General features: G+C 37.1%; 1 protein-coding gene across 1 annotated transcript; it reads left to right on the top strand.

Annotated features, from left to right (window-relative positions):
* Positions 1-26,496: 26,496 nt before the first annotated feature.
* Positions 26,497-48,770, top strand: LOC116163890 (the record flags this gene model as incomplete). The annotated part of the gene is made up of 3 exons (XM_031478021.1): positions 26,497-26,658; positions 27,101-27,215; positions 47,971-48,770. Coding segments are annotated over 3 exons (609 nt in total), but the record flags the coding sequence as incomplete, so codon positions are not given.
* Positions 48,771-51,696: the final 2,926 nt, after the last annotated feature.

Below are 51,696 nucleotides of genomic sequence, written 5' to 3'. Positions count from 1 at the left end.
AAAACTCATTCCACCATCTCTACACTCACTTCAGCAATACTGGTTTGACTTATGGACCAAAGACATTAAACACAATCCACACGCCCCGTGGATTACCATAGAAACCACACGCACTGAATACATTACTCCTATGAATAACACAAACATCACTACAACAGACATCATTCAAACTATTAATCACTTACATAACTGGAAAAGTCCAGGCATTGATAACATTCACAACATTTGGTGGAAATATTTTACCTACACTCACTCTTACCTTGCACAACAATTTACTGAACTTCTTAATTCACCAGATCGCACTCCTGCATTCTTTACACAAGGTATCACTTACATGCTCCCAAAAGACAACAATACACAAGACCCATCTAAATAGACCAATTACATGCCTTCCTACAATATACAAAATCCTTACATCATGCATTACAAACAAAATATACCAACACTGTACTGATAACAACATTCTATACGAAGAACAAAAAGGGTGTACCAAGTATTCCAGAGGCTGTAAAGAGCAACTCATTATAGACTCTGTTATACTTGAACAATCCAGACATAACAAACGAAAAATACACACTGCATACATTGATTACAAAAAAGCATTCGATTCAGTACCACACTCTTGGTTACAACAAGTACTCTCAATATACAAAGTCAGCAACAATATTACACAATTCCTCAATTACATAATGTCATGTTGGAACACTACGTTAACACTTACACTAAACGACACAAAACTTATTACCGACCCAATACAAATTAAAAGAGGAATTTTTCAAGGCGATTCTTTAAGTCCGCTCTGGTTTTGTCTTGCTCTTAATCCACTTTCACATTTGTTAAACACTACTAACTTTGGGTACAATATTAAACACAACCACGAAATACATCACAACATTACACACCTGTTTTACATGGACGATCTTAAATTGTACTCTTCCACAAGCATAAAACTTAATCACCTTCTACACATTACCGAAACATTCTCACGTGACATACAAATGGACTTTGGAATTGATAAATGTAAAACACAACACATCACAGCTGGTAAAGGACAACTTTTAGATTATGAGCTAGAACAGGGTAATTTAATAAATTCCATGGACGAGAATGAAACTTATAAGTATCTTGGTTTTCCGCAAAATACACATATTAAACATACGAGTATAAAACAAACACTTATCACACAATACCTACAAAGAGTACGCAGTATACTTAAAACAAAATTACACGGTAGAAATACAATCAAAGCTATTAACACTTATGCCATACCAGTGCTTACATACTCTTTCGGGATTATACGTTGGACAAATACAGATTTAGAACAAATACAGAGAAACACACGAACACTATTAACAAAACACCATATACATCACCCTCACTCCTCCAGTATACGACTTTACCTTCCTCGTTCGGAAGGAGGTAGAGGACTTACAGATATAAAACTATTACACCAAACACAAATACACAATTTACGACAATACTTTTATAACAAATCAGATACTTCAGTCTTACACAAAACAGTAACATATGCAGACAAATCTTACACACCACTTAACCTACACGAAACTAATGTACTCCCACACACATCCAAACTTACATACATCACAAATAACATACAGACATGGAACCAAAAGCCTTTACATGGACGATTTCCACAAGAGGTTGGCCAGGATTGTGTTGACTCTATAGCAACGCACAGTTGGTTGTCTGAATGTGATGTCTTCCCGGAGACTGAGGGTTTCATGTTAGCAATACAAGACCAGGTCATTAACACACGCAACTATAAAAAAACACATACATAAAGATAAAACAGTGACAAATGATTCTTGTCGACTTTGTTCACAAACATCAGAAACAATCCAACATATAATATCGGCATGCACACGACTTGCACAAACTGAATACAAACATCGACACGATCAGGTAGCTAAAATCATACATCAAAAATTAGCACTTAAACACAATCTCATAACAGATACGACACCATACTACAAATACACGCCACAGATCATACTCGAAAACAACACACACAAATTATATTGGGACAGGACACTACTCACAGATAAAACTATCCACAATAATAGACCAGACATTACACTTATAGATAAAACACAAAAATCCATTTGTATTATAGACATTGCCATCCCAAACACTAACAACTTAACTAAAACACATGCAGAAAAACACCGCAAATACACCGATATAGCTATCGAGCTTAAGACGCAATGGAGAATGAAATCTACTGTTACAGTTCCCATTATTCTTAGTGCTACTGGAGTTATACCAAAGACAATACACCACAATTTACAACTATTAGGTTTAGACAAAAACACATACAAACATTTACAAAAAGCAGTCATTATCAACACATGCCATATTGTTCGTAAATTTCTAAACATAACACAAGATACTACATACAGAAATGATCCACATCGTATACATGTAAACAACAGTACTCGCTCACAACACGGTACACAACATACTGTAATATCTCCACCTCTAACCCAAACAAGCACACAAATACAACTTACCGAACAAACAAGTACAACAAATGATACAACATATACTACAATCAGAGATTCACCTCTGAAGCAAACCACATTATCACAACCCATTAGTATTCCACCCAAACGCAAAAGCCTAAACAGCACTTTAGACTCACAACATGACACACAACATACTGTAATATTTCCAAACTTAACTCAACCAACCACACAAACACAACTTCCTGAACAAACAAACGCAATAAATACAAGTAACGCAACATGCACTACAAAGACGCCCTCACCCAATAAAGTTACACGGCCTGGCACAGCTAAAAAACACAATACTCTTTCCTCTCAGAAACACACCTCGTTATCACAACCCACTCGTACTCAACGCAAACGCAGCAACCTTAACAGCACTAGAGGCTCACAAAATACCGTAATGTCTCCACCAATAATGCGAGCAACAACACAAACACAACCTCTAGAACAAAGAAACACCATAAATACAAGTAACGCAACTTGCACTACAAAGACAGGTCCACCCAATAAAGTTACACGTCCTAGCACAGTTAAAAAACGCAATACTCCTTCTTCTCAGAAACAACCCACTCGTATACAACCCAAACGCAAAAACCTTAACAGCACTACTAGCTTACAAAATACTGCAATATCTCCACCAAAAACCCAAGCAACCACACAAATACAACCTCAAGAACAAAGAAACACCACAAATACAAGTAACGCAACTTGCACTACAAAGATAGGTCCACCCAATAAAGTTACACGTCCTAGCACAATTAAAAAACACAAAACTCCTTCTTCACAGAAACACACCACATTATCACAACCAACTCGGATTCAACCGAAACGCGAAAACCTTAACAGAACTACATGCTCACAACATACTGTAATATCTCCACCAAAAACCCAAGCAACCACACAAATACAACGTCAAGAACAAAGAAACACCATAAATACAAGTAACGCAACATGCACTACAAAGACAGGTCCACCCACGCCCTAGCACACTTAAAAAACACATAACTCCTTCTTCACAGAAACACACCACATTGTCACAACCCACTCGTATACAACCGAAGCGCAAAAACCTTAACAGCACCACAGGCTCACAAAATATTGCAATATCTCCACCAAAAACCCAAACAACCTCACAAATACGACCTCAGGAACAAAGAAACACCATAAATACAATTAAAAAACACAAAACTCCTTCTTCACATAAACACACCACATTGTCACAACCCACTCGTATTCAACCCAAACGCAAAGCCAAAGAAACACTTACACAATAAACTCTATTTAATAAAATTACAGGAATTATTATAATGATATTTTTGGTTTGTTTTCTTCTTTCCTGATAGCGTTGACTAGTGGGGCCATTAATAGGTATGTTGGTAAGTACGAATTACATTATCCCTAGATGTCCAATGTACGTGTGTGATTTTTTTTTTTTTTTATAACTTCACCAGACACAGACACAGGCACTAATCGTTACTTGATTTTAATCCGTGCGATTAGTTAACCAGGCTAGACCTGAGTTCTCACAAGAAACACCGACCATAATAATAATAATAAAGTTTATTATCCCAACAGTGATAACACCAATTATAGGGCAATATTAGTGAACAACAGTCCGAGACAATAACAGTACTAACATACTTAATTGACAGATGGCAAAAGACAGTAAAGGGTCCTTAGTTGTTAAAGTGATTAATTACATTCTTCAAAAACTGGCCATAGCTATCATTAAATATATCCACATTTATATTACAAGATAATATTTGATTACAAATTTTCGCCATTTTATGAAGAGGAGAATTTGCTTGATGATAAGTGTTAGGCTTTTGACAATAAAAAATATTATAATTCCTTAAACCAGATCTAGGTGTCCTCAACTTAATCTGTGATAGTATACGCACGTCATCAATCAAATTATGCAGCAATTTAAACAAATAAAGTGCATTGTGTATATCATATTTGTGTCGCATTATATTGATTTCAAACAATTCTGCTAAGGATTCATACGACGTTCCTTGAATTGGATAAACGCCAAATTGTTTAAAGTAAAGGTACTTCAGAAAACGTTTGTGTACATATTCAATCTTTTTCATGTAGGTGACCTTAGTTGGAGACCAACACACTGCACAATACATTAACTTACAGTCAACAAACGCATTATACAATTTCAGCAATACATCACTAGATTTAAACAATTTGCAACTTCTAGTTATAAAACCCAGGACTTTAATACAGTCTGTACATAATTTATCAATGTGACTTAGAAAAGTCAATTTTTGGTCTAATGTGACACCCAAGTCCCTAATTTCACGCACTCTCTCTACAACATAATTCTGAAGTCTATATTCATAACAGATGTTGTTCAACTTTCTAGAGAAAGTCATCACAAAACATTTTTTTAAATTTAGTTCCAAATTGTTCTCCTCAGACCACCCCAACAATAACTCAAGATCCCTTTGCACACTTTACAATCATTAGCACTGTTTATATCAGTAAATATTTTTAAATCGTCCGCATATATTAGTGAGTTGCATTTAAAAATAGATGCAATATCATTAACAAAAATGGAAAACAATAGTGACCCCAAATTGGAACCCTGGGGAACACCGCTTGGTGACACATATGCAAAAGATGTGTACCCATTTACAACGACACACTGTTTCCTATTGGCCAAATATGATGAGACAACATCAATAAGGTTTTGATTTACACCCATATTACGCAGCTTGTTTATTAAAATGGGATGCTGAAGTCTATCGAATGCCTTACTAAAGTCTGCAAAAAATACATCTACCTGTTTGTTAACATCCATTGCGTTAGATACATATTGGGTAAAATTGACCAAATTCGTACAAGTAGATCGCCTTGGGATGAATGCGTGTTGATCCTTCGATAAGAAGTTCATGACAGAAGTGAAGATTTTTTCGTGTAATACGCACTCAAACACTTTCGAAAAATTATTGAGCAGAGATATTTGTCTATAGTTAGTAATGTCCGCTGGATCTCCCGATTTCAGGATTGGTATCACTTTAGCGCACTTCCACATTACCGGAAATTCCGATGTACGAATGATAAGGTTAAATAAATGGGTTAGAGGTTTCACTAAGACCGGCCAACAATCCCTTAGAATGAACGATGGAATTCCATCCAATCCAGCGGTGCTTTTTGACTTAAGTTTCTTCAGAGACTTAATGACATCTTCCTCGCTAACTAGAGTAAAGCACATGTAGTCTAGTGATTTGTTGGGCAGCTTTTGGACCGTATTGATTAGTGGTGTAAATATGTCTTGGAAATGCCTAGCAAACCCATTAACAATACCTTCTGGAGAAGCCAAAATTTCGGTACCAAATCGCATTTCCCCTGGAATCCTCGTAGATTTCTTCATGGAATTAACAAGTCGCCATAAGGCGTTTGGATTTTGTTTCAAAGTTTGTTCGGTGCAGTTGATATAAGAACTCTTGGCGTTATTAATCATTCGCTTTAATTCCCGCCGTTCTATTTGGAATGATTCTTTGTCTCTCACTTTCCTGGTTTTTATGTATAGCGCTCTGGATCTTTCTTTAATACGTAATTGTCGCACTATATCACCGTTAAACCAAGGAGGATACTTTAATTGGTTTCTGCTTCCAGCTGTCTTTGGGACAAATTGGTCTAAGGTGGAATACACATTCTGGTACAAATATTTACAAGCAGTATTGACATCAACACAAGAATAAAGGACTTCCCAATCAATGTTGGCCATAGCAGTATACAACCCAAAATAATTAGCCTTCTTAAAATTGTAAGACGGTGTTAACTTCCGTTGGAAGTTTATTGATTTGACTTTGCTAGTTACTTGCAACAAAGACATTAAGGGTGGGTGATGGCTATCTACCTTCACTAAAGGCTGAATGTCCTGCATAACATCACATGTTAGCGTTTTAGGTACGATAATAAGATCAAGAATGCGATTATTTATATTGACAACTTTATTGAAAATTTATAGAAAATTTTTTAATAGCACGTACTTTTCACTCCCTAATACAGCAGATCCCGTAGATTTACTATTACAGGCGAAATACTCTGGAATATTAAAATCACCCGTAAAGATGACGTAAGCCTCCAGATACAACACCTCCTCCAATGCATGAAAGAGCTCTTCGTACGTAGCAGCAGCCGTATTTGGTGGTATATAAGCATTCACAATGATTAAGTACTGATTGGCATTTAATTTTAATTTAACCAGAGTTATTTCAAGTTCGTCTAAGGTTCTTGGTAAATTTATTTTCGTGGAAGAGAAGTTATTTCTTACCGCCACCAAAGTGCCTCCTCCTTTACGCGCTACGCGATCGTTACGATAAAGTGTATAGTTTCCAGAAAACATTTCCAAGTCTCCGATATCACTACTTAACCACGTTTCGGTGAGACAGATAACATCAAAGTCAAATAGATGCACGTTATTTAAAAGTTCGTTTGTTTTAGTTCGTAAACCGCGCACATTTTGGTAATATAAGCAAATGGTGAAAGTATGGCACTGCTGGGAATCACTTAGTTTTTTGGTGGTTGAAGTTTAATTATTGTTGGGCGATTGTTTATGAACTTCAAGGTTAAATTCTCTTCTCCATTTTTAGTGCGGGTTGCAATTTCTGCAATGACACTGTTCAGTTGGTCTCTCTGCATTTTGGTCCTATCAGCACCAATTTTTATTTCGCTTGGAAGTTTATCCTTGTTACGTAGCAAATGCCGAGGATACTCCGATTTTTCAAACACCACTTTAATAGGCCGAGGTGTTTCCCCTTTTCTTCCCAAACGAAACATAGTTTTAATTTTTGCATCGCCAACAATGGGTGCTACAACGGCATCAACTTTGACAAAATCTTCATTTTTCCTTTCCTCACTACTAATGGTGGTTGGCTCCTTGAGATTAAATACAATGATATTCGAGGATCTGTATTGCCTACCTTGAATTTCATCCAAAATAGCCTGATGATCGTCCATCGATTTGTTTTTTAATGTAGCTACTTCCGCTTTTAGATTCACATTCTCCTTTTCCAGGTAAATAAGGCGATCGTTTATCTTGCCAAATTCAATTGAAAACATATTCAGCATTTCCGCCTTAAATGTTGTAAAGATGGAATCCATCAAGGATTCAATCTGGTTAATCGACTTCCCAGGTGCCACATCATGATAAGTACCCCCTGCGTTTTCCTCAGAAACTGATTCCACCATACAACCTTTACAGACCCATCCAGTCGTAGATTTTTTCTTCTTTTCATTAAGGAAGAAAGCAAATTCTGTGTCCGAGAGACCTGTACACGCGGCATGGTACCATTGAAGGCATCTTTGACAGCGAATAAAGCTGCTTGAGGGATTAATCAGATTTGCGCACTTTCCACAAAAAGTAGACATCTTTTTAATTTCCAGTACAATTTGTATTTATTGTGTACAGATAATATTTACGGTAAAGTCTTCATATCAATTACCATGAGTTCACATAGCGGTTATCACCCACGCGTTTGATTATGGAATTTGACACACGTACCTTATAAATGTACAAAGGCAAAATTCACTGCAATTATTATATGTATGGCCCGATTTTGATTAAATAAAGGAGTAACTTAAACAAGAAAAACTGTCCGTAATTTTAATTCAAAAAGAAAAGGTCTTTAAGCACAAATTTTAAAGTTACTTTAGAGCGTTTAAAACACGTCCGAACTGACTGACAGTCTACAAATGAATTTAAAGTATGTTTTCGCAAACGTGATTAAGATCACAATCATTTGTTAATATTTAACAGATGAATAACGTTGGTTTGAGCCCATATCATTTGGTAAACATAAAAAGCGACCAATCATATACCATATAATCACTCTTTGTGAAACCGGGTATAAGTCAATGAACAACGCTTTTTGCAAGCTAATTCAGCACAGGAGTACACAGTTCGCACTTTTAGAAATTTTACGAAGGGCCGGTTCCACAATGCAAGTATATACCAGGTATAAGCTATTTCAAGTATAAAATCTAAAAATTCAATCCAATTTTCAGATTTTGTACTTGGAATAACTTATACTATAGGTATATATGTAAGCGGAACTTCGTGAAACATGAAAACATCACGTTTTATTACGGCTCGCTAAGGGAGCTTTATTATACCAAGGGGTGCGCGAAGGAGCCGCGGCCCACATATGAGAACTTCGTACGCGACATCCAAGAAGGACGGTCGATAAATAGAGCAATGTATCGAGCCATTGTTACTGTTCAATAAACGCCCATTGTAAATTGTCGTATAGTGTTTAATTTAAGGGTGTAATATGGGTAATACCCCTAATCCTTTATACCGTTTGTAAGACACCAGTCTATATTTTCGCAAGCAGAGATAGTGCTTACAGAAAGGTGACATCTTTTTATATTAGTACGGGAGGTAGCGTCCTATTTTTACGGGTCATTTTCGCACAATTACTTTTTATTCTGCCTGGTAGTTTTTACTTAGTTAACCCTTAAAACAAGCGTCAGCTGGCGCGACTGCGTGGCGTGATGGTATGAGAGGCTAAGAAACACGCAAAAAAAAATTGTTTTTCGGACCATTTTCGCAAAGCTGAAAATGGTATATATAATAGTGTACAATGTAAAAAGAGCATAAATAACTGTCAGCTGATATTTAAATGTGGCAAAACCTGTTAGCTGGGCGTCCAAAGTGTAGCGTAGCGTTAGCGCGCGCGGCGACTTTGAATTTTGATGACCCAGCTAACACATTTTTCCACGTTGTCGTGTCAGCTAACAAGTGGTTTCCTTTTTTTTGTGCCATAAACTGATGAGGTACTCATTTCCATGCATGCTGATGTCATATTATTGGAGAAAAATATGAGTGAAAGAGAATACATGAGTAAAATGGTATCACATACTGTATAATAATATTATACATAAATTGAAACATTGTATTTTATAATTTGTAACGTGGTTAAGGACATAGAATAAATCAAAAGAGACAAAACAAACTAAAAAAAGGAAACTAATAGCCCTAACCACGGCTGCGGCTGCTTACGGAGAGATTATGGTACGTTTGTGTAAGATTATTTTAGGCGCTACTAACTTTTATTTTCCTGTTAGGACAAAACGCAACCAATAACACATTTCTTAGACAATTCTTAAAAAATGCGTTACAAGAAAACAGACCGGGTCTGCGGGAGTGTGACTGAGACGGACTTATGCGACAGCGTGCGTGTTAATAAAGGCAGGCGTCGCGTCGGTTGGTGTTGCCAGGAGCTGAGACGCTCGCGTTACGTTTTTAATAAATATTCAACCTCTTATATTTCTTAAACCGTTGGTCTGATTGAAAAAATGTTTTATTAAAAAAAACTATCTTGATTCATTCGACATATTTTGTATCGCACATGTATTATACCTCTATCTGCACTCATAACGAAAATACCTCGCGACTGAGATTTTTATTACAATTCTTGACCATATAGAGTTTACAGAGTGGTTGTTCAAGACAGCATCGACTTTCTTTTTGTTCTGTGAGACAGCAAATATAATGAGCTTTCGAACGGTACCCACATTCTTGAAAAATATTCATAAATAACTTCGGAAATGCGATGTACCTAAATGTAAAATTTCTAACTTTTAAGAAGTGTGAAATTTTTTACAAACTATTTTTTCTGGTTGTTTGCAATTTCTGCGACCATCGCGCTCTCGGATTCACAATCGACACCTGATTCTGGACGAGATACGTATATTTACAAATGTATATCTTCGAGTGCAAATGGAACTATTTTAGAAGCATCTGTTTTATACCCAGGTGACTTGACTGACACATCGGTGCGGTTCGGCTTGGTCCGCTTGGCTTGTAACTGAAGCTATTAGTTTCCTTTTTTTGGTTTGTTTTGTCTATTTTGATTTATTATATGTCCTTAACGCACGTTACAAATTATAAAATACAATGTTTCATGTATAATATTATTATACAGTATGTGATACCATTTTACTCATGTATTCTCTTTCAATCATATTTTTCTCCAATAATATGACATCAGCATGCATGGAAATGAGTACCTCATCAGTTTATGGCACAAAAAAAAGGAAACCACTTGTTAGCTGACACGACAACGTGGAAAAATGTGTTAGCTGGGTCATCAAAATTTAAAGTCGCCGCGCGCGCTAGCGCCCGCTAACGCTACGCTACACTTTGGACGCCCAGCTAACAGGTTTTGCCACATTTAAATATCAGCTGACAGTTATTTATCCTCTTTTTACATTGTACACTATTATATATACCATTTTCAGCTTTGCGAAAATGGTCCGAAAAACAATTTTTTTTACGTCTTTCGCAGTCTCTCGCCATCTTAAGCCACGCTTTTGAACCAGCTGACGCCCCTATCGTTGATAGGTTATGGATCAAAAATCTATAGTAGAAAGATGAACTTTGCGAAAATGGTCCGGTCAAATAGGACGCTACCTCCCGTACTATATGCACCGATGTCATAATTTACTTAACGTCAATCAATTCTTTCATATATGTGAGGGGCATGACGATATAATCGATAAATCAGTCAATCGTGACCATTGATATCACTCACCCCAAATTATCAGGATCATCTGGGTACCTTAGTAGCGGGGTTACGAGAACAGAGGGTCTTCTTAAAACCAGGACCCCATATGCCACCCGGCTACGTATCCCCTTGTGCAATCCCTATCCTCCTGCGTGGAAATAACGAGGGTATAAGAGTCTTTCACACGTCAGCTGGCTACAGCCGGGCCCACAAGTAGCCCTTACGCTGTCCGTAACTCACATAAAGGGGGCCTTGTGACGCCCGGGCCCGCCGAGGCCTGGAATACGTAACCCTCGTGCGCAATAAAGTGCCATGGCTCTCCTCCTCACATCACATGTATCTAGGTGCGGACACGTAGCCTGCCCCTGGAACGCCCCGCCCTCACAATGAACGATTACGCTGTCCGTAACTCACATAAAGGGGGCCTTGTGACGCCCGGGCCCGCCGAGGCCTGGAATACGTAACCCTCGTGCGCAATAAAGTGCCATGGCTCTCCTCCTCACATCACATGTATCTAGGTGCGGACACGTAGCCTGCCCCTGGAACGCCCCGCCCTCACAATGAACGAGGGTAACAGGAGTCTTTCAACGCGGTGGGCTCAGAAAACCCAGACGCGGGGTCCTTACACTGATCGACCGGCCCGCACGATGAATCCTGGTGGACGGTGCATCCAGCGTGGTGGGCAGGACGGATCTAGATGCTGAGCGTTTCCCCCGACGTGCTGGGCCAACCATTCCTGAGGTGCCGGGCACAGCCACCGACCAGACGGCCCTACGCGCCCTTAAATTGGCCCAGAGCTCTTACGACCGTAACGTAACTCCAAGTGAGATAAATATGGCTGGCCTTTTACACGTGTCCAGACGCCATCTCCGGCACAACAAAGACTAGCAACCTGCCACGTATCCTCCATGCGCTAAGGAGCTCTTCCAACGCCGGCCCAGCCGGACGTAGCTCCCGATTAGTGAAGGAAGGCTTTACTCAACGCCGGGCCAAATTGATACAGGTATATGGACCTGGACCCATGCCCGACGTACCCCCAATGAGACCATCAGAGGCCTTCCAACGTGGGCAGGCAAACTAGTCTATTCCAATTAGGGACAAGCAGTAATTAACTGCACGCACAAATGCACATTCTGCGGGCATTGCATTCGACACCCCTATAAGTCTATTTACTAATTATCAACATACTCTAACTCCTAATCAAGAAGGTACCTTCGGTAATTAATTATCTACTAATAACTCGCATCTCATACGTAATTCATATGCTCAACGTTTCTGAGGAAAGGGTACACCTTTACCCTTTTATGAACAAAAGCCGAATTACATTCATACAATAATTATACAAGCAGAGGTACTCACTCACTGTGGTAATTCGAGTTATTCCAATTTAACAAGTGCACGTCACAACACTTAGAAAGCACGAAACAATACTGACCAAATCTCCCGCTTGGAATTCGTATTCGAAATATTAATTAGTATCGACACCCTCAATTGTCGGTCCGATACGCATGATTAACTTACCCTCTTAAGTCCGCTTTCGGTTGGCAGTTTTATTTATTGGTTTCTAGGTAAATTATTACACATGCGAGTGTGGGAAATGAAACACGCGTGGCACTAAGGCAAACAAGGGCTCTATTGATCAAATACATTTTGTAAAACATAAGAAAAAAAAAACTACGTACTACACGTTAGTGAATCTTTTACATCAGAAGTGGGATGTCCCCAAATAAGTAAATAAAAGAATTGGTTAAATCGTCGGTCGAATGCGTATCGGCGCTGTCTATTTTGTGGCAAAACTAACGTGAAGTGAAAGTATTGTTTTTTTAATTGATTTGACGTGATGTTGGGCATGTGGAGACACTACATCTAAATGTGTAAAAAACAGTAGTGTTGTAGCGTGTGGAGCGAACAAAAAGCCAAATTTTATGTTGACCGCAATAATTATTGAAAGCGATGTATAATATGTAAGTGGTAATCGTAAATTTCCAATTTTGTGGAAATTCCACTGCAAACGTCTGCATATCTACTTATAAAGTTGTTTATTTATTTAATCTTGACGTATTTCCAATTTTTATATTTATTGTGCAAACAGAGGTTTAATTAATTATCTACGGCAGTCATGGATCACATTGTTGTAATTAACGAATTACAGCTTGAAATATCATCACTTAAAAAGTACAACTACTCCCTCAAAAGACAGATCGAAGACAACCTCAATGAGAGCACTTCAATGGAGAGTTCACTTACCGAAGAAAATTCCAAACTGCAACTATTTGTTTTTAACCAAAAAATGGAAATCAAAAACCTACGTAAAGAAAACCTTGAGCTTTTAGAAAAACTAGAATCGGAAGTTGTAAAACCAAAGCCTAATGTAAACTGTACACACACAGCAACTCAAACTGTGAAGTATTGTAATGATGTTGCCATCCAAACTGCATATAAATTTGTTTCAAACTCTACTCAAACCGACGTAATCGCTAAAGATACAGGTACTAATGTTTTGAAAAACTCAAAAAAAGTTGTCAACGAGGGAACGCGTGCGATTTCAAATAAGAATGACGTAGCCGTCCAAGTTGTGACACGAGCAAATAAAACTAAAAAGCAATCTACACCTAAACGCAATCGTGACCGGTCTAATTCTTTTGACGCATCTCAAAAAGTAAACGAAGCTCTTTCATCGCTTAATACTGCTTCACAAGTTGTATGTGACAAAGCCGCTAATAAATCGCTGTTTGACGAACTTGTTGGGGCAACTAGCAACCCGATTTCGTCCACTTCCATAATCCATGATCCCACCCCAAGGCTGGTGCCAAAAACTGACCGACGACGACTATCATCGGAGAACGCTCCTTCATCTTCGAAACGAAAAAATGAAATCCTAATTTTGGGTGATAGTCAAGCCAGAGGCATAGGAATATTGCTCCGTGACCTAATGCCGGACGCCAAGTATAACATATCAAACTTTTTCAAACCTAACGCGAGCTTGGATGAAGTACTTGTTAACGTAGAAGAACTGACAAAGCATTTTACATGTGAGGATTATTTAATTGTGATGGGTGGATCCAACGATGCTCTTAAGGGAACCAAAATCGAGACAAGAACAAGAAATTAAGCGGCCTTACTCAGAGACTAAACCTGATATGTATCTCAACTCCTTTTTGGTCAAATAGAGTGGTTTTAAATAAATTCATCTACCAGAACAATACCATGGTTTACAGTGCGCTTAAAAAACACTCGGGACGTTTCATGTATATAGATGTAAATAGCTTATTAAATTCTAGACATTTCACCAAAGACGGTTTACACTTAAATAGAATGGGTAAATTGACACTTTTAAGAGAAGTAATTGGTATCTTGAATTCATGTATGGAAACACAGCTCAACGGGCGCGTCACCTACATCAACTATGATAATCTTGTGTATCCAAAACTATTAGTGAGTGCAAAAATTTTTTATAAAAAACTACAACGACAATGTAAATAATAATTCTAAGACAGTTGTTAATAATAGTATAATAGCCACTAAAAAAACCAGAAACGCTCATCTTTGTCTAGGAACGAGTATATCTCTGCTCCATCAGAATATCCAGTGTCTGTCAAATAAATTACTAGATTTAGAACTAATCTCTGCTAAGCATTCACTAGATTTGTTGTTATTTACTGAGCACTGGCAACCTAAAGATAAATTAATGTGTATAAACATTACTGATTACTCGTTGGTTTCGCAATTTTGCCGTATTTCAATGAAGCATCGGGGGACGGCAATTTACAGCAAAAATGATGTACACGTTACTGCATTCAAATTAAACGTACAACCCTGCGAGGGTCATTTTGAGTTTTGTGCAGTTAAGCTAATTAATCTAAACTGTGTCGTTGTTGCTGCATATAGACCACCAGGTGGAGATGTTGCCATATTCCTTAATTTACTGGAAAATATCTTAGAAGAAATAGTGTCTGTTTCAAAAATTATCTTGTGCGGTGATTTTAATATTAATTTTCTAAATACCGTAAATGTAAATACGACCGCGCTTAATGACCTTTTATACTCTTTTGGTCTAAAAATATTACTCCATGAACCAACGAGGGTTACGCCCACAACAAAAACCTGTCTAGACAACGTTTTCATTTCGGAGTCTATTGCATGTAGTTTAGATAACATTGACTTTTGCCTGTCGGATCACCATGGTCAATTATTAAAGATCGCAATCCAAAGTCAATCAATAGGGGATCGTTTTAGCCAACGTAAACAAAGGATGTTTTCTCCAACGAATAAAGAGCAATTTAGTGCAGACCTCTCAAGAGAAGAATGGAGAGACGTATTCGGCAGTGATGACCCTGAACAGGCCCTTGATAATTTTTTAAATACTTTTATGTATTACTTTAATCTTAATTTTCCTCTAACTCTAGTAAATTCTAAGAGTAAACGTAAATTACACCCATGGATAACTCCGAAGCTTTATGAATTGCAACGAAAGGTCATAGATTTAAAAATCTTATCTAAGAGATATCCCGAACTCACTAATAATTATAAAGAGTACCATGCGTACTATCAAAAGCAACTGCTTGCATCAAAACAGTTATTCTACGATTCTAAATTAAAGAGCTCTACTAATAAAACTAAAACAATCTGGAATATTATAAACACAGAAACTGGTCGTATTAAAGTAAAGATGTAAAGATCACCGAGGATGGAGCTACTGTATCTGACCCTAAGGCCATTGATATGTTCACCACTCATTTTTCACGTTTTTATAACATCACTAGTCAACCAACTCATAATATAAACATGCCTTTTTCACCGTCATTTAGTAATTCAATGTTTGTAACACCGATTGTTGATGAAGATGTACGATCTGCGATTCGGTCATTGAAATCTTCGTTTTCTTGTGGATACGACGAAATTAGTAACAATTTAATAAAATCGGTCAATTTTTTAATATCTAAGCCTCTATGCCACATTATCAATTTAAGTTGTAGCACCGGTATTTTTCCGAGTCGTCTAAAGATAGCGATCGTAAGGCCACTGTTAAAAAAAGGAAATCCAAGTGAAGTCTGCAACTACAGGCCGATCAGCTTTTCTAAAGTTTTCGAAATTGTTATTAATAATCAATTAATTAGTTATCTAACAACATTTAAGATCATTAATAACTCTCAACATGGTTTTATAAAAAACAGGTCGACTAACACAGCGCTATGTGAGTATGTTGCCAGAGCTGTAACAGCTGTCGATCGTCGGCTTTTAACCGTATTTTTCTGCGGCTTTCGACACTGTTTGCCATGAAAAGTTGATTAGTAAGTTATCCCATTACGGTATTCGAGGAACTATTCTAAAATTGTTTGAATCCTACCTACGGGGCAGATCGGAGCTAGTTTGAATTACCTAATGGGCAGCGCGGTGTAGCAACGCCAATTTTGTCAGGGGTCCCGCAAGGATCCATACTGGGTCCTACTTTATTATCCTTGTAGACATAGGACCACACTCTTTCAAAAGAATTTGTTATTCCGAGCGTGCCAAATTTTCAATGCCTTACCGAGCAATATTAAAGAAATTACTTCCTTTTCGAAATTTAGAAAACTTTTTGATGGAGCAGTCATATTACCACTTGAGCGAATATCTCGAAAGATGATTTTATTGTTTATTGTTCATTGTATGCTTTACCTTAAGATTATAATTTATGTAAAATTGACACATTGTTACGTACGTTTTGTTCTTATACAAGTATATGGAATGTATTTCGTGACAAATAATAAATATGAATATGAATGTGAATAGCTACCGAGATAATTACATTAAAAAAGAGTGTTTAAAGAATACCTTAATAACTATTATGTCATACTTGATCATTATTCAGTTATAATAATCCTAAATCAAGATACATTAAATGACAAATAATGCACTCCACCATGACAACCCCAATTATGCGTAGCAACGGGCATTATTTCTATAACGCCCAAGGGCGTTATTTCTGTAAATTCTATAAATATGGAATAATGAATCTGTAGGTACGAACTTTTTATTTTCAACAACTAAATAAAAAGGACTGCATTGATGTCGCATTATCCTACCGCTATTCTTTGAAGTAAAAAGAACAGTTCTGGAACTGTCCAGAGAATACCGCACTAGCTTGGCCCAGACCCATAAATTTTCTTTCCTCAACCGATTCGGTTCTTTTGGGTGACGTATCTTTTTCCATGATCGACATTGCCTTCATTTCAGTATAGGTGCTTGTATACACGCCAGCTAGGAGACAAGCATTGTTCTGCTTCAAGCGATGACTGTCATCTATATAATCCTTTGCCACTGATTGGCTCTGCCACCCGCCCAATTTCATCAAGTTGGTCATACTACCTCCAGCATCAGAATGGAGAGTGGCACTTGTACGTCGTAGGCAATGTCCTGTATAACCTTTAGCTTCGGGCAACCCCAAATATGTTGCAATTTTGCTTCCAAGTGTGTTTTTGCCCACAGGCTGAGACGTGCAAAGATTTCCCCGCAGGCTTAGGAAGAATCTTTCATTAGACACACCTTCAGGTCGCAGAGATATGTAATTCCGTATTAACTGCAATGCTTTCATTTCAGATTCCTCAATAATAATAAAACTTCGTCCTTTATCAGTTTTAGTAATAGGAATGTCGACAATTATATGCGTTCCCACATCTCGTACATCTGTAAACTTCATTAATCGCTTCCCAGTTAGGGACCTTTACTCCCTCTGAGAATTGTAATTTCCGTGGGTCTTCTTGACCTTCCATTTAAAGAATTAATAATATTCCAAGTCATTTTCGGCTTGTTGGTTGCATTTTTCAACTTAGAGTCCAAATATCGTTTTTTGGTTATAACGAGCTGTTTCTGATAAAGCGAATAATATTCTTTAAACATATTTTTAAAGATGATATATTTTTCAGATAAGATCTCATGTTCTCGTGTCCTTTGTCTTTTTTTTTAAATATTATGTAATTGAGGTGTGAAAATACTATATAATAAAATGAAATGAAACACCCCACATTTTTTGGAGAAACTTTTAATTCTGTTTAGAATTTGGGATACTCCTTTAATAGCTTACGATTTCCCGCGCGATTTTTCATACGATTATTCTTTCGAGTTTTGTTACGGGTTGTTTTGGTGGTTTGTGTTTACATATCGGATTTGCTACCAACAATTACGAATAAGTGTAATGGGACCCGATAGTAGGATCCGATTTCGGGTCACCAAAAAAATTCGATCCAACCACTTTTTCAACTTTTTCCAATAATATCACCTAATGTTAGTGTTTGGTCAATCTTAATATTGACCAATGTTGCCACTGTTGCCAGGACAATTGTCCAATCATTATCGTCAACGTAATTTTGTAGGGAATAACTCACCTGCATTTCTGTTATATGAGTGGTAGTTCTAAATTTTATAGCACTGTTTACAAGAAAAAGATGAAAAAAATATTAGGCACAACCTATTTGTTTTTGAGAATCATTCTTCTAATCACCATACTCTTGTCAAATGAAATTTGAGGTTGACTGCAAAAACCGGTAAACCAATTAACCGCCGGAGTTGCTGCAATAAGTTGTTCCCTAAGTTGATTGTGACACTAACTTGGAGTGCATACCCCAACTTAAGTTTCAGATATAATTATCGACCGTATCCTACATCAAACTCTAAAACAACATCACATCTAATTGGTAAACACGTCCCAAACCCTTGCTATCAATTTCATTTAATTATATATAGGTAAACTCCGCCGTATTTGTTTATCCAATATTTAACAATCTCCGGAACGTTGTACTATAAGTAATTGCTGCAGGTTATTTGATTTAGTTATTTCTACTGTACTAACCAACTGCTGGTATTTTTTATAATTAAAAATTTGCAAAATCCACGCGGGAATTCCTTCCCATAAATAATGTACATCAAGATGTTCTAAATGATCTTAAACCACGTTTGTATAAGTATGAAGCATTTCATTTCAACTTTCAGTGTCGTAATTACTCTGCTCAAATTAATTTCATAGAGTTGAAAGTGTCGACATTTACTGCTTCGTACCTATACAATCTTGCAAGAAGCAAAATGAGAAATCTAGGTATAGAGACGAAATGAGTGAAATTTCATTAAACTGTAAGGTAACAGAATTTGTCGTCGACGTTACCTTGCAGAATGTAGGACATGGGTAGGTTAGAAGTAATGGCCTTCTGATACCTCAACTGCACCAGGAAAGTCAATATACCAATTCCCTGGTGGTTTGCTTCAACTTCGTTCCCAAATCAGAAAGAAACTTTCACCTATTTAAGTTGTGTAGCTTGCTACTGTGCACGTGTATTGTTATTGAGTTTCGCGAAAGCGATTAAATCTAACAGCGACTGTACATAATTGCAGAAAGGATTTTAGACTCTTTTCTTTTTCTTTTAATACATCATTTTATTTAGGAACTTAATTACACAACTGAACTGCGCTCAATTCTGAAGTATCAATCTTCTCTTCCTTTCGGAAAGTATTTAAACTGTAATGTTATTGAGTTCATGTTTTATATTCATTAAAATCTTTATTGTTGTATTTGTAGGTCGTAGGTTCTTGTTTATAATTATTGAATAATATGTGACATGGAAATTGCAACACCAAGAAGGAGTGGGAATTTTTTCACCAAACTTGGTATAAATGTTTAACTACTAAAAGGTAACAATTGATTAAAATTCAAAAGAGAAAGAACGAAATATGAACATATTTTTATTAATCATGGGTTCGTCCCTGCCTATTGGTTACACAACTCTCTCACTCTTCACTCGCGCTTCGTGGCATCAATTTTAGCAGACGGTCGATTTCCTCTTGAGGTATTGTGTACCAAGAAACTGAACCAACCTGTAATTCATGGTTTAGAGTTTGCAGCGTCTGCGGAGGATGCGGTAAGTTCATCAGTCATCTCTTCATAATGTCCCAAACATGCTCGATAGGCGATATATCGGGAGAGACAAAACGAGACCTACTCCCATAAGTTATAGTACCGCATACGATAGTCCCCACAGCTTAGTGCACATGCCTCGTAACAGAAAATTCAACATTGCGACGTTCTCCACGTCTTCGGCTGCCCCTCATACGGTCATCGTGCATACCCAAACAAAATCGGGATGCATCATCACTGAACACCACCCTATGGCGCTCGAGGTTCCAGCGCAGTCGCAACCTACACCATTCCAAACGCTGCTGGCGGTGTTGAGCTGTTAATAACACAATATGTGGCCGAGAGGATTGCAAGCCGTAAGCTCTGATTCTGTGGTAAACCATTGGAAGTGTTACAGGACGACCTTCATTAGCTAATCATTGATCGGCAATTGACCTGGTAGTAGAAAATCGGTCTCTTGTTACCATAAGCCCAAGATGGCGGTCCTGCACTTCAATTGTTTTTTTCAAAACTGTTTTTGGTGTTCCGATAAATTCAAAAACAAAGAAACTACAATAGAAAAAAGAAACAGAACGTCCAAAGAAGAAAGCTGACTTTTGGAAACAACCTCACTAACTCTTATCACGCACCGTGCATGATAAATTTCATATCCACACCAGTATGTTCAATTGTTAACTTTCTAAGGTAGGCTACAATATTGGTATGTGTCATTTTCGAATCAAGTCGTCTAAAAATGTTAGTTTCCATGGCAGAGACAGGCCAGTCTACTCTCCCCGCCGCCTGTCACTTGACTGGCCGCACCTGTCACTAAATGTCTATAATGACTCCTGTCATCATTGACAGATTAGCATTAATCAAAAGTTCTATATGAAAATTGAAATTTTATATTAAAATATGATTTCGGGAAAATTTAATACAAAACTCGTCAGTAAAATGACATTACTTGACTCGGAAATTAAAGTACTCTATCGACAGCATTTCGACGGTTCCATCCATCCATCCATCTTTAGAGCATAAAAGTAGAATGGAGATCATTTTTAGTCCAATTTCATTAGAAACATTTCATGCTTTCAACTAAATTCGGAAATGTTTCAATAATCGGCTTATATCACTCCCATTGCAGAATAAGGACAATAAAAATGAATTAAATTAAATACGTAGATTCTAATTGGAAAAATCAGAGGTTACGAATAGCAGTTAACCACGTCATATCACCGTAATTTTTTACTCAATGATAGTACACCAAGTGGCACATTTAATACAATTTTCCTTAATATCGGTAACGTACAATTACCAATGTAAATCCTTTGATTCTATGCGATTTTTTTTGTAATAGATTTTCATCTCACATTGCAAACAGTAAGTAAGCGGTAAAAACGGATCGAGGGTTAATTATGGTCCTTAATTTACACTTTCAATTTCACAGGGATTATTCCTCATTGTTTGCCGTGCCTACATTAAAAATGCGATTTACGTGATGAATAACCGGCAATGTTTATTCTAACCAAATTTTGTGAGATTAATTTACCTCCCCCGAAATGCCTAGGTACTTTTTACGTCGCAAGTAAACTTGGTCTGCATTTAACCACATTATATAAAAGGTCAGACAACAGGAGAGTCTCTCAATTCCTTGAATAATAAAAATTTTACATAAAACTTTATAGTCGAGTGTGCTTAATGATACTCATCCGTTTTGTTTCCTTCCTTCCACAATAAACTTTGAGTTTTCCTCCAGTTTTCCATTTTCATTTATATATAATTTCACGTTATTTGGGTGTATTTTGTCAAAGAAGACCTTTTGATTTATGATACCTGGTGGCCAAATAAGCATGGCAGTGGCAGACGACTATATTTCAGAACGTAATAAACATGGAGCTACCCATAAATTATTTATTTATATAAATGTGGCAAACAAAAAGTGTTTTTATTTCCATGCTATTGTCGTTAGTAGAAAAATTTGCCCTTAATCTAAGTATATACTAGCTCCCCTAATTAGTTTAAATATTTTTTTAGGGAAAAATCTGTTTACTAATTTGCCGTTTTACAAAACCGTAATAGTTATTTACCTAACAAGTTCGGTAAGTTAATTTTTCCGCACACTTTGTTTGCAGCACGACCGTAGGGAGTGCTGCATTTAGTGGGAATGCGGAAAAATTCTTTCCGAAAGAGTTGTAACGAATTGCGTAGAAAAGGTTAAAATTAATATTGTAAATTAGTTTTTTTTTATATCATCAGTCGGTAACACAATAATATGTTTGGTTGGTAACATAATTTTGTAAGTACCCACTTTTAATCGCACTGGTCACGTTTAAAACTTCCACATCTATTGTTAATACACAAGGATGCTATATAATTAAGGATTGCTCGATCACTGAATTTTTTCGCCGCGTGTAGTGACGTCACTGGCGGACCCAGACGCACCGCATGCTTTGATTTTTCGATTTGGGCACCACTTTCATTTGTATTTTATATTATGTAAGATTCTAGGAGCTCCTTCTCAAGATGCGTTTTTGAAACGCTGCGCAGAGGGTCTTCGAAAAAAAGATACGGTTATGCGGAAATTTCTCAGATAAGTAAGAACTGAAGTTTATTACAAGTCTCTTCTGTACAATTTCTGTTATAATTTTCGAATTTGCCACACCGTGCTACAATGGTTTTTACCACACAATATGAAGTATTTAGCCTAATACGGCTTCGCCTTCCTTCAAAGGTCGAACTACAACCCTCAGATATCAGTAATAACAATCTTAAACATAACAAACTTAGCTTTATATACAAAATATCAGTACACAAATATGTACGCTCTTTACTAAGGCACAAGTAAATCAACTCTCCTCAAACCAGACACCATTTTTTAATGGCGTGAAGGCGCTTCTGAAAATCGCTTCGTGCTACTTGTGGCGCTGCAAATCGCACCGTGTGAAGGGGTCACGCTACCAGCTGCTTCAAAAAACGACTGGTACGAAGGGGCTCTAATACGTCCAAATGGATGTGGTAGGTAGGTATTTAAATTAGAAACACTTGTCATTTATCGTCTACAAGTCTACAAATTCTCTTTTTTACGCATACTCAAAATGTCGTGAACATAGGATCCTTTGCAATGAGTGCTACTACTGGTCACGTCATTGCATTTTAGCAAACAGTCATGGTCGAGGCTTAAGCGAAATTTTGAACGATTATTCCAATAACGACTTTACAGCGACATGCAAAATTTTCTAGTGTTGTCGAAAACTTTGAAAGTGTAGCAAAGCAATCAAGTGGTACTGACTGTATTGTTATAATGGCCGGTGCAAATGATGTTATGTCTCATAACTTCAACTTACAAAATATAAATAATAATTTACTTCAACTACTTAATCTTAATGTAACTATTAATACGTTTTTTGTATCAATCCCATTCAATTTTACTAACCCTCGGTACAATACAAAAATTTTTCTCCAACCACCTGAATAAGACGCTATTTTGTGACAGTGTTCGGTACGTAAAATTGACGTTTTGCGGATTAATCGCCTTCACCATGGCAACTGTACAAAAAGTGGATACTTTTGGTCCTAGTACCAAAAAGAAATTGACCTTGAAAGTTGGCCAATTAAAAAATTACATATGTCACATTGACATAGTTTTACCGTTGAGTGAATCCTTCACTCAACGGTTTTACGTTGCAGGTTGTAAGATATTTCTATACATACAAATCAAATATATTGCATATTCAATGCAAATAATGCTGTTACCTATACGTATGTACATGTATTGAAAATGATTTACGCTCGCTATTTTTATTTAAACCATGTGTAACGTAATTTACATATTCGGTGCACGTAATTATTATACGTATACAACCTGCCGTCGCGCGTAACGCCATCTACTTTAGACCCATTGCACTATTATCTGTCATTTTGAATTCAAAATTGCAATTAATTTTAATTAAAAAACTGTATGGTAAGTTTTTTATTTCAATACAAAATATAACAATATTAATTGTGTATACAATAGAAATGACTGAAACTGATAGCGACATGGATTGCACTCCGCCAGAGATTATAGAAACGGCAGAACATGCTACCTTAGATTTGCTCCCTACAAAGTCGCGAGAGGTGAGAAGTAAGAAGTAAGAACGAATAGGTTATAAGTTAACCTAAAAACTAGAGTGGCATGACACGTGAGGACAAGAAAGCAGAAGTTCTCATACTAGTAGTGAAACTGTGACTGAATCTATTGGTTAAATTCGAATATAATTTGAAGTAAAGGGGGTTGGAGAAAAAATTTTATGTTTTATTCGTACAAAAAATGCGTTTTCGGGACTCGGAAGGTTGCTGGACTCCGCTAACGCGTCGTCCAGCAACTATCTTCCTCGTCCCGAAAACTGTCATTTTTTGTACTAATGAAACAAATAACTATAGTGCGATTAACAACCTATTGCAACGTATCACTTATAATAGAGAAAACTTTTACTTTCTGGACGTAAATCAAGTTTTATTAAAAATGGATTTCGTACGGAGCGGCATTCATCTAAACAGGCGTGCTAAAATTAAGCTGTCAAGGGTCCTTGTGCAAAAAATTTCCTTGACAAGGATGGATAAGGTGGGTCCCATAGTGGAACATATTCCGGTGGTAATCAACGGTTCAGTAAAGAGCTCACAGGAACACAATTTCACCTTCAGTAACACAAGAAATTTTTTAGGATTAAGAAAGACCGCTGCCCATTACTAACGACGGTAAAATTAGAATTAAGTTTTAGACATAAAGTAAAGTTCATCGGGTTTCCGGGTAGTGGTGAGGGTTACATTCCTAAAAGGTCGGGTAATAAGCGCCTCACGAACGTCAAAACTTCAAAAAATGACAACAATGTGCATCTGTTTCACATTAATATACAGTGTTTATCAAATAAACTTGAACAACTGTCCTTATTTTTAAACGAATGTGATACCGACTTTCTCTGCCTTTCCGAACACTGGTTGAATGAAGACAATCTAGCTAGACTCTGTAAAAATTCCTGGATATAAGTTAGGGTCTAAGTACTGTAGAGTTAAACAAGTCCATGAAGGTGTTTGTATTTTTTGTAAAGACTATTGAATGTGAATCTGTGTGTAAAACAATTCAGCGCAGAACTGGATGCTGAGTTTTGCGGTGTTTTAATTCCAATAAGAAAAATTGTTATTGTTACTGTATATAGATCACCAAAAGGTGACTCTAACATATTTTTAGAAAAATTAGAAAGTGTTTTGGCCTTCTTTTCGCAAAGGTGTAATTACATTATCTTAGCAGGAGACTTCAATGTTAATTTTATTGTTAAATCTCTTATCTGATTTGTTGTCTGTCACCGTATCTTTGGGCTTAAAAACTACGATTGTGGATTACACTAGAGTCACTGCGAGCACTGCCACATGCGTTGATAACATCATCTTGAATTTGACTCAGAACACTTTTCAATGTGAGGTGATTGAGCCTTGTTTATCAGACCACAGGGGTCAGTATTTAACTTTTAAAAGTCAAATTCCGTCAAATAATACACCTCGCCCAACACGAACTTATTCATGTAAAAACATTGAAAATTTTAAAAGTGATTTACTCAATGTCAACTTGTGCATTGTTGACACCGATATGAACAATTCTACTTCCATGGCGAATTACTTGGTTAGTCATTTTCAGTCATTAATTCCTGTTCACCAAAGATCAAATTACACTGTTCACTTTCCTCTACGTGATAAGTGTAGGGGTGCCAACAAAAATCCTGTATACTGGTTTAAACAAGGAACTAAAATGTATGCGAAGTAAACTCAGGTCCTTAAAATCAATTTGTGAAGTAAATAAAAACCATAGTCAGTTAAAGACATATAAGAGGGAATACCGCAGAGCTATAATCTCTGCAAAAAACATTGCATATGACAATTTTCTGAATAAATCCAACAACAAAATCCGAGATACATGGAAACTAGTCAACTTTGAACGTAATAAACATAGCTCACAGAAGAATCAATCTTCAATCACGTCAGAGGATTTTTCAACCTTGTATCTTGAATAGTATTTATCTGATCTATACAGTTTTGTCTTAGATTTTAGAAAAAAAGGGGATGTGGTTCATATTACCAAAGAGGGAGATAAGTGGGTGTGGCAAAATTTTAAGAAAATATTTATATGTAAACATATAAAGTACGATCTTGTAAATTTGGTTGAAATTTCAGCTCATCCCGAAGATTAGGAATACAAACCTTGTTAGAATGCCTGGGGTGACATTTGCTCACATTCTGTAGATTAATTTGAAATATCAATTACGGTAAGTAGGGTTACACGATTTCATTTACTCTCCTAAAATGCATTATTAATTAGACTACGACTAATGTTATAATTTATTTACAATTTAAATATTCATATTGCTGTTTTTGTTTTACCTTCAATAATTATTCGCCTTAAATGTAGACTACCTACCACTTTTTAAATTTATCTGCCCCACAAAGTTTGCTGGGCGCTTAATGCTTACTTATCGCAGGATAAAAGTTTTCCACTTTACATTCTAAAAGTCCCGTGCAATAAAGAAATTGCGCCACATTACACTGAATTGCCGTTAATATACGCCTTAGTAATTCTAGTCAATTCTTTCAGGTTAGTTTGTCCCGACTGAAAGAATCTGTCGCACCGTCTGATTTGGATAAAAATGCGGAAACCCTATTGGAGGAATATTATCCCTTCGCTACCGTTCTACGTTTTAGAGTACTGCAGGTAATTAAATTTCGTTTAATTAAATTTTGCTTTAAACGTATATCTTAAATAAGTCCCGATTGATCGATGAATACTTTGAATATTTGATAAAAGCATTATAAGAATTCGTTTCAAGCGTGCACCGAAAATTTAATTTAGAGGGAATGTTCAACTTTCTGGGTAAATGTCGTTAATGACTTTGCAGACTGTTTGGTATTCGAACGGTTTGCCACTTCTTGACATATTCATCCCATTGTAAGATTAGGTATACATTAGCTATCTAAGCTATCGTTTGCCTTTCTTTGTCTTATCAACTTACAACATGCTAATTTGAACAACAGCTGCAATGAAAGTAATTGGGAAACCGCAATCCGTTGCAGATTAATTATCAATTAGGTAATTAACTTTAATCAAGTCCTATTCAAGAAGGCATATGAAATAAAATTTTTCTTTTTAATTCCAGATCGTTTGTGGTATTTCATTTTTAATTGTGGGAACGGTCGCTTTCATTGAAGAGAGGGGAGAAATAAATTTGTCTTTAGGAATTCCCGCTGGAGGATCAACCATAGTTGCTGCAGGTATGATACGCTTTCTATTTTTAATTTGCGTAGTCCGTACAACGGATTTATTCGCAAAAGTATTTTCATCAATATGAACACGGATATAACAGATGTTTACAATTAAAATGTAATTAACTGCTTTTGTAGTATTTACACAGGCCCATGTGACTCGTAATTGAAAAATAATTGGAAAACGTGATTGTCTATTGAATTTGAATTGACTTTGCCAAAATGTCTTAAATTATACGAATATGATACAGTACGTAAATTTTAAGTCTTAACATCAATTCTCGATATACTCGTACATTATACAAGTAAATATTTTTGAAATGTTTTTCAATAAACGTCAATGTTATTGTTATTTATGGAAAAATGTAAAAAAAGTAATCTCGAAAATTAACACTTTTATTAAGTAAAATTCATCCGATCTTTTTGAGAATCCGTATTTAGTAACTTCTTTTGATAACAAAACAATATGACAAACCAGATCACCGTAGGTTTCATACTCATTGATTAATTAAATAAACAAGTAGAAAAAGGGATGCTTTGTCTTTCAAACTGGGGGACTACAAGAGTGTTCCCAATTTTTTTATACATAGTGAAACCGTAAAACAATCTTTTCCAATAATTGTCCCGATTCGTTCAGTGAAATGACAACATCCAGTTTATACTACTTTTAGAGCTAATTTGACTGGACTATTAAGCAACCTACGTCAATACGATTGATCAAGTGACTGCGCTCAGTTGTCAGTAATAAATAAGTAATGCGGAATAAGAATAAAACAGAAGTATACTAAACTAAACAACTTGCTTAACTGTACAAAATTATACATTATGAAGAGGTGTTGTAATTATTGTAAATAGTAATTGTAACGGTTGAATTTACTCCTGCATTGACTGAAATGCCGGGCAGATTTTGCTGCAACACATTAGTATTTTCTGGGTTACCTAATTCAGGCTGTATAAAACCAGCATTGGAACTGGAAGCTGTTGCTGGAGGAGCAGTAAAAGTAGACTGTCTAACTGATGGAGGTCCACCACTGTTGGACAACATTTCGGCAACTTCCATTTTTTTGCTACAGCACCGCCACTATTTTCATTTTTTCATTTTTCATTTTATTATTTGTGATCTATACAATAGTATTTTCACACGTCATCAGGTACAATTACATAATATTAAAAAAAAAAGACAAAGGACACGAGAACATGATCACACAAGGTACTGTTGCTTTTAAAACTTAAATGTTATCAAATTTATCTTTTAAAAATTCTTCATAAGAATAAAAAGCTTTTCGTTTAAGGTAACTATTTACACAGTTTTTAAATGCGTGCAAATCTAAATATTTTATTTGTTTTGGCAAGACATTGAAAAATTTCATGCCGTAAAATGTAGTGCCATCTTTGGTCTTGTTTAATGTATGAAACGGTATATAAAGATTCTCTTTGTTCCTTGTATTGTAAGTATGAATATCCGTGCTTACAGTTAGTAAGTAGTCATGTGTTCTTTAGTATATATTAAACATTGCTGTATGTAAATGCAAGGTAATGTCAATATATTTAATTCGATAAAACCCTGACGACAACAATCTCTGTATTTAAGGTTTTTTAATAATCGTATACATTTGCGCTGCAAACCAAATAATACTCGAGAGTGGGCAGAATGGCCCCATGCAAGAATTGCATAAGATAATACCGAATGAAATATGCCATAGTATTCTGCCATAACAGTTTCCTTCGTAGTCACCCTTATTAAATTGCGAATCAAAAATAGTGCTCTAGTTAATTTAACACGCTGAACGTTAACATGTTGGTCCCACTTCAACTCCGAATCAAGTGTTACGCCCAATAATCCAAGCCCTCTGCGTTCGCTTAATACTTTGGTTCGTTTAAGGGTTAATACCAAATGTTGTATTTTAGCTTTATTCATTAGCAATTTATTTGACTTGAGCCATTCTTCTACCTTACTTACAGCTGAGTTCGTACCGGGTTCAATATTTTGTACATCGTCATATAGATTAATTAGGGTTGTATCGTCAGCAAAGATAATATGACGTGTATTTGGATCACAATTTGGAAGATCGTTAATATATTGTTGTGTTTATTTTGTTTTAGTTGTAACTTGAAAGAAATTATAGAGCGTCTGGATGTGACAATTTTGTTTAGTTCAATTAATTAACCGGGGGGGTTATTAATAATTTGAGACACAGGATTGCGTAAATTTCATGTTATAGTTTTGGTTCAATTTCTTAGAAGTGTTCTGTTTTTATTTTATTCCTAGAATTTTTCGATGTAAATTTCTTTTTAAATTTTATTTGCCGTTAACGAGGTATAGCGCGAAGTAGAGATAAGGTTCTTCGCAGAATTGCCGGGCGTACGTGCCGTTTAGCAAGAAGTTGAAAAATCGACCGCTTCGCGTGATTGGCGGGCGGGATGTTGAAGAAAGGAGAAGGGCTTTTGGCTTAAATAGAAAATTTTGGAAGAGAGCGGGGCTTTTTGGTCGTTTACAAAGCCAACCGGCGCTTCTTCGGTTACGTTATTTTTTGAATTTTGTGGAAGTTTTCCTGCGTAGTTGGATCCAGGTTTAATTAGAATTTTGTGTCTGCCGTTTTAAGAAGAATTATTGAGAAGTTTTAAGAAGTTGTCGTCGTCCTGTTTTTTTTTTATTTTGGAAACAAGGAATTTGTGGGTACCCGAAGAGAAGACGTCGGTGTTTGAAGTGGTTGGTTTACGTGATTGTGTACGGATACCTCTTTTATCGGAGTACGTTACTTCGGACTAATTTTAAAAGTAAGTAGTAGTTAGTGGTTTGTTTTGTCTTGTTTTTTTTTTGTAATGTTTGAGTAATTTGTTTTTTTTGTGTGTGTCATTTATCTGTTTAAAATTGTAACATTTTGTAAAACAGAAATTTACGCAATTTTTTGTTTGAAATTAAACCAGTCAATTGCAATCCAGGTTTGGTTTATTAGAGTCAAGGAGAGGTAATTGTCGGCGTCTCTTACTTTGTTTCAAGTTTATTAAATCTGGGGGTAAAGTTTCATATTGGAATTTAAGGATTTGGTTAAGCCACCTATTTATGTCATTGTTGGAATGCTATAGGGTGGCAGAATCCAGCTGGACCTTGAGATGCGGATAAAAATTTTGTTTTCTTTTATTTACAACTGAGCTAGCTAGAGGTAAATCGTGGGATTCCAGAAGTGAAGGTTAGGTCTCAACAACAATATATAAGAAATAAAATTGGCCCCAAAACTGATCCTATATAAGAAATAAAATTGGCCCCAAAACTGATCCTTGTGGCACACCATGTTTGACTTCCGATATTGTTGACAGACAATTGTTATATGACACATATTGTAGACGGTTCGTTAGGAATGACTGTATTAATTTTGCACTACTGTTGTCAAAGCCGTAAAGCCTAAGTTTGCTCACTAAAATCGTTTGAGACACGCAATCGAACGCCTTACTAAAATCCAGACACGTTACTCGTACATATTCATTACTTTCGAATCCGTCGGATACTAATCGCGTTAATTGACTTAAAGCTAAGGTAGTTGATTTTCCTTTACGAAAACCGTATTGACACTCACTATACAAATGATTATTCTCAAAGTATTCTTCAATTTGCATTTTTAAAACGGATTCAAAGATTTTACTGAAAACGGAGGTTATAGAGATGGCTCGGTAGTTATTCAGATCCGCGACAGAGCCTTTTTAGCGCATTTCCACAAAAATAAAAAAAAAATGCGCTATTGTGGCCACTTTGTCCGTCCGTCCGTCCGTCCGTCCGTCCGCTAACTTTGCGACGCTACTAGTTTTTTTATCTTAAGAGCTATTGTTCTACTTTTTTCGCTATTTGGTTCGTTATGGTGTCGAGTCTTGTACCAAGGAAGGATTTTTTTCTGTACCGCTTACAAAAAAAGTTATTGTAAAAAAAAACAAAAAACCGTTTTTTACATGTTCCATAATTTTACACTTTTGCCGTTTATTAACGATCCTAGAGATCGTTTATAATTTTGGATTGCTATCTGTCGCCTGCCGGTTGGTCTCTCCGTCTGTTCCTTTGTCTGTCTGTCCATCTATCTGTCCGTGTGAACGATAACTTTGTTTAGAAATGTGCTATCGCTTTTACATCTCCGTTAGTTATGAATTGAATTGCATGAAATTCAATATGGGCATAGATTTAGCCATATAATACGCAATGCCAAAAGTTGGATCGAATCGATTCAAAATTCACAGTGCCCTTTTCGCATATCGACCATTTATAAACCGAATTGCAAACTTTTTTACTTATAAAAGTATTTGAATGAAATTTGATACATAGGCACTTGAAATAAAGGAAAATCAAACGCCAATTTCAAAATTTGGTTTTGCGCATGCGCAGTGCCAACTTTTTTATTTATGGAAGAATTTAAACGAAATTTATCCATAGGCACTTGGGATAAAGGAAAATCAAACGCCAATTTCAAAATTTGGTTTTGCGCATGCGCAGTCCCAACTTTTTTATTTATGGAAGAATTTAAACGAAATTTGATACATAGGCACTTGGGATAAAGGAAAATCAAACGCCAATTTCAAAATTTTATTTTGCGCATGCGCCGTGCCAACTTTTTTATCTATGGAACTATTTAAGTGAAATTTGATACTGAGGCGCTTGGAACAAAGGAAAATCTTAGTTTATTAGTTAGTTATAGTAAATTAGTTTTAAAATTTAGGTTTGCGCATGCGCAGTTCCAACTTTCTTATTTAGAAAAGCATTGAAATGAAATTCCTTCTCATAAACTGAAATTGAAGTAGCACGTCAAAAATGGATTGCCCATGTGCAACGCTATCTTTCATATTTGTGGCCGGATTTTTACGATTTTAATAGAAGTTGCATCTTACAAATGGGAAATGAATGCAAGTGGAAATGCGCTTTATGTAAATCGTTTACGATTACTTTTTAACTTGTTTAAAAATTGGTACGACCTTCGCTGTTTTCAATACAGACGGAAAAACGCTCTTAGCTATACACATGTTGATCAGTTTCGTGAGTGGATAAACAATCACATTCTTTAGTGATTTAATAATTCTCGCATTGAAGTCATGTGGGTCTTTACTGGTGCTATTTTTAAGACGACTGATGCACTCTCTCACTACAGAATAATTAACCTCTTTAAAAGAGAATGACAGGTTACCTAATTGCACATAGTCTGACGGATTTTTGTTACTCGGTTGGAGATTGCGTAAAGAATGGTCGACTATTTCAGAAAAGAAACTATTAAAAGTATTGCAGTTTAATTCTGTGTATGGTTCAGGTGTTGTATTATTCTTGTTTTTTATTATACGCCACATTGCCGCATTTGCATTTGCCAAATGTGACGCAGAAGACCTTCTAAAACAGTGCCCAGAAAATAAAGCTCTTTCAGGTCGGTTGAGGTACTTTGCTATAATTCGTGGCATTTCTCCCATTTTATTAATGCCAATGGGCTGTTTTGTGCAACGGCCACTTTTTAATATATAAAAAACCGTGCAGTTATTTCCCTCAATCATGCTCCAATCAAAATGAATAGTCCTAGGAAACATTGTCCCATAAATAAAGACGGAAAAATTGTTTTGAATAATATTTAGAGAATTGTTGTTTTGGTTTTGTAAAAGATGTGGAGATATTCATAACAAATTTGTCTTGCTTCTAAATACGATCACTGGGGCTTGTGAAATAGGATTTCCTGAAAAAATTGTGAATCGTACAAATAAATCTCTCTTTGTTCAATGGTGCAACAAGGACAAAAAATATGCGGAATACCTTACAATTTTTACAATAATTATATTTACAGTGGCGCAGTGAAAACGTAAAATTGATCTTGTGATCTTTTAGATATAAATTTCACAGGGACATGAAATGAAGAGTTTTTAAGTATCCATCTAACTTGGTCAAAAATATAGACTGTAATAACCTAAATGATCCTTTAACATATTTATCATCTGTTCCTTTTCATCATGTCTGTTCCCAAGAAGTGGAGTGGACAAACTATAACTTTCCCGTGCGACTCTTTTTAGAGATCAGTGAGCGACGGGGCTTGAGGGGGGGGGGGGTGGAAATAATTTTATCATTTATTTCATTTCATTTATTTTTCGTTGTTGCTTTACCTTATAGTAGGTGGCAACACCATGTCCCTAATACATACAAACAATAAACTTAGCACAAATACTAAAATTACAAAATGTATAACATATTAAAACAAACCGACACATTTAAAAAACACACAAAAGATACATTCTAAAATTGTGACGAACATGCAATAAATATTTTAAAAGGTTTCAAATGTTTAAGTATTCATTTAGGTGATAGTACGCTTTTTCTACTAGAAATTGTTTTAATGCAAATCTAAATTTTTGTAGGTTATAATGGCCTTAATATTTGGCGGTAGTGTATTAAAAATTTGACACGTTCGAAACGTTAAATTTTTTTGAAACAATGATGATCTGTGTTTACCAGGGTTTAAGTACATCTTCTGTCGAGTGTTGTAAACATGTTCAGGATTAAAAAAAAACGATTTCTTTCTAAACCCTAAGCAACATATCTCCAGAATGTAGGTGTCTATTACCGTCAATAGGACTTAAAGTGCCTGAGAAAGATTGTTTTCAATGTGTTTCTTCTGCAATGACACAGTTTGCTCAGACAAACGTCAACTCTAAATCTAAAAGTGATGCGCTAAGTAATATTTCATCGTATCAAGGGAAAATTGTACAAGAGGTCAAACCAGGACCTCACATTTTTATAGAATTAGATATGTCCTTAGGTAATCTCAACAATCTATGTGAATTAAAAAAAATACCTTCAACAATAACACTAAATAATACAGTGTATACTGTACGAGGTGTTGATTACATTCCTCCTGTAAAAGGAACGATGGGTCACTATGTGTCTTATTGTCGTCGAATAGATGGAATATGGGAGATTTTTGACGATCTCAAGTCAAAAGTTTTAAGAACAACAACAGAGGTAGTAGTAAGGTATAAGCGTTGAGTGAAGGATCTAGGTAGAGTGGTAATGCCTATATGAAAAGCGGTCATCCTTTCCGATCTTTTACTAAGGTAGTCCCTTCTCTATTGCACATCGCGTCTCTGCCCCTCCGAGTCCACGTTTTGCAACACCGACAGCTAACGCCACCGACAATTTCGACGGCGCTTTCCTTCTTTACAATTTACAAGTATTCAGTATTTTCGCCCAGCCGCCCTCTCCAACGAAATCAGTCTTTACTCTTTAGCGTAACTCCAATTGCAACTATCGAAAACCGTTGTAACACACGTAAACAAAATGAGTCATTCTATTTTCATGCAATTGTATACCTGCAAAATATCAGTCCCTTATCATAATTATTGGATCAGATACCTAATTAAGAGCAGTTCTAAAAGCAGCAGGTACGTACGGACGAAATTCAAAAAAGTATACCTACCTAATCACAAAGAAAAGTATCTCATATCATTTATGTTTATGTATTTTGCGATTGTGCGAGTAAAGTAGGTATTATTTAGAAATTTAAAGAAACTTATCCCATCACTATGTTTATTGCTGATGTAGCAATTTGCATAAACGCAAATATGATTTGCAACACTCTTCCTACAATTTTAGCACACTACCGACTTATTTTAAACCGATAACGCTAGGTATAGGTACTCTCTCGCAATTAACGTGACAATTTGAAAAAAAGACGGTACCTACTGAATTTTATAATGATAAGTACCTGTGTACCATTTATTTTATGTGTTTCTCTTTATCATAACCGGGAAGGTCAAAGACAACTTGTTTAATTGGCGAATCTGCTGGTAACTTTATCTAGCTATTCTGCTATCATGATTAAAGGCTTGCTTTTGATGCGGCCGTTTGTTTTATATAGAATATACCTAGATATAAAATGTGCATTATAATACTTTTAAATAATATGTTTCGGTCACCGTAAACATACTGTTTCGATCATCGATCACAAATTAATTTTACAAGGGCCACATGCAGCCTCTGATACGGACCTACCGTAACCGTATATTTCGCCTGTTGCCCTCGCAAATTTAATAAAGCGATAATGTAATTGTAAGGTTAATATTGTGGTAGCGAAAATATGAAAATAAAATAATGCAATCCGGATCTGGATCGCCGACTTGGTTGTTGCCGTCGGGATCTGAGATCACTCTTGGCCGCCTATATCTCAAACCCCACGTTCACTATACTTTTAACATAAGCATTGCCTCTCTACCTAGATCCTTCACTCAACGGTATAAGTGTGTTTATGTTATAGGAATTAAAAGATTTGTGTTTTTTTGTTTACATACATTTATATATTATATTTGTTAGAATATGTATTGATTTTTTAGAAATTACATACGAGTAAAACAACAAAATAACTTTACAAATAGTAGTATACATCTTCACCTTTCAAAGCAGAAGTATTCTAGCAGACATTGAACTTTTATAGAAATTTCTATCAAAACTAGTTATGGTATAACCTTCTGTGATGTGTAGCACAAATGCTTGAGGTTGAGTTGAAACTTGAAACTTTGACATATGCCTGGCGTCGCCGCCTCTCCCAGGATTCAGTCAACTGTCGTGAGGATGCGTCCCTGGTAGGCACTATCAGGGACGTTTCACCACTACTTTGTTGCCATCGCGCTGAGCCGCGACATATGCCAAACAATGTGGTGGAGTTTGTGGATTGGGGGGGTTGTGAGGGGGCGGCTAACTGGGTGTTATCCGACCCGAACGGGTAGGGCCACAGCTTCGCCACTGGTATTCTGCCTTAGAGGGAACTCTGCTTTCTAGTGATAGCTTCTTCTCCTGGCGTTCGTTGTCTTCCGATGTTCCTATCCTTATATAATATAGTATCGTTCCCTTCTCTGTTTTCCCCCGTGTTCCTCCCATTTTTTTTGTCCTCTCTCTGTGTTACTTTCTGTCGTCCTCCTCTTGGCTACTTGTGCTTATGTCTGATTCTTCTTCCACCTCCAGTATTCTTCTGCTTTCTTTCTTCATTTGATGCTTGTCTCTGCTCCACTCTTCCCAACTTCCCATGGGAAACCCCGAGGCCATTACCGTTTGGTCTATGGTGGTGTTCCATGTGAAGCAGGGTCGGCCTACCTTCCATTCCGAGGCACATAGATTCTTGGCAGCCCGTAGGATATGGTCTTTGTTCCTCCTGTTTATATGTCCCCAGTATCTCATCTGCCTCATCTTCAGTCTCCTGGTGATCGTCTTTCCCTCTAGTAGTTCCCTTATCTGCTTTCTTGTAAGGTTGCTGTTTTCCATCAGTATCCTGAGTGCCTTCCGCTCCGCCCTCCTCCATGTTCGTCTGTTACTTCTTGTTAGCGCTGAGGTGTTAACTCCGTATATGATTGTCGGTGCTATGATCGTGTTGTAAATCATCATCTTCAAGCTGTCCGGTATTTTCTTCTCTCGTATGAAGTTCCGAATTCCGTGTGTGATTCTGAATGAGTTGGTTATTCTGTCTTTCACTGTGTTGTGCCTGCTGAGTGTGCTGCTTATGTACGCTCCCAGATATTAATTAATCTTGTGCTTCATAGTTATATCCTTCCCTGCTATTGCGATCTTGTCTCCTTCTTTGTATTGGGTGTTGCTTCTTGGGTCTCTTATCATCATGTAGCTCTTTTCGTTGTTTATTTGTAAGCCGACCATTTCCAGGTATACCTCGCTGGTTTCGACGAAGTCCTCAATGTCTTCTAACTTATCCGCGATTACGAGTAGGTCGTCCGCGTACGCCAGTAGTATCGGTAGTTGTAATTGGTCCCTTGTGCTGAAGTTCCTCACCACCATCCTTGTTTGTTCTAAAGCGTGATCAAGTGTTATCGCGAAGAGCCTTGGAGAAAGCGGACATCCTTGTTTGATTCCCCTGGTTTTCTTTTGGTGCTCTGTCTTCTTCCCAAACCATTGTATGCTAGTATGCTCCCTTAGGCACGCGTTTATGATTCTGTTGATTAGGAATTTGGGCAGTCCCAGCATTGCCAGAGATGTGGTTATTGCTTCATGCTTCACTTGGTCAAAGGCCTTCGCCAAATCTATTGCTAGAAGCCATGTTTTGGTTCCTGCCCTCCATTGTTCATCTAGGATCCTCCTGGTCGTGAATATATGGTCATCGGTTGATCTTCCTTTTATGAACCCTACTTGGTATGCTGGTGTCTCGGGTATGTGGCCCTCTAGGCATTGTAGTAGGTAGGTCGCATATATCTTGTACCCCGCACTGCATAGCGAGATTCTTCTGTAGTCATCTGTTCCTTGTGGTGACCTGACCTTCGGGATGGGGATCTGCACTGTCTGCTGCCATTCCTTAGGGACCAAGTTCCTGGTCCATACCTCCTGTATCAATGCATGTAGGTCCTTTATTAGCCATTCTGAGGCGTATTGTAGTAATTCGGCCTGGACTCTATCCTGTCCTGGCATTTTCCCCTTTTTCAACTTTCCTATTATCTCCACCATTTCTTCCACCGTGGGGGGTGGCGGCAGTGGCCAGTGGTCGTCCTCCGACATTAGCTGGGCCTGCTCTTCCTGTTCTCCTTTCAGGAGTTTCTCCCACGCTGTCATTGGTATATATTTTCTGTTTCCCCCTTGTTTCCTCCTTTTGTTTTTTTTATGTGCTTATACATTTGCGCATTTCTCTCCATTGGTCTGAGCTTGGCGATATTCTCCGCGAACTCGGCGAATTCCTTAATTTCGTGTTGCTCAGAGGCTCTGTTTTTCTCTTCCTTAGCTTCCCTTAGCTCTTTCTTTGTTTCAGGTTTGTGTGGATTTTGCCCAAACCTCTTGGTTGCTCTGCTGTGATTATCCATGGCTTGTTTCCTGTTCGGGGACATGGGCGGTTTCTGTGTCCCGAGTGTTTTCCCTGCTGCCTCTTTCAGCGTTTCGGCGATCCTGTTCCAAGATGGTCTTCCTTCCCCCTTTTTGTTTCTGATCTCTTCCTGCTCCTTTATGTACTCCTCCCTTTTCTTCTCCCCTGACAGAAGTTTCACATCCCACCATTCCGTTCTCCCGCTTTGATCCTTATTCTTTTCTTCCCCCTCTCTTCCTCCTCCCCTCTTTACTTTCCCCCTTACCATTTTGTGGTCCGACCCTACTGTTTTTGCCCATATGCCTACTGTGTTCGTGATTCTTATTTCTTTTGATTTCGTCCTTATTATGTGGTCAATCTGCGATTCAGAGTTTCCCCTCCTCCATGTTGTCAGCACCATTTTGGAGTTGCTGAATGTGTTTTCCACCCTCAGTCCATGTAGGTGTACCATGTTCCTAAGCTCGCTGCATGCCGTTCCCATTGTCATGCTCGTGCTTGATAGCTTTGCCTATACCGTGTTCCTCGTCTTCACTTCCATCCAGTTTGCCTAGTTGCGCATTGCAGTCGCCTAGTATGATACCCGGGTTCTTTCCGCACTTTTGTTCTATTGCTTCACTTAGCTTTCTAAGTTCCGCCTGCCCTCTTTGTCCGAGGGGATGTGGCATCCTATGATTGTTAGTCTTCCTATTCTCGTCTTGATTTGGGCCATGCATATGCTCTCGCTTTTTTCTTCAAATTTTTCCACCTCAATGCCTCGCTACTTCCTGATTACGATTGCCGCACCCCTGCTGGTTCTCTCCTTTTTCCCTTCCCCTATCCACCAGTCGTAGTTCCCGGTCGCAGCCATCCCTCTTGCTAGTTTGGTTTCTTGTAAACTGGCTACATCTATTCCTTGTTTCTTTAATTCATTGTCAATTAGCTCCCTTTTCCTTGGGTCGCTTGCCCCTTGCACATTCCACGTGGCTACCCTCATGCTGCTGCCTTCTTCTATATCTTGGCTCCTATCTTGGTTTTCTCTTCTCCCCTGCGAGGCACTCTTTCCGGACACCATACTCAGACGTATTCGTTAGGGACAGCGGCTCCTCTCGCTTCTTCGTATTCCCCTAGCACTCGTGTTCGTCGGTATTCCTCCTCTTCTTTCTCTATCTCCCCTATCATGTTTTCTGCTCTCACCACGCTATCATAGTGGTTCCGTACATTGTTACTCCCTAATCTGTATGCTAAGTGGCAGTGACCTGTGGCTCCCGTTGTTGCTCTTGGTTCTATGACATGCTTCCCCCCTCCTTCCTCGTATATCACTATCTGGCTGTTGTATGCATTGGCCGCCGCCACCAGTGACTCGTATCCTCCCCAGAATCCCTGCTTTCTGTGGTCCCTGAGGTATGCTTCGATCTTTTCCTCCATATTGGCATATTGTTCATACCGGGCTTCTAATTCCACTACGTTTCCTATCAGCTGTGGGTAGAAATCTTCCCGGTTTTCCCTGATGTATGCTTGAGGTTGAGTTTTAGCACAAAATAGCAAAAATTAGAAATTAAATGGTTAATTAACTGTTTAAAATATATAGCACGCATTCTTGTATTGCAGCACAAAATGGCACGAATTGGACACCAAATTTTTTTTAGTTTTTATCCCAATCGGACAGCTTGGTTGTGCTAGTGTTAATTGAGCACCACCACAGTTTTTTACAATAACTTTTTACAACGTGTAGCACTAAATTATGACAAAATTACAAATAGATTATAAAACATGGTGGTGCTAGTGTAAAGTTAGCACCACCACGGTTTTTTTCTAATAACTGCTTAAAATATGTAGCACGAATGCTGGAATTTCAGCACGAAATAGCACGAATTGAGCACTAAATTTTTTTAAAGTTTTATCTTAAACGGACAATTTGGTTGTGCTAGTGTAAATTTAGCACCACCACAGTTGATTTACAATAACTTTTTACAACATGTAGCACGAATTCTTGTATTACAGCACGAAATATCACGAATTGGGCACTAAATTATGACAAAATTACAGACAGATTAAAAAGCATGGTGGTGCTAGTGTTTTTTAGATATCTTGTTTTGTTATGCAGCATGAATTTTGGTATTAAAGCACGAAATAGCACGATTATAGCACTAAACGTGTGCAACATTTCAGCTCGATTGGAAAACTTGGTGGTGCTAACTTTACGCACCTCTTAATATGAGAGTGAAAGTTGGCGTGGTACAAAGTCAGTAACGTTCATCCTTCATGGTACTCTAATGAAAGGTCTCAACGATAGGAATTAAATACTACCAACCATATCCCTCCTCCACGATCTCTTATCGTGATCGGGTATATTCCCTTATACCTCAAGAACGGACTGTCGGAAGAGGGTACTCACAAAGGGCGATTGAGACGTCAAGGCAAGAACTATATCCATTGGTAATGTCAAAACAATTTCGGTTTTAAAAAATGCGCTTTATCTGCACAAGGGTTGTGCACAATTTATACTTGTTTACTCGTAGCCTCATACCCATATACAAAAATAAGCATTTCCGATGCTAAAACTGTGCGTAGGAGCTACACACGACTTTCATATTTTGAAATGTAAACGAATGTCAGTAGACTACCGCGCATCCTAGACGGCCGTGCTCCGACAGCCGTGAGCCGACTGCCACCGCGCGGGTATGCTGAGTGGGGAACTCGTGGCTTCTCCACTCATTCTCCTCCGAGCATTTCACTGAGATCGTGACCGTTGGCGCTTGTAGCATTCGATTTACCGGGCCTAAAGAACTGTCACTTAAAACCGGTTTACATTTGTGTGCTCTCTTTAGCAGTAGTCAACATGAAAACCTCTTTCGAAATTACACCAGAATGAACACGTATTAGGAAGGAAATTTCAATAATATTAACTTACATTGCTAAATTCGTAATACAGTAATACTCTGCGCATTACTACATACATTATAATTTCTAAGAAAGGAAAAACGATATTTCCGTTTATTGAATTTTTTAGCAATTGCGTTCCTCTTAAAACTTAGAAATTAGAATTGGAATGTAGGCACATTTAAGTGTTGCAAATGCAGCGAAATTGCTACAACAACCATAATTGTATAAAGTTAGAAAGGAAGGAAGCGACTACAACTAACTGTCTAACTTAGTAAAATCGTACATGGCTAAACCACAAGGTAAATTATTGGTAGCTTGCAAACTAAACTGATGAAACTCGAGATGGTCAACAAGAAGCAATCAATAATACTTTCATCCTATAATACTAGTAACTGTATAGTCCGAGAGCTAGCAAACATTATACCACCTGACATTATTCCAAAGTATTTTTATTTAAAAGTACTTTACATGCACATTATTAAATCGGCCGTCAGCCGGGTTATATTGGCAGCGTTAGAGTAGGGCGCGTGCTCAAATTTGGAAAAAATTTCGAGAAATCACACAATTTCTTTCAGGACGGGACTGCGCCCGGGGACACGACACAAAGTCTGCGCCCCTTGTTGGACCGACAGAGTCTGAGGGCACACTAAACCCCCAAGAAAATTTTTAAATTTTACGGTTTGTATAGTTCATTTTCGAAGCATCTGGTATTGTAATGAAATAGAATACAGACGCGTAAGGAGTACCTCGCCGTAATTATAATTAAAGAATATGCAGTATTCAATCAATATTTAATATTTTAGCATAGGAACTGCTTATGTTTTGTATGGGTATGAATTTACCAGGTTTGCCGAGTGCACAGGAAGAGAATTTGTGTCGCGTCTATTTTTTTTTTATTTAAATTATAAACCAGATTAGCGTATTCGCTTTACATGGTTGAGTGATTAAACAAGGTATTATGTGATGCTACAGACTAAAGGCATATGCCGCACTAAAAGAACCGAGCTAGGATTTACGACTGCACTCATGATAATTATTAGAAAATTAGTCATGTTTCACTGATCGCTGTCATCTGTGGATGTGGTGTGTAAATAGATGTCTTGGGGAAGCTGACGTTTGAGTCTGGTGTGGATACCCTTGGCACCTGTGTTATAACTCCGGGCTCCTTCGCACTGGCGGATGGTCTGGAAGTATGTTCGTGATGTGGCTTTGATAAAGTCTTTAATAGGTGGTATGTTCGCCTCTCGGTGGAGTTGTGAGTTTCGCATAAACCATGGTGCGTTAAAGATAATGCGAATTATTTTATTTTGAAGGATTTGAAGTTTCCTTAAGTGTGTGTGGGAGGCAGCGCCCCATATCTGGCAAGCATAAGTGAGGACTGGCCTGATAATTGTTGTGTAACGATGTAAGCTATTTTTAGTAAAACTTCTACCTATTCTATACACACTATTTTGTGGTTTCATGAGATTAAAATTTGTTATTTCTAAAATTAAAGCATTATGATCAGAAAAATCAACGAAAACATTATCAGGAACTATTGAGTCTACATTGAAATTAGTGAAAATATTATCGATGCATGTTGCCGAATTATTTGTAACTCGAGTAGGTGAATTGAACATTTTTGTATAATTAAAAGAACATAGGAGCGCTAAAAACTTTTTTGCATCTTGAGATTGCAATAACAAATTTATATTAAAGTCTCCACAAATGATAACTCGCTGCTTGGACAGCATACACAACCAACGTTCCAGCTGCAAAAGGAAGACATCCATGTTACCATTCGGTATTCTATAAAGTGATACTAAGCATGTAAAAGTGTCCATTAATTGTAGACCGCAACACTCAAAATCCTTCTCTATGCTTAGATCGTTAATGTGGAGTATTAGTAGATTACTTTTAATTTGAATCATTACTCCTCCTCTTTTACTTTTTTTACGCACAAAAAAACTACCAACTGTATAATTATTTAACTGACAGCTGCTAGCTGCAATAGATTACATAAATGTAATATAGGACATGTCAAAATTTGCATTGTTACATGTAAAACATACAAGACGTTGCAACGAATTAAAAAATTCCTTCTCCAGTAGGTATGATATTAATGCGCGTTTAAAGCTTTTTAATGTTGTTAGATATTTAAATGCTGTTGGTAATTTATTGAACAGTTTTTTACCGAGTATATCGGGTGATCAAAAAGAACTGCAGACAATTTAAATTGGACGCTTTCAGTTTTTAATGTTTTTTACTTAAGGAATTGTCAAACAAGTTTAGAAGGTAGTTTATTTATGCATGAGTGATTAAATTGAACCACCACTGCTTTTACACGAATGACATTTAGGTATGTTATCAACTTTATAAATGTTTAGTTCTACGGGAAATTCAAACTGTCCGCACTACTTTTCGATCACCCGGTATATGGCGATTTGGATTTTATGTTACCTCTGGAGTAGGATATGCGCAGGTCATTACAGTTCCTGGTTTCCCTGTTATGTAGTTCGATATTTTGTTTGTAGGATTGCAAATTACTAAATAACGTAAAAACACATTTCAAAAATAAACATACAAGGAAGAGTTAAAATATTGAAATTTCTAAAACAGATCCTACAACTGGTCCCCCGAGAAATGTTAGCTATGGTACGAAATAGCTTCTTTTGGGAAATGAATACATTGGCACAATGCGCGGACGCTCCTCAGAAACATATGCCGTATCTTAATCTAGATTCGGCTTGAGCGCGGTATAACATAATTAATTGTTTATGGGACAGTACAGAACTTAACGACCTCAATAGTTTGTAGAATGCATTTTCTTAATAACCACCTGGCACTGCTTTTCCCATGTTAGACATTCATCAAAATAGATACCAAGAAATCTGACGAATGGAATAAACTCTATGTTTTCGTTATTGTAATATATTTCTATGGGTGACGCTTGCTTTTGCCTATTATGAAAGCGGACAGATTCAGTCTTTTTTGGATTTAAGAACAATGAATTTTTTGAGCATCTATTATACAAAAAAAGACACCTAATCTTCTTCATCACTTGTTTCGTGATATTGTGGATCTTGACCTTCATCAATCGTGTAATTTTTTCCAAATTTGATCACGCATCCTACTCTAACGCTGCCAATATAACCCGGCAGACGGCCGATTTAATAATGTGCATGTAAAGTACTTAATAAAAAATAGTGATTCTAAGGGAGGGCAGTGATCACGGTCCGTATACTAAACGGTTGCCTCACTTCCAAACAACCAATAAAACGCGCTGTCAATTGTAACGTACTTCAGCCCTCAGTAAGCACCGCCCACCACACAATTCTCATGTACTATATGCATTTGGTAATAATTCTAATAGCAAAAAGAGTTAATTTTTGCATATTTGTGTTTGTTATTGTAATGATATTTTAAGCAACAATCAGGACTAGTTTATTTCTTTGACATTTCCACAGTGGCCGGGGTGCATACGTATGATCGTCTTGATATACGTTTAGGTACCAATAAAACCAGTAAATTTTATTTATGGAATCGAAAGGTTTATAATTTAGTATTACGTGCATAGAGGTCGATATATAAAATGCTTCTGAAAGGATGTGGGTGACTGAACTCTCCTAAACGGCTGGACGGCTTTTGATGAAATTTCTTTCATGTCTTTCTGTATGGCCCCGGAGGTTCATTCTGGCGCTTTAGCTCTAATGTCTTACTTGTCCATGTAAGTACACCCTACTTCTTGAACACATAGCCCTGGTGTTTAAAATTCAGATGTTCATGGAGTGGTTACGTCATGGGTCTTAACTCCTTCTTCCCTAGATGTATCTAATTTCCAATGGAGTGCCATTGGCAAAAAGTGCTACTACAAATACGCGGAGGATTGAACTTGTCTTTCCTGTAGCATTTCTTGATCCATTCAGATCTCTTTGTGTGTCTTTTGGAAAAGAAAGAAATATACTACAGCGTTTACCAATACCCATTTTTCCAGCAATCTGAAATAGATTTGATAATTATAGGTAGTGCTTACACATAATTAGAGCTTATCTGCATTAATATACGTAACAAACTGTATTTCAAAAACAAAGTAGAAAATCATTAGGTTTTAATGTAAAATATGTACAAAACATCAATTCAGACTGTTAAAAACATGAGGTTTTTCATTGGTTACTAATTGTTCGTCTTTCTGCAGAAGTTAGTTCGTTTCCGAATTCTTATATACGTCCTTACTCCAAAGTTCAAAGAGTATCGTTATATTATATGCTCTTTGCTTTAACTAACTGGTCGAAACCGCGTGACGTCATGCGCTGACTTGTCTTATTAGGCCATGGTTTGGATCACGAACAGTCTTAATGATGCACAAGTTTCGCGGGCACGCACGGTACGGTCCCCAGTTTAATTTATATTGATAGGTAACCAATAATTCAATCCCTTGAAAGAAATTTAACACAACACATTAATAAGAAATGTAGCATATGAGGGTGGGAAACGCATTACACCTTTGTACGATGACCGTGGTACAAACGTCAAGCATACAGGAACGTCATAAAATTCTACGGCGGGCGAGAGTACGTCACAAGCGGGAAGTTCCCTCTCTCTCCGCGCCTACAAACTGCAGTGACTGAGACAACCGTTTAGTATACGGACCGTGCGCAGTGATAACAATTTTTACTACGAAAATGATGATTAAAGGTCCACTAATGCGATATTTGGTGTTAAACAAGAAAATACAGTTCCGCCATGGCTGTTGCGCATTGGTGAAAAGTAAGTAGTACACATAATATTATATCAAAATTACAAAAATCATGAGGGAACAGCAAAAGCTTATCCGTTTTATTTTTTATGCTTTGAATATATTATAGTTATTATTTACTTAAGCCTTGTTAAAGGGGCGATAATTTTGTTCTTTATTGCGCGTGTTGAATGATGAAAATTGCGGGTTACGGAAAATAGAAGTTTATAAAGTGATGAACGTGTAGTGGATCAAATTTTGGGCGATACAAGCGTAGTTCTTACTACTCTTTTTGTATTATCTATGCAACTGTATACAAAGGCAACTAACCTCAAGTTTGTTTTTTTTACTTTCAATTTGCATTCCAAAAAAAAGCAATTTTCTGTTACAGCATCCATTTACGATGTAAGTTTTATTTATACTAAGCCCTATCTATCACCACTAATTTTGACAGTATCGTTTAGTTTAGAAAGGGTGTGAACGCCATTGCTACGCTGTCTCTTATCTGAAAGGATACTGATCAAAACCAAATTAATGTCTCAGAAATGAATTCCATATTCCAATATCACTACCAGTTTTTATACTTAACCAACACAAAATCGCTGGTCGTGCGGGTAAAAAAAAACAAAAAAAGTTCTCTTGAGGACAACAAAAAGTTTAAAATTTATTGAAAACGTGCCGTTTCTCCAATACCACGCATTACTAGTGTATAAAAAAATTCTTCTGTTTGCAATATAAGGGACATTAAATGGCGGAAATGTAGCAAATTACACAACAAACGAGGACACGATACAAAGAGACTCACTTTCGCATTGTAGAGTTTCTTAGGAAACAAAAGCAAATACGTAAAGTAATTAAAGAGCATCGTAACGAGTAAATACTTCAGCTTAGCTCTGTACTAAAAGTTTTATCAAATCGGCGCTGTTTGTAGAAAGAAATTTAATATCCAGATCCAATTTAGGATTAATTATGTTATCCAATTCAGATTTCCATTAAATTGAATTTTCTTTAAGCGCTAAATGTTGAACGTTATGAGCATGGCGTGATGTATACTGCAATATCGCAAATGGCGCGACCTTTTTATTAGGAATTACTAAAATGCGATTTGGTTATCACTTTTTTATTTTTAACCTTATCCTTTGGCTGTGCAAAGTGGAAATCTAAATTTAATTCTCATAGGATAGTACTCGAGTTGAACCAACCCAGACTACGATTCTCCATGCTTCTCACGTGCGAACCTGTACACGTTTATAATTTTAGGAAAGAAGCAAGTGAAGAAGACAATGCCAATGTGCTTTTAACATCAAATATCGCATTAGTAGACTCTTTAATGATCATTTTTGCAGTAAAAATGTTGCGTTTTCTGTTGTCTGCGAGCAGATCCTCCTCAAGTACGATCAAAATATTGATAAAAATGGATAAGGGCAGGGCACCTTAAACGCGTATTCAGTTAAAAAATTTGGGGAAGAAGCCTTACATTTTCCACAATCTTCATTCAAAGTTCAAGTCATTTCGTCGAAAGTGAGGTTATATTACTCCAAATTTCATGATTGTTTTTCGGTTGGTCTTATTCTAAACGTGTTAAGGTGCCTTGTTACCAATTTTCTTAAGGAATTTGTTATACAATGTGATTTGTGATTGGCTTAATATTGGCGATATGGTTTTTCATTTTTTTCCTCGAATTGGTTTGTGATTAGCTGGAATTTTAGCCTCGCGAAGGCAGGTGAAAATCGTGCCATTCTATACAAGGTATAGAAAACAAGTATACATTGTGCACAACTCCTGTGCAGATAAACCGAATTTAACCGAAATAGCTTTTGTTTTGACATCGCCAATGGATATATTTCTTGCAGACGTCTCAATCGCCCTTTGTGCTCTTCCGACAATCCGTTGTTGAGGTATAAGGGACCGATCACGATAAGAGGTCGAGGAGGAGGGCTATGGTTGATAGAAATTATTTCGTTGAAACCTTTCATTAGAGTACCATGAAGGGTAGAACATGTTTAACCCCCCCCCCTCCCTGTTCTACCACTACCACTAAAGGCATGCGTACGCGTGCGTTTTACTTTCAAAAACAGCATCTCAGGAAATAATTCGTGGGGGGTCCCCCTTTTAGACAGCGAAATTTGATGGCCCTCTGGCACACCTTCAAGGTATAGGTTACCTACTGCAAAAAATTCCAGGACTCTAGGACCATTCCCCTAGAAGTAGTTCGAAACGGCAGACGGACAGACGGACGGACAAAACGCAGACTTTTTCGAAATTTTTCTATCGGAATGATATCTTTAATTTTTGATTATCAAAATAATATGTCTTAACGAAAGTTTTGCTACGTCGCGCAGCACTGTACGGTCAATGATCAAACAACTAATGCATAATTTATCTTTTTCAGCTGCTAGCATCCATACTACGAGAGGGTTTGGGGGCTACAAGCCGTCGACCTGCCATCCAAATTCCTTATTTCGATTTCTTGGACCATCCATACGCATCGCAGTACTTGTTATAGTACTATGGGGTTCAGCTTGCTTATTTGTCACCGCCCTTGTGGTTCAGTCAGTGAGGACCATTACTGGTACACATAATTACGAAGTGTTTGATAATTTCGTGCAAGAAAATGCAATGGATATAACTATTTTAGCTATTGTCGAGCTCTCATTATCGATAGTTACATTGCTATCTGTCAGTCTATTAGCTCGAATTGACTGCAAGTATGATCCCGACTGATCTATAAGTAACGCTGACTCTCATACCACCGGGGCGGGAGTTAGTGTTATTGGTGGAGTTGGTGGATTTTCCATTCCAACAACAACCTCATCAAACGAGCGTGCAAGTAAAGTTGCATGGGTTGTTTAAACTCTACATACACCCAGATATCTTTATTGATTTCAGCAGCACAAATACATTTGTCACAAATCCCTATGTACTTACCACGGTTTTCCTAATACTAACTAGTAAAGGTCGATTTTTACCGTTAAATCTACCTGAACGTGAAAGATCGACCCCAAGTGTAAAATATGTGTACTATGTACGTACGTATATGAATAGCATATCTTGTAATTTCTAAGATGTATTTCAATATGGACCATTAACGACCTTTTTTACGTTATATAATTATCTAATTTAACTACTAATTTATTATTTAGGAAACTTATTAGTGTTGTAAATATAATTGTAAAGACTTTTTAACATAAATATACCCTATTTTGTAATTGGTTGTACGATTGCTGAAGTCATTATGATGGAAATTGGCTTGATTCAAGATAAAGAAATGGTTTTTGAGTTTGCAAATGAATCCTAAATTTAGTCAAATGCCTATTTACTTTTGTATCCTGTACACTAAGTTTGTTGTTACAGTTTGTAACGTATCCAAACCAGCGTACGTGATCGTCTAACTTGAACTTCCAAAAGCGATTCGACCGCCACTCATTTTTGATCGCCCGCCCGTTACTAGGGCCACTTACTACGTTGTGTTTTTAACAGTCGCAGAAGATGTGGCGAAGTGAGGACCAAATAAGGTACACAAGTAGAACGAGTACACGCTTTAAAAACGGAAATTTAATCAAAATAAATTACATTGCAAGAATTCATTGAGAAAATAGTAGTTCACCGATTACAATTTTATTTTCAATTCAATTTTTTTTTATTGTTACCTTTTGAATAAGTACATAGGTGTAAGGGCTAGTCAAGACAGTAAAAGAACAAGATTACATAGTCTTTATATTTTTTATGGTGCCGGGGAGGTTGTTGAAGAGGTTAATGCCAATGCTATTGGGTGACAGTTGGGACACTTTGAGTTTAGATACCGGCACAGAGAAGTCTCGTTGCCTTCTTGTGTTGTAATTGTGTAAGGCCCCATTGTGCACAAACTTAGGCTGATTTCTATATATGTACAGTAAAACCTCCAGTACGAAAATAGACGGCAGAGTGAGAAGACCAAGCTGAATAAAAAGGGATTTGCATGATTCAATATAAAAATATAAAAATAGACTGAAAAAACTAGGCAATAAATTAATATTAAGCTTTCAGAAGAAGTGAAGAAGTGAAAAGTGAGAGTTCAGAAGAAGTGAAAAATCTCCAGGTTAGTATAACACGCTCGGGGATGGCGCCCAGATGTTGCCGACCCCACATCTTGTAGCCCTGTCCCTAAAGTTGTTAACTACACGGCCCCGATAGGTACATGTACACTCCTCGTCTTTTTATAAGCGTTGTTCTACGGGCTGGCATTCACTGTCATCCCGTCAGCAAGCCTGCCAAAGTGAGATGCAAATAAATTTGCAAAAATGCGTGTTGTTCGAACCCATTTTAAAATGCGTTTATGCCCACTCATTAATTTGTTATGGAATCATAGCTTGGGGCCACTCCACTGCAATGAAAAGAATATTTGCATTGCAAAGAAGGTGTGTCCGAAGTGTAGCCAGTGCTCGATACAAAGAAGACTGTCGTCACACTTTTCAATCTTTTAAAATTCCCAGAGCGCCTCTCAGTACGTACTAGAATATTTGGTAACCCGTAACAGCAATTAGGTATATTAGTACCTATTCAGTACCAATTTAAGGGTACGGTTTCGCTGGGGCTGTCGGCCGTTTATCGCCATTAAACGCCAAGCTAGCATGGTTTTCTTGCTGAGTGTCAACGGCGCTGAGGAAACCACGCCCATAATAAATAACGACAGCCGATGGCTCCAGCGAAACCGTATCTTAATGACGATGCTCCAAAATAATTTATCTCTTTGACACTATTTAGATTTAGATTACTACTGCAGCACTAAATTAAATTCCATTTGTTACACGCTTAATGGATCACACTGTATAATATAATAATCAGGCGTTACACTTATTTACAATTCAATTATGAGATTACATTTTATTGCGGAATGAGCGATTGTGGAGTTTGCTCAATCCCAAAAGTTGCCAAAACGTAATTCTAAACTATATTCTATCGCTTCACTTTCAGCTAAAACGGGATACCATCTCTCAAGACATATGTGACCAGATAGGTCAAAGTATATAATAAACCAACATTTCCTATAAACAATTTCGTTCAAGTACAAGTTTTGATGGCATGGAATTTGGTAGAATGATCTCGCCCCTATAAGCATTTGTTTCAAGATAGAGAATAATAAATGTGAATTGCCAATTTCGTAGCTCTTATCTGTACAGCTCCAGACCTGCAATTCTTATACGGTACCTCAGCTTTTATTCAATATCCCAGCCAAGCAGCACAGTCTTACTCGTATTATGTTTATGTCATTTTTTCCAATAATCTTTTTTCATCTATCGACATAAAGTTGAATCAACGTCAACTTTGAAAAACTACATAAATCTATATATCCGCTGTAACTATTGTAGCAACTTATACATGTTTCTCACACCATAATTTAATTATACATCCTTTCTAGAATAAATTGTTTACAACCTTAAGTTGTTATGATTGTTATGATTTCCCTCATTACATGCAATGCAACCTAATAAATGTGTGCTTTATGCGGACGACACTGCACTCTTGTGTTCAAATAGGAGTTTAGACGATCTGAATAGGCAAGCTGTCAATACATTCAATTATATAATAAACTTCCGGCAATCTTTAAAACCTTGAAACTATCCCAATTCAAATCTTCCCTAAAAAAAGTTCTTATCTCACATGCATTCTTCTCAACTATAGAGTACTTGGATTGGGCCTCCATGTAGTCAACTAGTCCTGTATATTGTATGTATTGTATGTCATTAGTCATTACGTTTGTCCTATACTTTTATTTGTCTCTCTTAACTTGCCACAAACAAAATTATATTTATTGTAAGTGGTTTGAATAAATATTATTATTATTGTTATTATGTTACAAATCAATAAATGAGTAAACATAAAAAACAAATTTGAGAAATAAAATATTTCGGTCACAAAGTAAACCACCCATCGGTTAAACCGTTTATAAATTATTATTAATTGATTTTCAGAAATATGGGGGATTCGTAAAAAACAAAAGGAGGAAGCTTAACCCCCAAGAGTGCTACGGACTGTGTGGCGCACGAAAACGTCTTTGTACTTTCAATTAAAACGAGAAATTTTACGTTACTAAAGAAACTGCAGTTTGCGATCTGTATTTGTAGTTTACTTATGGACT

This window comes from Photinus pyralis, unplaced genomic scaffold (genome assembly GCF_008802855.1).
Source record: "Photinus pyralis isolate 1611_PpyrPB1 unplaced genomic scaffold, Ppyr1.3 Ppyr1.4_LG2, whole genome shotgun sequence".
NCBI lineage: Eukaryota > Metazoa > Arthropoda > Insecta > Coleoptera > Lampyridae > Photinus > Photinus pyralis.
This window is presented reverse-complemented; position numbering and strand designations above follow the sequence as displayed.